Source organism: Phragmites australis, chromosome 16, assembly GCF_958298935.1.
Source record: "Phragmites australis chromosome 16, lpPhrAust1.1, whole genome shotgun sequence".
Classification (NCBI taxonomy): domain Eukaryota; kingdom Viridiplantae; phylum Streptophyta; class Magnoliopsida; order Poales; family Poaceae; genus Phragmites; species Phragmites australis.
The window spans coordinates 11,206,763-11,278,851 of record NC_084936.1 but is presented as its reverse complement, the minus strand read 5'-3'; the positions used below and the strand labels follow the sequence as shown (position 1 = coordinate 11,278,851).

The window sequence follows — 72,089 nt, the reverse complement described above, 5'->3', positions numbered from 1 at the left end:
CTGGAGTATCCGAGTTCACCCAGATTATCCGGACTATACAGGAACTCAAAATCAAAGTAAATTTAAGTAAGTCTAATATAGTCTACGAGTTACCACAGTCTCTATAAGATGTGTATGCTCCTTTCAACAATAACCTGCACTCAAATACTCGTAGGCGACAATAGAGGCAAATCCCCAAATTACAATTTGAACAAGTAAAGTGCAAGAAAGTAAATGGAGACAAGATTTGTTCCAAAAGTTCGGCCACCTCACAAAGAAGTGTCTACATCTCCGTTGAGGAGCTCACAAAGAGCCGGGTCTTTTATCCAAGCGACCACAAAGATAGAGCTAGGGTTCTTACTCAATTCACGGGTAATACAAACTTCCCGTGGTACTCCACAAAGATTGGGTGACCTCTTGTCGTCTAGAAGCACGAAGCTTCAAGAGTAAAGAACGCAAATCACAGCTTGGCAAGAACTCAAAATGCTTAAAGGTTTGCTTGTTGTTCTCTTGCTCTAAATCTCACTCCCCAAACCCTAACTCTCAAATTTTTGCAAAGATCAAGCACTAGAGGGGTTTGGGAAGGCTATTGAATGCTCTTGAGAGAGTTAGTTCACAGTTAGCTCAGCAACATTGAATGGAGGGGGTGAAGAGGTATTTATACCATTCCCCAAAAAACTAGCCGTTATTGTGCTTTTCAGATAGACTCAGAGTATTCGGGTTCACCTGGAGACTCCAGGTAGCACAGAAACACACACACATAACCTGTCAGAACTAGCTACTACACTGACTCGGAGTATCCGGGTTCACCCGGAGACTCCGGGTAACACTTGAGAAAAACGGCCAAAACACTAGTTCAAAGGATGCCCAGAACGTCCGGAAGCATCAGGACCCGGAGACTCCGGACCAACTCGGAGACTCCAGCTTTAGCACCCTCGGCAGACAGAGACCCTTTCTCGAAGTCTCACTCGGAGACTATGGGACACTAACAGCATCCAAAGTATCCGGGCTAACCCGGAGACTCCGGGCTCAGACTTTGAAGCGAGACATAGACTCTCTCTCGGAGTCTCACTCGGAGACTCCAGAGCACTTAACAGAATCCGGAGTTTCCGGGCTAACCCAGAGACTCTGGGCTCAGACAATTCTGTCCTTTTTTCCAGTGTCTGTGAGTGATTGTGTCTCTCAAAAATTGGTTTTAACAAGATACTTTGAGCACTGAGACACTAGCAAGACTACCAAAATGCATCCCTCTTTATAGTACGATATTCCTAAACTCAAATGAAAAGTAAAATAAATTGAACCCTATGAGTTTCTTCATGCCGCTTCTCTTTCCTTTTTGAGGGACGTTGACTTCTTTTAACCTTTTCAATGGGACTAAAAACCTGTTCATAAACTCGAAAAACTCATTAGTCCCTTAATCGTTTGTCATCAATTAGCCGAAACCCACAAAGGGCCTAGATGCACTACAGTACCCTATAGTACCTAACACTTACAAGCTCCGACGTCGCCTATGCTGTACATAAGTATGTCTCCACATGCATGCACCACGTGACACCCCTTGGAATCTCATCAAACGGATCCTACGGTACCTCTGGGGAGCGATCGACCACAACCTTCATCTACATGCCTCAACATCGACAGCTTTGACTGCGTACTCGGACGCGGACTAGGCAGGGTGCCCTGACACACGGCACTCAACCTCAGGGTATTACGTGTTCTTGGGCGACTCCTTGATCTCACGCGAAGGCGGAATATCGGGCGGTGGAAAATGCAGCTGCGGAGTGCTGCTGGCTCCAGAACTTACTTCAGGAACTTCATACCGGGATCGACAAAGCCACAGTAATCTATTGTGATAACATATCTGTGGTATACCTCTCAGAGAACCCGGTTCATCAATGATGTACAAAGCATGTTGAGTTGGACATTCACTTTTTTCGTGAGAAGGTCACTCTTGGTCAATTTCAGGTTCTTCATGTTCCAACGTAGCACCAGTTCACCGATATCATGACGAAAGGCCTACCAACTGCGCTGTTTGAAGAATTTCAGTCCACCTTATGCATCACCAAGGACGAAGCACAAACTGAGGGGGGTGGTGTAGGATAGCACAAATCACATAGGATAAGCTACACCTTGTTAATTAGCCTAGACCGATTCCTACGGCACCAACGGCTGCCTCCCTAGTCCATCGCTCCCGTTCCTAGCATGCAGGCACGATTTGTTACACAATCGGCCTCTGCCTTGTGTATATGTACAAGAAAATGAGAAGGAATGAAGGTGTGTGATTGCTTCTTCATTCTCTACAATAATTACTCATGTGTACAGATGGTATCAGTCCATACCTATCCACCAATAAGCCATGAAGATCCATGAATATGTGGTTGCTCATATGAAGCATATTATGACATTCTCTAGGAGTGTTGAGTGTTTCTTGTAGCCAACCCATCCCACTTAGGTTTGATGTCCTTGGTGCCACTTTATTAAAATACATGTCATAATATATTTGTGCAACTGCAGCCCCACTTTGACAGAGATGAAAGAATTTCTCAGTCTCATCATTAGAATCATCAGAATCATCACTATTATTATCTGATATCTATACATGAAACACAAATGCATATGAGTCAAGAATATAGGCAACACACACTATTTTTATTAATAGAATTAACATGACAGTGACAACAAACAATAATAGTGTTACAATACATCACATGAATGGTCTTACAATATATCACATGATAGTACAACATTAGTTACCATACTTGTCTCGATACTTCCTCTGAAGCCACTAAAACCTTGTCTCAGGAGTGGGCAAGGTAATGAACATCTCCCTTTGCTCACTTTTCACAAACAAATTGGTGGCTATGTAATGCTCATTTGAACCATAGTTTGCACCACAAGCAAGCACAAAGTCCATCACTTTTGTGATAGTGGTTGTTCCTACTTTATTAGTAGCGATAGAAGTGGCAAAATCAGCTATTCTTTGGATTGCTTGTTGAATGAACAATGCTGAACTTATCTTCGGCTTCTTGCCCTTGTGAGGAAAAACAAGAGCTACTCTCTTGCCATTTGCATTGGCAGGAGAAACCTCCTGAACCTCATCCTCATTCTCCTCAACACCCTCTTGTTCCTATCCATCGATATTGTTTGCGCTAATACCTTCAGTGGGTTGTGTCCCTATTGGACACCAATGGTCTCCGCCATCAACGTTGATGTCACAAAACATTTGTGTCAAAACATCTTCATTCTGGAGCCCTCTCTTACTGAATGGCCAAGAACCTGGAATGTCCTGTTGCATACAAAAATAAGTTACTACCATCACATGACAAGACAAAAAAACAAATGATTGATATCACTTACTTTTCTCATCTTTTTCCACCATTCAATATCCATATTGATGGTACCCTTCTATGCATCCCAACCCTTTTCGGTCTGCCTCAACAACAACTTGTTCCAAACTTTAAATTGCTCTCTCAACTTGTCCCACTTGTTTTTTATTTGACCTCTTTGTATCGCAAGGCCAGTCCGTTCTTTAAACCTTTTTTCAACCTCAGCATAGCCTACACTATTCAAGTGGGTGTTTGGTCGATTACCAATGTTCGCTTGTTCGGCGAACAACTCACAAATAATCCTGGTGTTCTCATCATGCCAATCAATCTAACAAAATATCCATAACAAAATATCACTGACAATCCAATTTCTAAAGTCACCATGTAGTGTACAGGAAGCTCAAATTAAATCATAATGCAAACACAACCATCACAAATTTAACTAGAGGCATGGTTCAATCATATATGTTCAAAGGAGACAAATTTAACTTGAAGAAAAAACTAATTTGACCCATCGACCTAGTAGCATCTTACTTAAGTGTATAGAACAATCAGTACATGGTTCAGTCTTAATGTTAACTGCTATACCTGCCTCATGCAAAAAAGGGGGAAATCAAATGCCAAGGCAATAGATCTGGTGGCCTGATAATTTTTTACCTCAACCATGGGCGGCATGCTAGCTGGAAGAGGGAGGACTTGAGTCATAGTCGCCAAAATCACTAAAGCAAGGCCGGATTTGTAGGAGAGGCCATTGATGTCGAGCTCAGGTCTGGTGAACCGTGGCACCGCGCATCCAAAGGAGATCGAGAGGGACGGTGAGCTCAGGTCCAGCCACGGATGGGGATGGAGGGGGACGACGAGCTCTAGTCTGGCCACAGACGGGGAAGGAAATCAACCTAGGGTTTGAGACACACACACACACAGAGAGAGAGAGAGAGAGAGAGAGAGAGAGAGAGAGAGAGAGAGAGAGAGAGAGAGAGAGAGAGCCATGGGATGCAAGCGAGATGAGAGGGAGAGCGACTCGGGGACTTAGGGGAGACAGGGGTTGAGCGCAGTTGGGGTTATATCCAGTGACAAAAGCGAGTAATTTTGTCCAAACTCCATGGGCTAGTATGTTTACTGAGCTGCAGATCTAGTTTTGGAGCGTCATTTCCACCAATACAAAAAAATGAACTATGATGGCCAGCGATCCATAGATTGGTCCGATCCAAAACAACTTGGATCCGTCCCATTTGGCAGGGCCCCACCCAGATCCAGCGTGGATTTTGGATCTGGGGCCCTGCCAAACAGGCCCTATGTCACTGCATGATGAAGTGACCATGGGATGGTGCAACATATTTCATTTTCATAATGCCTCAAGCTTTGGAGGAGGTCATCGCATAATGCGATGAGTATTTGACATATTCTAACTATTGAATTTATGACTGTTAGACATGGTGTTGACTGCATGATGCAGTGGGCAATTGCATGATTAGGTGAGTAGGGATTTTTACAAATTCCCTGGAAACCCAGTCACCGCATGATGTGGTTAGTGCACTATATCATACGGTGACTATGGGCAAATGTTGCAGACGGTATTCCATGCTTTAGAGGTGCAGTCATTGCATGATGCAATGACATCGTATGATACGATGGCCCATGTGTAGGATCAAGGAGGACGACTAAAGGGGGGGGTGAATAGACAGTTTTAGAAACTATCTATCAATTTAACCGATAAAGATGTGGAATTAAAATGATCAGTTATACCACATATAAAACCCCCAAACTCTATGTCTCAACAAAGTGACCAATTCTATGTCTATGTCAAGGTTTGCAACCTAGGGTGACATGTAAGCAATTATGATTCTAGGAATATAAATCACACAAGGTAAATTGCATGAAAGTAAATATCACAACATAGAAGTAAATAGCATGAGAGATAACAACCAAAGTTCATCCCATGGTATCGGTGATTTGCCGATCACCCCTAATCCATGTTGAGGTGGGTTCAAGCCTTTAACCGCTCCACTATCAAGTATGCAATTCTCACCACGAGAAGAGGCTCTCCACAAACAACTTGATCTTGAGCTGATTAATCCAATGAACCATTCACTACCTCGATTTCACTAGAGTTGCACTTTACCTCTTCGGCAAGGCTTGCACAAAGCCTCTCACAATCACCACCGTGGCTCCTTCACAAGCTTCTTTGAAGGGCTCAACGACACAACCACCTCCAAGCCATTTAGAAGGCAGCAACCTCCAAGAGTAACAAGCTAAGACGAACTCGACTCTCACCAAGTGCCTACAGCTCAATCTCTAATGCAAATGCACTTGACTCTTGCCTCACAACCCTCTCTTTATGCAACACATGTACAAATGTGTAGGGAGGACTTTACTTAGCTCAAGGATGCTCAATGGGGGCAACAGCTCTTTCCCAAGCCACTGGACACGGGGTATTTATAGGCCACAACCTGAAATGTAGCCGTTGCCAAAAGTTTGACTTCTCTGTGCATCTAACGTTCAGACCGTAGTTCACCTAGCGGTCAAACCGCCACTGTGCCAACAACTCTAAAACTAGCCGTTACAAAATTTTCACCTTTCCAGTGGTTAGACCACCACCTTGGCAGTCGGACCGTCAGCCTCTCCAGGAAAACGGAGGTTCTCTGCAAACTCCGACGGTCAGGCTGTCCTCCTTGGCTGTCAGATCACCACCCAGTCCAGAGATATTAGAGTTCTCTGTTAGATCCAGGAGTCCGGCCACCCATCTTGGCGGTCAGACCGCCACCCTGACGGTCAGACCGAAATTCTTGGTGGTCGGATCGCCACTCCCAGAACAGCACTGCCGACACTCAGAGAAACGACGATAACTTTTGAACCAGATGTCCGATTTAGGTGATCTTGGACTCTACGGAAAGCATATTCAGAGGGCTACACATACCAGCTGATTGTTTGACCTCAAACCCATTGGATCAAACCTAAAACATAGTCGAAAGATCCACCACAATGAAAACTACATGAACCTTAAACTTTTGTAAAACAAATTTGCAACCTAAAGGTTCCATGCGACCAAGGGTTAATGCATTCACAATGTCAACTTGCAAACCGCCTTTGCAAATATATTGACATGCCATACAGAGTAGGAACATGAACTTGAGCGATTTGCAAAACCCATTTGCAAACTATAGCAACCTACTAAAGAGAGTATGCATATGCAAGATTGAGCTTATCAACACATGGTAAAACTCAAGAAATCGTGAAGACCCCTCTTGATAGTATGGCATTTATCCTATCAATTAGGTCATTTCTCTTCTCTAATCACCATTGACCGGCAAAAGAAATACCCTACATTTTATACCTTTGCCTTGAGTTAGCCATCCCATTGGACTTGACGAACACATCATCCGAGTCCCAATGTTTGTTCTAGGCTTATCATCAACTCTTCACTTGAGCTTGATAACGATGTCCATCCTCACTTCCTATCTCGATCATCTCTTGATCTTCCGGAAGCTTGATGAAGTTCACCTGATTGCTTCCCATTCACCAAGTATGGAAGACTTTTCTTTTCACATCATCTTCATCCGGTTCACCACCAAGGTATGAACCGCAAGCATCAAGCACACAAATTGTCAACTAAACTTGTCTTGATCTTGCTCTTCAAACTTGGCACATTGAATATCTCAATTCAATATTTGCCTTCATATGGAACCTAGCCCCAACTTACTCTCAAGCACATAGCACATGGGCTAGTCCATAAAAATCAATTGACAATACAATACCTTTAGTTACTTGATCTCCACAAGTAATTTTTGTCTTCACACTTATTGCCAATATTCTTGAGACCATCCTCAAACTCCGAGGTCTCTTCTCACTTAAGATTCTTCTACATCACATGAGCATCACCTGGAGCTCAATGACTTTGATGCATCTCTTTGATCTCATAACATTCCTCAATGAATCCATGCTTCATCACTTATGCATCTCTTATGGAACAACCTACAAATAATTCTCAACATAATTGTTAGTCCATAGGTATTGTCATTACTTACCCAAGCATCACCTCTTACTCATTCTTCTTGATGCATCTCTTTTGATCACATGAATGACATTACTTAATGAATACATGATTAATCCTCCATGCATCACCTATGGAACAACCTACTAACAATTCTCAACATAATTGTTAGTCCATATGTATTATCATTAATTACCAAAACCACACCTAGGGGCTAGATGCACCTTCACCATGAGAGGGTGAACGATATGTCAGTTACATAGATGTTGAAAGTTAAGGAGATACAAGGTTAAGTCATTGCATGATGCGATGGCCATGTGATGGTGCAACATACTTCATTTTCAGAAGATGTCATGATGCGGTGATGTCACCGCATGATGTGGTGAGCATCTGACAAGTTCCAATGTTTGATTTTCTGACTATTGGACATGATGATGACAACGGTGGGCGACCACATGACGCGATGAGTAGGGACTTTAAAAGATTCCCTCCAACAGCTAGTTTTTTAGATTGGATCTATAAATACCCCCACCACTAGCTATTTGAGGTTGTTGAAGCTCTAGGAAAGACACACACTGTAACAACCTATTTTTCGGAATCCTAGAATTAATAATGTGGGGATTAGATAACATAAATAAAATCAAATCGCCTTAGTTTAAAATTTCTCTAAGTGTGTTTGTTATTTGATTGCTAGTGTTGCTCTATTTATTTTCTTGAGTTTCTATGAGTAATCTTAAATTAAATATATATCTTAAAAAGTAGTTAATCAAGGGATTAGAATGCGAAAACAATAAATAGGAAACCCAGGGAAACATTCTTGGGCCAAAATCTTCTTTGCTTTCCGGTCTACTCTCCTTTTTCATTCTCTAGGTGCAGCCCATCTCCCTCCTCCCTTCTCGGGCCAAAGCCCAGCGCCAACTAACTACTCCCTCCCTCTAGTCCTCTCCTCCAGCCCAACCTCCCTCTCGGGCCAATCTTCTCTCCATTAGTCTATCCTGTTCCCTCGCACCCTCCATGGCGAAAGAATGTCATAGCCCAGTCCCTGCGCACAATTCTTCTCTAAGCCATAGCCATCTGCCCCGACCTCCTCTCCCTCTCCCCTCACTACCAAGTTGGTCCCATGTGTCAACGTCGTCTTCCTTTCTTGGCACGTAGCTCTATGCCCTGTCTGACACAAAATCAACAATGGATCGGCGCCGAATCCACCATGAAAACAAAGGAGAGGTCATCTAGAAGCTCATGGATAATATCTTGGAGGACTCCATAATCGATCTTGAGCCTTATCCCCAACCAAATAATTTTAAATGAGAAAACCAATCAGGATTCGATCTCTCCATCGCCCAAAACCCTAACTGAATAAATTCTTATCTTTAGCTCATCCCCGATTATAAATAGCTGCCTCTGGACCTTTCCCTAGGAATCCTGAGACTTTTTCCCCAACTTGAAATTACAAACCCACCACCCGAAGGCCCTCGGCACGGAGTTTCAAAACCCTCACCTCCACGCATCATCGCCAAGGCACCGCGAAGCCGCTTGATGAACCGAATTGCTTCGACTCACTATCATCCATTATTCTTTTTTTACCGCTCGTTGAATAGATTCGAGCCATCGAGTGCGATTCTAACAGAGTCTGGCTATGCACCATTGCAACCCAAGCCGCCACCGTCATTGTCTACACCGGAGATTGAGTGGGTAAGCGATGATCGTCTATTTTGCTTCCGATGGCTAGGATTACATTAACACGTACCTCTTTGATCCAAATACCTCTTTGATCCAAATCCTTCTAATCACATGATCTAGATCCAATAGCCCTGCTTTAATGAAGTTGCTACACAACCAGCATGTCAAGTAGTCATCCACGCCAGCAGCCACATCAACGCCACCTCACCGGTTTCACCGACGTGTCAAGCTCAATCATCGTTTCTTTGCTATTTTAATTAAATCATCATGTTGATGTCATAATTAGGTAGGTTGACACAATAATCATTTTTTCAGTGGAAAATTAATTCCAATATTTTTGGAAAAAGAGTAGTTAATCTAGTAATGTTATAAGAAATGTTTTTCTTTAGCAAAATAAATTTAAATGATTCCAAAGAAAAATCCTAGAAAATCCATGAATATCCTAGGTCACTCCGAAAAATTCTAGAAAATTTCCTTTTCATCCAGATTATCATGTCCTTAGTTTTTTTTTTCAGGAGTCCTATCTTGTCTGTCGTAGCTCCTATTTGATCAATTCCTCTGCCAAAATTCACCAAAAATCCCATTTAGTTACTTGATTGTTGTGTGGTATTTTTTTTGGATTCTTGGTGTTTATTTGTTGTCTTTTTCGCTTGTTTTTGTGACTAGACACCGAAGTCATGGAGGAAGAGCTAGGAGGATTGCAAAACCAAGACTTCATTGAAGAACCCATCGAGTATCGAGAAGATAAGTTATGTCCTTAACCATATTATACCCATGTTTTCAAATGTTTTCTTTTACAAATTGCATGCTAATAATACTACCGAGAACCATGGTGGGAACCATGGTTGAGGTGTTGGTTTTAGTCAACCTTGGTGGTGAGAACCATGGTTGATATGTTGGTTTTGGTCACCCTTGGTGGTGGGAACTATAGTTGAGGTGGTTGGTTCTTTGGATAAGTCAAGATGTAGAAATCTTGAGGTGGTTCTTTATTCACTGTTATTCACATAATTAATTACTCAATTTTTTATAACTATTTTAAAATAAATTTCATATTTATGCAAATAAGCTCTATCAGCATTATCCTTGTTTAAGCCTTCATATGAATTTTTTCCATAACTTACAGAGTACAACATGTACTCATTTGCTATATCCAAACCATACTCAGTTGGGAAAGACATTGTAAAGTTTTTGGATGATGGAGCATCCGGGAGAGTGTTCTTTGGCATCCGGGAGTTGCCAGTGAACATGAAGATTACACTTAGATCTACTTCAGTTTTATTTTCTTCGTGACCCTTGAAGGTCCATTTTGTAAGACAATTTTATTCGAATAAGTTTTGGATATTGATATGTTATCATTAATGAAGTCACTATATGCTGTGATTGGTTCTTAGTTCTACACGAAGCCATATTTGAGTTGAAGTTCAAGATCAAGGCATTTAGCAAAAGATTAAGAACTTGATTAATGCTAGTTTAGGCCTAGTGTGTATCTATCTAGGTGATTAACTTAAAGTTGGATTAAGTGAATGATCCACAATTGTTACTCGTAGTGTTTTGTTACACCTAGAGGGCTTGATAGCAACAAGTCTTGAGAGACCCTTTGATTGAGTTTGTGGAGTGATTGCAAGCATTGTGAGTGGGAGGAGTGACATGTGCCTAAGCAGTGGAGAACTATCTTAGTGAAGATGGTGATGAGTATCTAGATGCACCTATTAGGATACCCACCGAAGTGTGGGGAGCTCTAATAGCTAGAGCCACTAAGTTATTCGACCAGTGAGTTTGGCCCATGCGAGGGGATTGAACATGGACTAGAGGTGAGCGACAACTCACTAATACCACAGAAATAAGTTGTCATGCTGAATTTGTAATCTCATTTACATTTCATACTTATTTATTACACAGCTTATTTTCTACATTTAGCTTTCCTAGTAGTACCATGTGTAATTTGTAGGATTAGAACTTAGGGTGTAAAATTTTATTGTGATAGAGTAACTATACTAGATAAACCTAGGACATTTACATAGAAATTGATTTAAGTCTATCTTGTTGATTTGAGCTAAATAGTTTTTAGAATCCCTAATTCACCCCTGATACGGCCCTAAAATACTTAGTTGTTTCCACTTGCATTTCAGATAAGACTTGCCAAATATTCAAGGGTGTTGTGCTAGTTTTCAAGGAGGAACTATGCCAAGTTAAAACATCCCAACTGAAGGAAGAACATGGTGAAAAATCAAAAGGAGGATTGTTTGGATCGGCTATATTCCGATTCTAGTATGAGTTTAGGTGAGAAATATAAATATTTAGTAAAGAGATACGTCAGAACAGTTTCTACAATTCCGAATTTAGGTTTCCTTTTTGTTTGAGTTCGAATAGGAATATTTCAAGTCAAGTCAGATTCAACTTGACATACTCTGAATAAAAGTTCCATCCTACAGACATACGGAGTCTGTTTAGGGTGTATGAGTACTCGTTGGAAAGCTTATTTCGAGAACTTTCCAATGGGTCTTGTCCCACACTTAGATTCATCGTATGCGAGTCGCAATGTGTGTCTCAAAATTGAGTCTGAACGAGTTAAGTTAGGGAGTCTGAGTTTGTGTTGGAGTCGGAGTTGTAAAATGCATGCGTGCACTATAAAACAAAGGGCCATGCCCATGTAAGGGAGTCTATTGTTATTTTTGTGATTTATAAATTGCCATGACGGCTAGGGTTTTGAGAAGTTGTTGAGTTCTTGAAACAAGCTGAGAATTGATCTCCAGTTTTCATATTCCGCCGTATGAATTGATCTTCTTTGTAATGCTTCAATGCATGGTGAATCGACTAGACGCAACACTTTAATTTGTGATCCACTACTGAAACACAGTTTGGAGAAAGTTTATATTCATTTGCTTGCATCTATTCTACAAATTTATTGCTATGTAGATTGCAAATGTGAATCCTACCAATTATATATTGTTCATGTTGATTTGTACTGTGAAAGATTATGACAACATTGTATCAATTTGTAGTTTGTCTAGTGGTTCTAACATCGCCCCTCCCCATTTTAGGGTGTAACCAATCCTTATAGCCCGATGGTGCATGACGGGGTAAGAGGAGGCAGGCTATGGGAAGGAAGGCCATAGCCAACAGAGTTGGGTAGGCCGTGCACCAACGATTGCGGGTTCTAGAGCAACGATGGGGGATATTCTCTCTGTTTAAGAATACAAGGCATATTTTATTTTGTCTTGGCCTTCAAAGTTAGGCTTTAATCATTACTTTCTCACAAAATATAGTGTAAAAGAGTTTTGAAATATGAATCTAGTTATATAATTTTTATACACTAAATATACTTATAATTTAACTAATTTTTAGTCAAAATATATAAAGTTTGACTTTTAAAAATAAAATATATCTTGTATTTTTGAACGAAGGGAGTAGGATACAACCATTAAGGCTAGAGGAAGAATAATTGAGCGAGTGTTTGTTCGGGACACGAAGGAAGAAAAGGAGGTGGGTGAGGGAAAGGATTAGCCTGGTAGCAGGTTAGTGGTGGGCGAGGGAAAGGACGATGCGGATATCTGCATCCAGAATGATACATCATTACAAACAACAAACAGGTTGGTGTTGGGGGGAAAATAAACCAGTCTGACGATAATGGTTGAAGATCACCATCTAGTTCCCTCTGGAGCCTTGATCTCCGGACCCTCTGTTAAAAGCTCGATCTCCAGTGTCATCACATCCCTTCAAGGTACCCCTTCGTACCTACGAAGCCTTCCCTTGGCTCCGCTGGCTCGACCTCAAGAAAGCCTCAGTCCACCGAGGCTTTGGCCTCCCGAAGCCCCAGCCCTCCGGGGTCCTACTTTCCAAAGCCTTCACCTCCCGGTTCTATGCCTCCCGAGGCCCCTACCTCGGGCTGATCGGGCCACCTTCCCGACGGAAGCGGGGTGAATCAGCAGGCCTTAGGAAAGATCTACCAGAAGGGGAGCACCGGTCGTGCTTTGCCTGCAAGGAAGTGACCAGCATTAAAGGCCTAGGCTAATGGACGCCACTCTAACACCCCGGTGTGATGGAGAATATCCTGACACCCCTAACAGTGTGACGTCGGACCGCAATCAGCGACCGGTTCGCCCCCTTCAGGGGATATGCACCACGATAATTACCACGGTGGATATTTATCTCCCCGATAGGGTAAAAGGTAGTTATCCGGGATAAGGCCCAGTAATTTGGTCAGATCTCAGATATTTGTACATTATGATAACTTGTACGCCAAGCTACACACGGCCCTATAAATAGGAGGCCATGGTCCTCTGGGCAAAGGGGACACGGCGGGAGAGAACGGGCAAGACAGTAAAAAAAATACAAAGGTGAAAACACACCAAGTCATGCTGTGATACTCCTCCCAGAGCGATACATTTTTCTACCATCAATACATCATGGTGTTCCTTACTCTTAAACTTCATCTCCAAGCTTGAGTCTCCTCCTTAGAAGAAACTCTCACCATACTTGCTGGGGCAAGACGAACTCTTGCTCCAATAGCGCGCCGTCCGTGGGGACTCGAACACAGAAGTGCTAAGAGAGGTAGGAATCCACCAGGAAAACCACCAAAGGGTTAGCTAAAATCGCCATACCCACCGTTGCAAGCATGCAACTATATGCATGGCTGCCTCAGCCATACGCACCGTATGCATGCTCCAGCCCCGCTGCCTTGTGGGACGGTGTTCCTTTGACCTTGGCCAACTCAGAACCCTGGGTCGGTATAGGAACTCCAAACGGTGCGGAGGCCTTCCAGCCTCTGCATGACAAAGACCTCACCACCTCAGGAGAGGATGCGGCCGAAGCCACGGTCAAGCAGGTCGCCTTCCAATGGTTCTGGGCAGTCCAACCTAGGAGTGCTCCCACCTGGACTTGGTCCCCAGGTATCCCCTTCGACCACACCTGGGATACCCCGAGCGAGCCAACATCTTCGGAAAGTCTGTCCACCTAACGCCCTCCTTGGGCCCCTCAGGCGAAAGAGGGTTCCAAGGAGACGGAGGGATCCGGGCGTGCGGACCCCGCCAGCGCCTCCGACGCCGCCCTCACAATGCCAACTGTGCACAGGGAACCCCTAGCCCACCTCATCCGGGGAGGCATAGCCAGAACCACTTTGGCTCCAAAGGTCGGTGCACCGGGCAGCCTCAATGGTCTCCCAAGGAGGAAGCAGACTTGCGGGAAACCATAAGCTCTAGGACACACCGGCTTTGATAATGACCCCAACGACAACTCCAAGCTTTGGCGCCCCCAGAGGCACACAGGTACGTCCTGCACGGACCAAGGCACTGCCACAACACCAACAACTACCGCACCCTCATGACCTTCCGGGAGGAACACCTCAGAAGGCAAGCAGAATACATGACCGTAGAAAGAGCGGGCGAAGGATGACGCAGGGTCCGGAGGCCTAGGGCCAACTCCTGGGCAAATCCCAGACCCCTCTGAAAGGATCGAATAGCCCAAGAGGGGGGGGGTGAATTGGGATATTAATTTTTTTTTAATTAACTACTGCTTGACCAAATAAAACTTATAAGAAACGCAAGTAAGGAATTTTAACTAGCACAAGATAGCTAACCACGCAAGAATTAACTAAGAAAGACAATTCCTAAGAAGAACTTGCAATAATAACAAAGCTCAAAATAAGATGCAAGAAAGTAAAGAGTTGGAGAAGACAACACCGATTTTTTTTTCGAGGTTTCGAGAAGTTGGCACTTCCCCCTAGTCCTCGTTGGAGCATCCACCAAGGATGTCGCTCCCCCTTGAGTCACCAAGGCTCAAGTGCTCCCTCTTGATTACCCCTTCTCCATCTCCGGATTGGCGGGTATCAAACCAAGTACATCCTCTTTTTCCGGGGCTCCCACAATTGCTCCAAGAGCTCACCGAGAAATCCTCCGATCACCAAGACCGTCTAGGTGTTGCCAACCACCAAGAGTAACAAGCCTCAAGCTTCACTTGACAAAGACCAAGCCTAGACAACAGCTAGATGCACACTTGTTACTCTCCAAGCACTCAAAGAAGTCCTTAATCCTCAACTAAGAACTTAAAATGGACACAAGTGCTCCCTCTCTTGCCTCTAAATGACACACCAAGTGTATGAGCTGCTACAGGGTCGCAAGAGCAACTGTTGAAACCAACTGAGTGGGTATTTATAGCCTAGAGATCAAAAATTAGCCGTTGGCTAACCACTCTCATTTTACTGTAATCACCGGATAATCCGCTGGCTATATCCTTAAGATCACCGGATAGTCCGGTGGGTTCAAACCCAGAGCCAGCTGTCACTAGCCGTTGCACGGCAACATTTGTCCGGTGATAAACTCCGGTGAACAACAGTCAACACTGGATAATCCGGTGAGTACAACTCACCCGACCCTTCGAATTTCAGAACCTTCTGCAAGAAATACTCCGGTGATATTTTTGCTAGCACCGGATAATCCGGTGAGTTCAATTTGTCTGAGTTTCTTCACAACATTTCTCCGGTGGTCTGCCAGCTAAGTCACCGGATAATCCTGTGAACGTAATTTTCCACTGTGGCCCGAAGCAATACTCTCTGCAAGAAATAGTCTGGTTTTCATATTATGCATTCACCGGATAATCCGGTGGGTACAAAATTGTTTTTCTCCGAAAATTTTCTCTGCTGGAAAAGCTCCGGTGGTCACCGGATATTCCGGTGTAACACTTCTGAAATTTTTCATATAATTCGGATGCCTCAATTAGTGTTTATCCGGTGAGTATTAGACATCCATCAGAGGATAATCCGGTGAATAAATGTTTTGTGAGCTTGTCCAATTCAACTCTCTTTGAGCTCTAATTCCTTGACAGCTTCACCATGGACTTGTATGCTCTACCTAGTGCTAGAATTTAACAAGTGTGCATCATCTACGTCTAGACTCACTAAGTCAAGCTACTACTTTTAGCCCCCCCTTTATAGTACGGTCAAAAGACAAAAAGAAAAGGAGACCTATACTACTCTAAGTATCCTCCATCTCCTTTGTGACACTTAGAATTAGAAGATCCTTAGTCTTAAAGCATATGTCCTTTGATTGTCCATATAAGCACTTTAGGGACCAAGATTAACCAAATGTCATTGTATACTGAATTTTTGATTCCCTTCAAAACAAATTGTTAGTCACAGTAATATGGTTGTCATTAATCACCGAAACACTTACCACTTACCTAGGGGCCTAGATGCTACAATCTCCCCCTTTTTGGTGATTGATGACAACACAAATAACAATAGAGATATGAATTTGAAGAGCAACCTACCATACTAGGCAAAAGAATGTATAAAGCAATAAAAGCGAGATAAAGCCTAGCGCTACAAAACTATCATGCTAGAATAGGTAGGAATTATGCGAGCATGAAAATAAACACAATGTGATGACAGGCGAAACACATCCATATACAGAGCCAGATAGCCTGTCATAACATCAAAATCAATCCATAAGATCCAACATTTCAAAACTAGCTACCCAAAAATCTAACCTCCCCCTGAATCAAAATCTCACTAGACCCACCAGCTACTTTCTCTACCAACTCCCCCTATTACTAGACTCTCCCCCTTTGGCATCTAAGCACCAAAAAGAGAAAACTAGGACATGACTAAGCAGCCGGAGCTGGAGAAGATGGAGGACCCGATGCTGTCGAAGAAGGTGCCACGACGAACTGAGAACCGTCGGCCTCGGAGTCGGAGCTGGACGAACTGTGACCCGCAGCTGCTGTCGCCTCAACGATCTGATCCTGCACTGACTGAAGAGTAGCATCTGGAGCGTCAAGTGCTGGCTCAGCGACTGAAGAAGGCACAACTGACAGCTGAGGGACATGAGGAGAGATGACTGGCTGCTGCTGCTCGGGGACTGTCGGCTGTGGAGTGTCCTCGAAGCTCAGAGGGCCAGTGGGTATAGGAGAAGTCAACGATGGTAACACTGGCCTCTGAGACATCCCAGCAGGCAGAGAGTACACTCCGGAGGCCAAGAGAGCTGACAGAGGGAAATCGGACCCTGGAGTACGCAAGAGTGCACTGACACTGCCTGGGAGATGACTCGGGGCAGGAGCCGAAGCAAGTGCTGGAGCTGGCAACTGAAGGCCCTGTGCCTGGAAAAGAACGGAGAACAATCTGGCGTTGTTCTCACGGTCTGCCTGAAGTGCTGCAAACATGGCCTGCTGCTGCTGCTGTAGTGACTGCATCAGTGCAAACTGCTGCTCCTCTCGGCGGCGAGTATCCTCTGCCTGAGCTGCCTGCTGCTGCTGCATCTGCCGAAGGATAAGAGTGATCTCCGAAGGCACTGCAGCAGAGGGCTCGGTGGTAGCTGTCTCAGTATCTGAGGAAGGAACTGAAGTCTGAGGCACACCCTGAGTAGAACCACCAGCCTCAGCATCATGACGTCTCTGGAGTGGTGGAATGAACTCGATATCTTCCGAGTCACTATCGTCGTCATCCAAGTCTATGAAGGCATGAGGTAGCTCTGCCTCGGCCTCTGCAAGGGCCTGGTCCTCAGCGGCAACTCTGTCTCGCTCCTCTGCTGGGATTTGCCGCTGAGCCTGCGCCATAGCACGCTGTCCGCGACGTCTGTCCGTCGGAGCGCTAGGAATATAGTCCGGGAATCGCTTCGGGGGTCGCTGGTAGACGCCAAGATGCTCTGGATAATGAATCGAGCGAGCCAACAAATATGAGATGAAATGCGCGAATGGCTGCTGTCTGCCCAGACCCTCTGCTATGTTATCCTCAATCTCACACAAGATGAGATCTAAAATGTCGAACTGCTGATGAGTGAGGATAGATAAGAGCAACCACTGCTGGATACTGGTGATAGCCTCTGCATTCCCGATCCTAGGCAACAGGCTGCGTCTGAGTGCAAAGTGAACTGCCCTCGCCTCCGGAGTCAGCATCTCTGGCAGTCTCAGTGAACCTGGAGGAAAGGGCGACCTGAACAACAGACGGATCTCGTCATCCGTCGGGAAAAACGCCACCGGTCAGAGGACGACGAGGAGGATGAGCGTTCGGATGAACGACCTCATGCAAGAATCTGGTACTCTCCTGAAGCCTCAGAGCCTCGAGCATATCTGCCCGGTACAATTTGTAGACCTCTCCCTGAAACATGAACTGAATGAACGACCTGTCGGGAGCGATCCATACTGTCGCATAGAATACTCTGACCCAATCCCCAACATATCTGTCCACCTGAGTGAGGAGAGCGGTGAGACCGGGGAATGCATCAAAGTGTCGTCTCACATCTGCTCCCCCTGCAGCTGACTGCAAGTACTCCCATCTCAGCGTCATGTGCTGGCTTAACTGAACGCTCTTCCTGCCAAATGAGCGATAGAAGCTCTCCTGTACCACTGTCCAGAACCGGGGATCAATCCCCTCCTCTCTGACCTCAGGGAACCACTCCTCGACTGGTACGAATCTCAGCCTCTTGATCCTCGGACCCTTGCAGGACGTGAGATCAAGCAAACGGACCTCTCCCTGAGCTGGAGGCTGCTGCTCAGACTGCTCGGACTGCTGCTGCTGTTCAGACTGCTCGGACTGCTCGGACTGCTGCTGCTGTGTCTCTACTGCCTCTAGCTCCTGGCGAACCCTCTTCCGGCCCCCTGACCGGCTGGAAGGCGTCGAACCTGACCTCCCGGAAGCACGAGTGCGGGTGGAACGACGTGTAGGAGGGGTGGTCTCATCTCTGAACACAAAACCCTCCTGCCTGTTGTAGGCATCAACAGCAGCAAGCGCTCTGTCCCATTCCTTCTGAGTCTTTGACTTCTTCTGCTTCGGCTGCTCAATTGCCTTGCCCTTGCCCTTGTCACTGCGATTACGACCCATCTGACAGATGCAACGTGAAATAGAGATGAGTGATCATATTGGGTTTAAGATTTCGAATGAAATTAACCCTAAACGGAACCCTAAGCATGGATGGATATGAATTGAGACAATCATGCTATGGATATAGGCAAGAGACAATAGATATTGATCAATTGCATAGAGTAAGACTTGAATTTGGGCAAATTAATCAAAATAGGCATGAATTTGAAGCAAATGTGAACGATTTTGCTTGAATTTGAGTGAAATGAGCGATATATGGTACAAACAGAGGAACATGCCCTAGTAGGTGATGAAAAGGTGGATATGAAGCTAATTTCTTGATTTGATCACGGCAAGAGGCAAGATTTGACAAAATTCATCTAATTTGACATGAATTTGAGGCAAATTTGTATTAAAGTCAACGGATTTAACAAGGAAGACGCATAATTGATGAACATGCTCTCAATTTATGTCAATTGAAATTGAATGATCACAAATTTGAGAGAAATTGACTCAAATTTACATGAATTTGAATGAAATTTGCATGGATTGTCTTGAATAATCACGAATTTGGCCAAATTATGCGCAATTTTGACTATCATGTACTCAATTCATGTCTAAAAGATGGAATAGCAACAAATTGGATCAAATTTGCTTTGATTTTTGAAGAAATTTCATGAATTTTGGCACACAATTGTATGAATTTGATCTAGGGCTTCATCAATTTGACTACACCGGCCACAGATGTGCTCACCACGATGAAGGAGAGAGAGAGGAGGTGGCGGTGATGTGGTCACGATGGCCGGCGGCGCAGGAGGGGCGGCGGCGGTGAGTGGGGCACGGCGGAGGCGGCTCTGCGCGCGGGAGCTCGGGGCAACGACGGGCGACGAGCCGGCGCTGGCAACCTGGTGGCGCCGGTGGACGGCGCGACTCCGGCGGCGGCGCTAGGGAGCTGGGAGGTGGTGAGTCGGCGAGGTGGCGCGAGGACGTCCGAGCTGCGGAGAAAAAACGAGAGAGCCGGCCGACCGGGAAGACATATATGACAGGTGGGTCCCGCAGTTTTTTGAAAGCACCGGATAATCCGGTGGAGGAAACAGAGAGCACCGGATAGACCACCGTACTAATTCTTGCAGAACCAAATTTCAGAGACCGAAATCTTCTGTTCACAGGATGTTCCGCTGAGCTTATATTTAGCACCGGATGACATCACCGGATATTCCGCTGATCACCAGGAAAAGACAGCGGACTAATTTTTGCAGAACTAAATTTTTGAAGGCCGAAACCTATTATACTCACCGGACTTTCCGCTGATCACAACATAACATCACCGGACTTGTGTTAAGATTTTGAAGTTCACTGAACTGATAAGCACCGGAATGTCCGCTGATAACTAACTGATCACCGGACCATTGCCATGGTTGAACTGATCTGAGACAGAGATCACAGGATATTCCGCTGGTAAAATGAAAGGAGCGCCGGACTATCCGGTGATATGAGAAAAACCAGGCTGAACTAATTTCTCTCACTGAGTCCAAGTTTCAAATAACCACTCAACATAAACACATATTTGGACCAGTTTGAGTGAATCCCTTACCCTCTCAAACTCTCATTTACAAATATTTGCCAAAAAGGCTCTAACATATATAATTTTTGAAATAATCAAATAAGAGCCAAAGAAGATGGTAGAAAACACCAAGGAAATATTTGAGCCATATTTCCTACGAACTTAAAGATGAAGGCTTTAAATTCGCTAGGACATGACTCAATAGGCATTAAGCACTTATATCTTTCTAATCATACTTTTAGAAGTGTACGTTCACATTGAGAGCGAACTATAATCTCAAAGAGTGATATTCTCCTTTGTGATCTCTCTACCACCAATGCTTAAGCAATGTAAGACATATGCATGAAAGTAGACATGAGTGCATATTATATGACATGTGAATGCGAAGCGTAAAATTAATCTATCTTGTCATATTACTTCCCTTCTCAAGCTTCTTCATGGTGAACCCAACAACATGCCTTGAGAAGAACTAGTGACCCACCATTTCAAGCAAAACCCATGTCCACCATTACCTTGAGAAGGTTAGACAAGGTCCTATTATGAATGCATCTATATGACAAGGTATCAAATGACATTAGAAGCATCGATCACATTTAGTTCATTTCGTAATCTACTAAAAGTGGCTTCATCTAGAGGTTTAGTGAAGATATCCGCCAGTTGATCTTCCGATCGAACACTACTAAGAGAGATATCATTGTTTGCCACATGGTCTCTTAGAAAGTGATGACGGATATCAATGTGCTTTGTGCGGGAGTGTTGAACGGGATTGTTAGCAATTTTTACGGCACTCTCATTATCACAAAGGAGTGGAACCTTCTCTAGACGAACACCAAAGTCTAACAAGGTTTGCTTCATATAGAGGATTTGAGCACAACATGCTCCGGCGGCAATGTATTCTGCTTCAGCTGTGGACAAGGCTACTGAATTTTGCTTCTTAGAACTCCAAGAGACTAGGGATCGCCCTAGCAAGTGGCACCCACCCGAAGTACTCTTGCGATCCACACGGCATCCGGCAAAGTCCGAATCCGAGTATCCAAGCAGTACGAAACTAGCGCCTTTTGGGTACCACAAGCCTATGCTAGGTGTATGCTTTAGGTATCTAAGGATTCTTTTTACCGCACCAAGATGAGATTCCTTAGGATTAGCTTGAAAACGAGCGCACATGCATACACTAAACATTATGTCGGGCCTAGATGCGGTAAGGTAAAGGAGTGACCCAATCAACGAACGATAGAGTTTTTGGTCAATCGATTTACCCGTTTCATCCAAGTCGAGATGTCCATTTGTAGGCATGGGAGTCTTGATTGGCTTGCACTCTTCCATCTTAAACTTCTTGAGGATATCTCTCGTGTACTTCTCTTGATGGATGAATGTCCCTTCCTTTAATTGCTTGATTTGGAATCCAAGAAAGTAATTTAGCTCACCAATCATCGACATCTCGAACTCCTTAGACATCATATCACCAAATTCCTTGCAAAACTCTTTGTTAGTTGAACCAAATATTATATCATCAACATAAACTTGACACAAGAAAAGCTCATTGTCGATGATCTTTGTGAACAATGTGGTGTCCACCCTCCCGATCTTGAATCCTTGGTTGATGAGGAAGTCACGTAGGCGTTCATACCAAGCTCGTGGGGCTTGCTTGAGACCATAAAGTGCCTTGACCAACCTATAAACATGATTAGGATATCTAGGATCTTTGAAACCGGGGGGTTGTTCAACATATACGAGTTCATTAATAAGGCCATTTAAGAATGCACTTTTCACGTCCATTTGATAGAGTTTTATGTTATGATGTGAAGCAAATGCTAGAAGGATACGGATGGCCTCAAGCCTTGCCACGGGAGCAAATGTTTCGCCAAAATCCAAACCTTCAACTTGTGCAAAGCCTTGTGCGACAAGTCTTGCCTTGTTGCGTACCACCACACCATGTTCATCTTGCTTGTTGCGAAAGACCCACTTTGTTCCAATTATGTTCTTGTCTTGAGGCATTTCCTCAAGTATCCATACCTCATTTCGAGTAAAGTTGTTGAGTTCTTCTTGCATTGCCATCACCCAATCAGGATCAGTGAGATCCTCATCTACATGTGTGGGTTCTGAACAAGAGACAAACGAGTAATGTTCACAAAATGAAGCACACTGACGAGAGCGAGTTTGTACTCCCCTAGATGGACTTCCAATGATCAAGTCAATCGGGTGATCCTTGGAAATATGTGTATGCTTCACTTGTGGTTGTTGAGGTGTATTTTGTGGTGATCCAACATCTTGAGCTTGAGCTTGAGCTTCCTCTTGAGAGATATGGACATCATGTGATGGAAGTGGTTGATCATCTTTGTCTTCATCTTTATCAACTTGTGGTGCCATTGAGGTGTGTGGTATTGAAGTAGAGGGTACATCTTCATCGTCCTCCTTAGGCTTGATATCCCCAATTGCCATATTCTTCATTGCATCTCTCAAGGGTTCATCACCTACATCTTCACAAGAAATATCCTCTCCTTGGGAGCCATTAGATTCATCAATCTCCACATCACAAGTTTCTTCAACAAAGCCGGTGGCATTGTTGAATACTCGATATGCTTTGGAGTTTGATGCATAGCCAACAAGAAAACCAATGTCACAACGTTTTTCAAACTTGCCTAGGCGTTCCTTTTTCTTGTAGATAAAACACTTACACCCGAACACCCGGAAGTATGAGACATTGGGTTTTCTCCCAATAAGAAGCTCGTATGGCGTCTTTTTCAATAGTCGATGGAGGTAGACTCGGTTAGAAGCATGGCATGCCGTATTGATTGCTTCCGCCCAAAACTTCTCCGGAGTACCATACTCATCTAACATTGCTCTTGCAAGTGTAATCAAGGTCTTGTTCTTCCTCTCTACTACGCCATTTTGCTGAGGTGTGTAGGTTGATGAAAACTCATGTTTGATGCCTCTTTCTTCACAAAAATCTTCAATTTGAGTGTTCTTGAACTCCGTCCCATTGTCACTACTCCGGATCTTCACAAGTATGGACTCAAACTCATTTTGAGCCCTTTTTGCGAACTTCTTGAAGATTTCAACGGTCTTTCCTTTGTCATCTAAAAAGAAAGTCCAAGTATATCTTGTATAATCATCAACAATGACAAGACAATATAAATTACCACCAAGACTTTTGTAGGTAGTTGGTCCGAAGAGGTCCATGTGTAGAAGTTCCAAGGGTCTTGACGTAGACATCATGGACTTGTATGGATGAGGACTTGCAACTTGTTTTCCGGCTTGACACGCACTACACAACCTGTCCTTCTCGAAAACCACATCCTTCACACCAACCACCTTCCCATTTTTGAATACCTTCTTGAGTTGGCTCATCCCAATGTGTGCAAGCCGACGATGCCAAAGCCAACCCATAGATGTCTTGGTGAAGAGACATGTAGTCAAGCTAGCATCATTAGAGGAAAAATCCACAAGATAGATATGCCCATGTCTAAATCCTTTGAATATTATGTCATTATGCTTCTTACTCGTTATGATAACATCAACATCACTAAACAAGCATGTGAAACCCAAATCACATAGTTGAGCTACGGAGAGTAGATTGAAGCTAAGTGATTCTACTAAAAGAACATTGGAAATAGAGAGATCTTTTGAGATAGCCACCTTACCCAAACCTACCACATTTGCCTTAGAGTTATCACCAAAAGTGACTTTATCATGATTATCCACTTCATCTTCTAGAGAGGTGAACATCGTTACATTGCCGGTCATATGTTGTGTACATCCGCTATCAAGCACCCAATGTTTTCCACCGGCTTTGTAGTTCACCTACACACATGTGATCAAGCCTTTTGTTTAGGTACCCAACCAAGTTTGGTACCTTTTATGTGAGATACAAGAGATTTAGGCACCCAAAGTTGCCTAGAAAGTTTGCCCTTAGCTTGAGTTCCAATGAATTTTGCCATAATTTTACCATTTTTAAGCTTATGCAATAGAAAATGATGATCATTAAATGTGGACTTGTATTTAGAAGGCAAAATAGGGAGAGGTTTGGTAGGAATTGGACACTCCCTTGTGTGGTGTCCGGTGACTTGACAATGTTGGCAATATGAACCAACTTCCTTGATGAAACAATTCTTGATCTCCGGTGTCTTTATGACCCTTTTTACCGGGTTGGGGAAGCATCCAAGTCCTTTCTTGTTGTAGTACAAAGCATTCATCATGAGGATTTCCTTGTGCTTGTACTCCCCCTTAGTCAACCGGGCCACACAAGATTTGAGACTTGCAATTTCACTTTCAAGCTCTTGCTCCCTTGCATGGTTAGTCTTAGATGATGATGTAATATCACATGATATATCAAGAAGATCATCACAAGAGGTAGATGCATTGACCTTAACTACATCATTATCAACCAATTCATCCAAGCTACGATCAATGGCATCATAGGCATATTCAAGTTCTTGGTGTTTGTATATTAGGCCATCATGCTCAAGTTTTAGCTTATAGTTACTTGCTTTAAGAGACTTGTTGGATTCAACTACTTCATCATATTTTCCAAGCAAATTATTGTGTTTAGTGAGCAACTCATCATGTTTAGAACTAAGCATGGAGTTAGCATTTTCAAGCAACTTGATTTTAGCCTTTTGCCTCTTGATGATAGCAGCATAGTCATTCATTAGCTTAGATAGATCATTAGGAGAAAGACCATTATCATCACTACTATCATCTTCCTCACTACTCACCTTGTTGTTACCTTTTGCCATGAGGCACATAGGTGGTGGCGGTAGAGGTGGATCATCATTGACGATTGCGAGACCCGCGAAGTTGTTGTCATCATTATCACTTGAGTCATCACTTGAGCTCTCACTGGAGACCCATTCACCAACAATGTAGGCCTTACGTCCTCCACCTCTCTTGTTAAAGAGCTTCTTCTTCTTCTTATCTTGATCCTTCTTCTTGTACTTGTCCTCATCTTCACTTGCATCAAGCTTCTTGGACTTGTTCTTGTTTCTCTTGTCAGGATGAGGACAATCATATGATATGTGACAAAGATTACCATAATTGTAGCACTTCTTCTTGTCTCCACCACCGAACTTGTCAAATTTCTTCGGACGAAATTTGTTCTTCTTGGGATCATAGTTGTAGCCCTTCTTTTGAAACTTAGAGATCATCCTTGTGGTTCTTCTCATGAGAAGAGCAAGCTCGGTGTCGGAGTCATCATCATCATGTTCATCATTATCGTCATCTTCATCACTTTCACTTGATGATGAAGGAAGCTTGATCTTCTTCTTCTTGTTGCCGACCATCTTTGCTTTGAGAGCAAGGTTTTTCTTGGATGAGGACTCATGATCTCCAAACAAGAACATTTCATGCGCACATATCTTTCCAACGGCATCTGTGATGGTCATGTCATTGATGTCTCTTTCATGAAGAAGAGAGATAACAATATTGTATTATGGCTTGGGAAGTACCATCAAGATCCTACGAATAACATCTCCATCGGACAATTGAGTGAGTTCAAGAGAATTGATTTCTTCCACAAGCATGTTCATACGAGAATACATGTCATTGCATAATTCATTTGGAAACATCTTGAATTGATTTAGAGCATTCATAAGCACATGATATCTTTCTTCACGAATTCTCCTAGATCCCTCATGAATTTCACAAAGAGCGACCCAAATGTCATGAGCGAATTCCTTACTTCTAACTCTAGAGAAAACTTCTTCACTAATTCCCTCAAATATAGCATTCTTAGCCTTAGCATTCCACCTAACTTCTTGTTCGGTAAAAGGTTGTTCAAACCCAGCGGAGGTTGCTTGCCAACACTCGGGGGAAATAGCCTCTAGATAGCTCGCCATGCGAACTTTCCAATACGCAAAGTTCTTTCCCTCGAACCTTGGCACGCTACTTCCGCTCCCCGGGGCCATTTCTCTAGGATTTTAAGCCTATCAAGAGAACGTGGCTCTGATACCAATTGAAAGGATCGAATAGCCCAAGAGGGGGGGTGAATTGGGATATTAATTTTTTTTTAATTAACTACTGCTTGACCAAATAAAACTTATAAGAAACGCAAGTAAGGAATTTTAACTAGCACAAGATAGCTAACCACGCAAGAATTAACTAAGAAAGACAATTCCTAAGAAGAACTTGCAATAATAACAAAGCTCAAAATAAGATGCAAGAAAGTAAAGAGTTGGAGAAGACAACACCGATTTTTTTTTCGAGGTTTCGAGAAGTTGGCACTTCCCCCTAGTCCTCGTTGGAGCATCCACCAAGGATGTCGCTCCCCCTTGAGTCACCAAGGCTCAAGTGCTCCCTCTTGATTACCCCTTCTCCATCTCCGGATTGGCGGGTATCAAACCAAGTACATCCTCTTTTTCCGGGGCTCCCACAATTGCTCCAAGAGCTCACCGAGAAATCCTCCGATCACCAAGACCGTCTAGGTGTTGCCAACCACCAAGAGTAACAAGCCTCAAGCTTCACTTGACAAAGACCAAGCCTAGACAACAGCTAGATGCACACTTGTTACTCTCCAAGCACTCAAAGAAGTCCTTAATCCTCAACTAAGAACTTAAAATGGACACAAGTGCTCCCTCTCTTGCCTCTAAATGACACACCAAGTGTATGAGCTGCTACAGGGTCGCAAGAGCAACTGTTGAAACCAACTGAGTGGGTATTTATAGCCTAGAGATCAAAAATTAGCCGTTGGCTAACCACTCTCATTTTACTGTAATCACCGGATAATCCGCTGGCTATATCCTTAAGATCACCGGATAGTCCGGTGGGTTCAAACCCAGAGCCAGCTGTCACTAGCCGTTGCACGGCAACATTTGTCCGGTGATAAACTCCGGTGAACAACAGTCAACACCGGATAATCCGGTGAGTACAACTCACCCGACCCTTCGAATTTCAGAACCTTCTGCAAGAAATACTCCGGTGATATTTTTGCTAGCACCGGATAATCCGGTGAGTTCAATTTGTCTGAGTTTCTTCACAACATTTCTCCGGTGGTCTGCCAGCTAAGTCACCGGATAATCCTGTGAACGTAATTTTCCACTGTGGCCCGAAGCAATGCTCTCTGCAAGAAATAGTCCGGTGTTCATATTATGCATTCACCGGATAATCCGGTGGGTACAAAATTGTTTTTCTCCGAAAATTTTCTCTGCTGGAAAAGCTCCGGTGGTCACCGGACATTCATCACCGGATATTCCGGTGTAACACTTCTGAAATTTTTCATATAATTCGGATGCCTCAATTAGTGTTTATCCGGTGAGTATTAGACATCCATCAGAGGATAATCCGGTGAATAAATGTTTTGTGAGCTTGTCCAATTCAACTCTCTTTGAGCTCTAATTCCTTGACAGCTTCACCATGGACTTGTATGCTCTACCTAGTGCTAGAATTTAACAAGTGTGCATCATCTACGTCTAGACTCACTAAGTCAAGCTACTACTTTTAGCCCCCCTTTATAGTACGGTCAAAAGACAAAAAGAAAAGGAGACCTATACTACTCTAAGTATCCTCCATCTCCTTTGTGACACTTAGAATTAGAAGATCCTTAGTCTTAAAGCATATGTCCTTTGATTGTCCATATAAGCACTTTAGGGACCAAGATTAACCAAATGTCATTGTATACTGAATTTTTGATTCCCTTCAAAACAAATTGTTAGTCACAGTAATATGGTTGTCATTAATCACCGAAACACTTACCACTTACCTAGGGGCCTAGATGTTACACCCTCAACCCTACACCATCGCTACCAACCCTACTAACGGTACCACAACCAGTAACAAGAACTGAGTCACGGACACGCCGTCGCCAGGCTCCAGACGGAGTACCTCCGGAGCCGGGCATCGGCTTAGGACCGAGGAGGTCGCAGACCACCTCTCCCGACTAACCTTCGACTACGCCTCCAACATGCCATTGCCAGGCCTTGAATGGATTACCTCCGGGCCTGGGCAACAGCTAAAGGCTGAGGGGGTCAAGCACCACCTCTCCCAGCCTAGCCACAGGCTTAGAGGCCACCAAACCTCGCAATAGAGGTCTTATTCCTATAAAGGTACATCCGCTATTAACCACCAAGTAGTTTACCTAGTAATCCGTCTTTCATACGACCAGGTTAGAGTCTGTTGGAGACCTCCAACCTTACTGTTAGAAGTCTTGTTTCAATAGATAGCCACTATGTAAAAGCAGTAGAACTTAAGTTACATTCTCACTTAGCATGAACAATTATATAACCTAGCTATGTTTTATGCTACAACTAGCTTCTTATTGCCAATAGTAGACTGCAAAACTTAGCCAGTATAACCATGCAAAATCCCTACACTCCCGCAGACGCATTGTGCCTAGGTCGCCTGGGGGGCGGGTCTGCCCAGGTTTCCTGGAAGGCATCGTGCAACCTCGGAAGTGTAGTTGCCACATATCAAGGGATTTCCTTGATAGATCGTGTTACGGAGCCACCCATAGGACATCTTAGGTGGCGTGACAAGCCCACGTACCGCGAACGTAGCATGCCTAAGTCACCTGGAAGGCAAGACTGCCTAGATTTCCTAGAAGGCATTGCGTAATCTCGGTAGATAGTGAGGCCCACACACCGCAGGTGCCACTTATACCTAGGTCACCTGCAAGGCAGATTATGCCCAGGATGCCCTGGAAGGCATTTGCATAGCCTCGGCTGTCGAAGCCACGCCCCGGGGGATGTCTCCAGTGGCGGAGTTACGGTGCTCCGAGGAATGCTGTCGCAAGGAATCCTCGTTGCACATGCCTACACACCGCGGGCGTAGCAGGCCTAGGTCACTTGGAAGGCAAGACTGCCTAGGTTTCCTGGAAGGTATTGCGTAGCCTCGATAGTGTGTAGATGTCGGTTATCAAGGGACTTCCTTGGTAATGTAGTTGCGGCGCCCCCAAGGGATTTCTTCGGAGGCATGACAAGCCCACGCACCAGTAAGCATCGCTTGCCTAAACCCAAGGTCACCTGAAAAAGGTTTCCCGAAGGGTGGGCTTTTCCCTGGTAGGAAGTGGAGCCCATACACCGCGGGTGTAGCATGCCTAGGTCACCTAGAAGGCAAGATTGCATAGGTTTCCTGGAAGGTATTGTGTAGCCTCGATTGTGTGTGGACGCCACAAATTAGGGGACTGCCCTGATGTGAGGATGCGGTGCTCTGAGGAATGTTGTCGCAAGAATCCTCTTTGCACGACATGCTTATATACCGCGGGCGCCGCTTATGCCTAGGTCACCTGCAAGGCAGATTATGCCCAGGGTGCCCTGGAAGGTATTGCATAGCTTCGGTCATATAAATGCCACACACCAGGGCACATCCTTGGTGGACAGTGTTGTGGTGCACCCCGTGCGTTTCCTCGGAAGCACGACAAGTCTACACACTGCGGGGGTAGCATGCCTAGGTCACCTGGAAGGAAAGACTGCCTAGGTTTCCTGAAAGGTATTGTGTAGCCCCGATAGTGCGTAGGACCTTCGGCATTAATACATACCAAAGAGTTTTACAAAACCTCCGATAAAAACGGAAAGTCTTACAAAACCTCTGGCAAAAATGGAGAACCTTACAAAAACCTCCGACAAAAATGGAGAGTCTTACAAAACCTCCGGTGAAAACGGAGAACCTTACAAAAACCTTCGACAAAAATGGAGAGTCTTACAAAAACCTCCGACAAAAATGGAGAACCTTACAAAAGCCTCCGATAAAAACAGAGAGTCTTACAAAACCTCCGAAAAAACGGAGAACCTTACAAAAACCTCCGACAAAAACGGAAAGTCTTACAAAACCTCCGGAAAAAACGGAGAACTTTACAAAACCTCCGATAACAACGGAGAGCTTTACCAAACCTCCAGCAAAAATGGAGAGCTTTACCAAACCTCTGGTAAAAACGGAGAGCTTTACCCAACCTTCAAAAAAAAACGGGGAGCCTTACCAAACCTCCAACAAAGACAGAGAGCTTTACCAAAACCTCTAGAAAAAAATGGAGAGCTTTACCAAACCTCCGGTAAAAACGGAGAGCTTTACCCAACCTCCGATAAAAACGGAGAACTTTACAAAACCTCCGACAAAAACGGAGAGCTTTACCCAACCTCCGATAACAACAGAGAGCTTTACCAAACCTCCAGCAAAAACGGAGTGCTTTACCAAACCTCCAATAAAAATGGAGAGCTTTACCCAACCTTCGATAAAAATGGGGAGCCTTACCAAACCTCCAACAAAGACGGAGAGCTTTAACAAAACCTTTGGCAAAAATGGAGAGCTTCACGAAACCTCTGCACAACAGAGAGCCTTACAAAACCTCTGGCAAAACGGAGAGACTTCCCAAAAAAACCCCGCGATGGAGATGTATTCCGAAAACTCCGCCGGGCGAAAAGGTTCTGAAAGGACCTAACGGGAAAAGTACCCTGGCATCTTGAAGGCTAATACCTCCGTGCCGAAGGGATACGAAACCCACTAGCCTCCAAAGAGCATCGCACACAGATCAAAGAGGTATAAAGATCCACCTCCCTACAGGGGAAGGTATGACCACGTGACTCAAACACCTATGGTAAAAAGGTAAAATCATTACCCTACCATCTTCTTTAAAAACACATTTCATATGTCATTTTATGAGTGTTATACTAAAAATTAATAAAAGCCCACACCTCGTGGAACGGGAAACATTATGGAACCCTCAAATGTCCATTGTAGAGACCACAATTCATGGCAGCGGCTAAGGGCCGAGGGAGTCGTGGACCACCTCTCCTGCCTAGCCTTCAGCCTCTCCTCTGACGCGCCGTCGCCAGGCTCCAGACGGAATCCCCCCAGATCCGGGCAGTGGCTAAGAGCCGAGGGGGTCGCGGACCACCTCTCCTGCCTATCCTTCAGCTTCGCCTTCAACGCGCTGTCGCCAGGCTCCGGACGGAATCCCTCCGGAGCCGGGCAGCGGCTAAGGGCTGAGGGGGTCGCGGACTACCTCTCTTGCCTAGCCTTCAGCTGCGCCTCCGACACATCATCGCCTTCAACCCAGACAGTCTCTAAGGAACCTGAAGGGTCAAGGACCACCTCTGGAGCTCATCTCCAAAGGTTCCAGAGGGACTTCATTGAGTCAGAAATCTGGAACAAATTAGGAAGGAGACCTTACCAGTCCCGAGCTCGAGGAGTACATAGTAACCAGGGACGATGAGGTCGCCACTGCTCCACCCGGTTCTCCCTAGTTACCCTACATATCCATCACCACCAGATTCTCGAGGCCACCTCTCCCCCAGAAGAAAAGAAATCAATGATGATCTATACGAAGGCTCAATGCCTCAGTCATCAGAAAAACTAGCCATCGCCTTCGAAAGGGATGAAGAAGCACGGTTTGGAGGCACGAAAGCACGTGCGCATGCAGTCACCCGATCAAAAGATCCCCTCGCATTCCGATACGGAAGGAGACACGACCATTCCCGAAGGTCCACATTATATTATTAAACAACTACTACATCCAGGGGATACAAACTAAAGCAATAGTACATAAATCGCCACGAAGAAGATAGATCCCTATGGAGCAAAACAAGGCGAGAAAGAGTACAAGGTGACTAAGTTCAGCCGTGACATGGATATATCACGGCGTCACCAAGTACGCCATCCTAGTGACCGCCTTCACCACCTACGGGTCCCGGTAGGGGCCACGCATGGGACAGTGTATGCGCCTCATCTGCGGCCTGCCGCTGTGGAAGCCAATACAGTAGCCAACTCCCGAGATGTCAGAGGACGCTGAGGAGTCCGAGGAGGTCACCGGTGGGGCCTTCTACCTTGCCTTCCCGGCCTCCTCCTGCTTCGCCACCGGGCCCACAGACACCAGCTCACTCTCCCTTCTCAGGAGATCCCAGTCGACCTCCTCATCGTCATCAGAGATATCGATGATCTTGACAGGCATGCCCTCCCTGGACAAAGGTCGGGCTAGAGTGGCAGGCAACTGCCTCCCCTGCAGAGATGGAAGCGGCGTCGCCACCGGTGCTTCTGCCGATGACCGAAACAGTCCGACTCCCGAAGAAGCCGTCAAGATCATCGACATCTCCGAAGAGGATAAGGAGGAAGACGATGCCATACTCAAGTCAAGGTTAACTGCTCACTTGTGGGGCTATAGAGACTCCAACTGAGTAACCCTAGTTTTATACTCGAGCCACGCGGCCACATAGGTCCGGAAGATGAAGCGAGATGAACACCACCATGTGCCCCCCATTGAACACCTGGGGGGGAGGGCGTGGCCATATCCGGGTTCCCTCCAACATGTGGCAGCGCTCCACGACGAATGCCTCATTTTCTCGCGCGGACGTCCTGTCACATTAATAACCCAAACCCCTTTCGGTGCATGACAGGGTCATGAGCACAAGACCCTAAACGACCTCCCGCATTATCCAATCAGAACGTGGCAGTGGCACGTCTTGTCCCACCAGGTGAATGCATGGGATTCTCCAAACCCACACATAACCTCTACTCTAGCGACTTCAAAGGACAGAGAATTGCCATCAGGCATCCTTGATACTATACCAGGCTGGGGTTGATTTTTCCTCTACATCCTCTTCCCCCTCCAAAACATCAGGGCCCGAGAATGAGGGGGTACTGTTGGGGGAAAATAAACCAGCCTGAGGATAATGGTTAAAGATCACCATCCAGGTTCTTCCGGAGCCTTGATCTCCGGACCTTTTGTTAAAAGCTCGATCTCCGGTGTCATTAGATCCCTTCACGGTACCCCTTCGTACCTACAAAGCCTTCCCCTGGCTCTGTCGGCTCGACCTCTCGAAGCCTCCCAAAACATAACCTCCCAAAGCCTCGATCCTTCGAAGCTTTGGCCTCCTGAAGCCTTAGCCCTCTGGGGTCCTGCTTCCCAAAGCCTTCACTTCCCGGTTCTATGCCTCTCGAGGCCCCCGCCTCGGGCTGATCGGGCCACCTTCCCGAAGGCAGCGGGGTGAGTCAGCAGGCCTTAGGAAAGATCTACCAGAAGGGAAGAACCAGTTGTACTTTGCCTGCAAAGAAGTGACCGGCATTTAAGGCCTAGGCTAATGGACACCACTCTGACACCCCGACGTGAAGGAGGCTATCCTGACACCCCGACGTGATGGAGGCTATCCTGACACCCCTGACAGTGCGGCGCCGGGCCGCAATCTGTGACCGACTCGCTCCCTTCAGGGGGTAGGCACTATGATAATTACCACGGTGCCTATTTATCTCCCCAATAGGGTAGAAGGTAGTTATCTGGGATAAGGCCCAGTAATTTGATCAGATCCCGGATATTTGTACATTATGATAACTTGTACGCCAAGCTATGCACGGCCCTATAAATAGGAGGCCATGGTATTCTGGAAAAAGGGGACACAACAAGAGAGAATGGGCAAGACAGCAAAAAAAGACACAAAGGTGAAAATACACTAAGTCACGCTGTGATACTCCTCCCAGAGTGATACATTTGTCTACCATCAATACATCGTGGTGTTCCTTCCTCTTAAACTTCGTCTCCAAACTTGAGTCTCCTCTTTAGAAGAAACTCTCGTCGTACTTGCTGGAGCAAGACGAACTCTTGCTCCAACAATTGGCATTCTCTTAAGCATCTAGCAAGAACATACCACTAGAAGGACACCATTTGATTCATCTAAAACTATTCTATCTAGATTCTATGCAGCGACAATTTTAACATCTCCATTTTGTATGGAGCCACAATGCACCCCAGTAAAGTATAACCAGTAAAAAAAGATATATCTTTTCTCCTGCGTATAAAGCCATTAGGGCATCCTAAGAAATTTCCTTCACAGACGAGAATCCCTTCGCGAAACGATTCTCGTTCTCTTCAACGTACCAACGATTTTCGTTCACGGTTCCTGTCACAAAAGGATTCCCAAGGTCATTCCCTCCAGGACAGGATTCTCTCTCCTTTCCCTTCACGAATCCCTTCGAAGGAAAGCTATTGGAGATACTTGAAAATAAAGAAAATAAGAACAAGAAAGAAAATCAAGAAGAGAACAAAATAAAATAAATATGATTAGGGATGATCTTAGTATTCCTCCCTCCCACATCACGTTTTTCTTCCGTTCCCAAAATTTTCGTCCACCCCGCCCTCCATCCGCCCCTCCCGCATTCATCCGCAAGCCCCTTCATCCGCTACTGGGTGGGTCCACACACTCCTACCTCTCCCCAAACAAATGACCTCCCGCATCTCCCTCAACCAGTCCCCCGCAACCGGGCCAGCGCGCCGCACCTCCATCATTGCCCTAACCCCAGCCACGCCACCTTTGCCTGTCCCCACGCCCCCTCCCACAGGGCCAGGCAGTCCTGTGCCCCTCTCAGATCGGCCCAACCACGCCGCCACCACCCCCATTCCCCCTCCCTCTGCCACCACTGGCCTCGTTCCCCTCTTAGATCGGCCTAGCCATGACGCCGCCACACCCAAACCGCCATGCCACCACACCACACTTATGTTCCCTCACAATGACATCAACCACCTCATCATCGTCCAGGACGATGACCCAGCAAGACCATCCGTGTGCCCGAGGGCTTCAACTATGAGCTCTACAACTGCAACAACATCAACCACATCCTCAGGCCCAAGGCCTCCTGCATCTCCTTCAAGGACTCGACGTGCCGATGCTTCGGCTACGTGGTCTCCAAGAAGAAGTACATCTACACCATCAACGACGACTACTTCGTGAGTGCCCTCACTCTGTTCGTTTCCCTGTGATCCGAGATCTATCCCCATTTTTGGTCTGGCTTGGTCCGCACAAGCTGGATCTTGCCATAATTGGGTCCGGTTTGGTGGTGGTGGGGATCGGATCTGGTTAGGTAGATGACGGCAAAGGTGAGATCTTCAGTTTGTTGAATTTGTTGGGATGTCGTGTGGGATGATTTAAGTTGTGAGTTTTGAGCAATGCATACTTAGATTGGGATTTGGGGATGCAAAGTTGGCGTCTGTGCTATTACTCCTTCACAGTGGTCAAATATGCCATGATTCAGATTCGTCAAAATGTTGTGATCTGGGTAGGTAGAATGCATATTTCACGTGTTTCAGATGACTGATTGATGTATCAAAGTGCGAGCTCTCTTTGCTCCTCCTCCTCAGTTTTTTTCTCCTACATGCAGTACTGGTCAGGAAAGGGGGGGGGGGGGGGGCGAGGAGGATTACAGAGGAGTCGGTGCCAAGCTAGGAGACGAGAAAGCGGAGCAAGCTGGGCCACGGTGCAACAACATCTGGTGAGTATAGCTTGCTATCATTTTGTGCCCCAGAATTGTTCAAGTGCTGGAGAGAAGGATTTAGTGAAGCACTGAAACACCTCTAAAGACCAAAGTACGCTTGATTTGCTCACAGATACATTTTGAAGGTGTTAATTGGCAGAAACTATGTTGGGAATATTGTGGAATACCGGGATTTCTGTGTAACTTGATAACCACAAATACATTTAATTTATATTACCTACTTGAAAGTCGTACAACCATAGAGTTTACTTCTGTTATTTGGAACAATTTCACCAGATTTTGGGTATGTTTATGACTCTGCAACATAAATGCTCCATTCTATTTTTGCCTTCATTGATATGAACAAGCACATTCAAGACAAAACATTTCTTAATTTTAATGTTTTCTAGCAAATTGTAGAGTTTTTTCAGAATATTTAATGACTTATCTTCCTGTCTTTTGGCAGGTAAGAAACTACACTTCTGTCCCTACAATCAACAACAGCATTAAGGTGAGTTCTTATTAACAAAAGTTTTTCATTTGATGCTTGTAAGAACCTAGCATAGAACTTGACAGTGTTGTAATAAACTGTATAGTCTCTCAAATTAACATTTGTGTGTTTGAGGCCTTCACAATGTTGACTAAATTTCTCTCCCGCAGTTCCATGTTAGCTTATCTTGCGGTCACACCAGATACTAGAAATCTGTGAAGCTTGATCAATTTTTTTTTGCTGAAAACCTGAAAACTTGGACAGTCTGGTTTCCATAAAATGGGTTGGTTCATGGACACCATTTTATCCCCATCTTTTAAAGACTGACTACATTTTTACTTGGATATGATCCAGGTATCAAATCTCGAAGATATCAGTTTTGAAAGTTTGAAAACAAGAAAAGAGATAAATTAGCTGCTTGTCATTAACCACACAGGTCCTTTTTTGTGTGGAAAACACAGCTCTTGAACTCTGAGTCAGAACACTGGTTCACTGCTGAGTGCTGACCTTATGGTTTTTTGGAAACTGAATAATGCATCTGATCTCCTTAGAAATGAAGTTATCTGATATGCTATTATCGGTCCGGACCCTCCCTGCCATTCTGAGATTCTAATATTCCAAATACGGCTGTCCATTCTGAGTTGTTATAATTCAAATGAGCAATAATATTCTTGTAAAAAGAATGTTGTGTTGATGGTTTTAATTTAATAAGCTGACTGCACCAAATTATATAGATTAAACAGCTCTAGTATGATGGAATTGATTATAGTTACTTGACACTTTTTTTAAATTATCGTGAAGAGAGAAATTAAATAATGTGTTTCCCTGCCGCTCTATTCAGCGATATCTTTAATTGGAAGACTTTTGCTATTTGATGTGGTTAATCCATTAAAGTAAGAATGATCTGGCCAAAAAAAGATGATTGTGTATTTCATTATGCAATTCATGCTCCTCAATGTTCCTTTTCAGATGGAAGTAGGAACTGAAGATTGCTTACATATTGAGTTTGAATACAACAAAAGCAAGTAAGATCATATGTCTGTCTGTTTGTCTGTTCTGATAAGTTTCTCACTTTGGAAACTTGGTGGTGCTCTTTGGAGTTCTTCTAAATTATTTTGTGGACACTGATAACTCCAAACTGCTCAATTAGTTTTTCTTTTCTTTGTTCTAAAGATCAGTCCCCTTATAGAGCTTGTTGTTTTGCTGGGAACGATAGATTTTAGTCATGTCTGGTTTTGTTCTAGGACCGGTTGTATGGATCCTCATTATTACAAAACAACACCTTTTCTTCAGATATCACGGCCATAATATGTCATTATGTAACACCACTTATGGTTCAAAACCTGAATCTGGTCAAGTGTAGTTGGTGTTTTAGCTTTTTTTAGAAGAGTTGGTGCTTTAGCTTCCTGCCCATGTTGGACCGTCTCCTCCACCAAATTACTCTCCCCAAATCACGTCCTGGTCATCAACAATATTATCGTATGAAAATTTTTGACTTCCGTTGCAACGCACGGGCATTCAACTATAATTCAAGTGAGCAATAATATTCTTGCAAAAAGAATGTTGTGTTGATGGTATTAATTTAATAAGATGACTGCACCAAAATATACAGATTAAACAGCTCTGGTATGATGGAATTGATTATAGTTACTTGATACTTTTTTTAAAATATCCTAAAGAGAGAAATTAAATAATGTGTTTCCCTATCGCTCTATTCAGCGATATCTTTAATTGCATGACTTTTGCTATTTGATGTGGTTAAACCATTAAAGTAAGAATGATCCGACAAAAAAAAAGATGATTGTGTATTTCATTATGCAATTCATGCTACTCAATATTCCTTTTCAGATGGAAGTAGGAACTGAAGATTGCTTACATATTGAGTTTGAATACAACAAAAGCAATTAAAATCATATGCCTGTCTATTTGTCTGTTCTAATAAGTTTCTCACTTTGGGAACCTAGTGGTGCTCTTGGGACTTCTTCAAAATTATTATGTGGACACTTGGTAACTCCAAACTACTCAATTAGCTTTTTTTTTCTTTGTTGTCAAGATCAGTCCCCTTATAGAGCTTGTTGTTTTGCTGGGAACGATATATTTTAGTCCTGTCTAGTTATTTTTAGGACTGGTTGTATGGATCCTCATTATTACAAAACAACACTTCTCTTCAGATATTCATAGTTATAATCTGTCACTATGTAACACCACCTATGGTTCAAAGCCTGAATCTGGTCGGGTACAGTTGGTGCTTTAGCTTTTTTTTAGAAGAGTTGGTGCTTTAGCTGCCTGCCCATGTTGGACCATCTCCTACACCAAATTACTCCCCAAATCATGTCTCGGTCGTCAACAATATTATCGTGTGCAAATTTTTAACTCCCGTTGCAACAAACGAGCATTCAACTATAATTCAAATGAGCAATAATATTCTTGTGAAAAGAATGTTGTGTTGATGGTTTTAATTTAATAAGCTAATTGCACCAAAATATATAGATTAAACACTGGTACGATGGAATTGATTATAGTTACTTGACACCTTTTTTAAAATATCCTAAAGAGAGAAATTAAATAATGTGTTTCCCTATCGAGCTACTCAGCGATATCTTTAATTGCATGACTTTTGCTATTTGATGTGGTTAAACCATTAAAGTAAGAATGATCTGACAAAAAAAAAAGATGGTTGTGTATTTCATTATGCAATTCATGGTACTCAATATTCCTTTTTAGATAGAAGTAGGAATTGAAGATTGCTTACATATTGAGGTTGAATACAGCAAAAGCAAGTAAGATCATGTCTGTTTGTCTGTTCTGATAAGTTTCTCACTTTGGAAATCTGGTAGTGCTCTTGGGAGTTCTTCTAAATTATTATGTGGACACTGATAACTCCCAACTACTCAATTAGCTTTTTTTTCTTGGTTGTAAAGATCAATCCCCATATAGAGCTTGCTATTTTGCTGGGAATGATAGATTTTAGTCCTGTCTAGTTTTGTTCTAGGACCTGCTGTATGTGTCCTCATTATTACAAAAGAACACCTTTTCTTCAGATGTTCACAGCCATAATCTATCACTATGTAACACCACCTATGGTTCAAAACCTGAATCTGGTCAGGTACAATTGGTGCATTAGCTTTTTTTAAGAAGAGTTGGTGCTTAAGCTTTAGCTGCCTGTCCGTGTTGGACCATCTCCTACATCAAATTACTCCCCAAATCATGTCCCGGTCGTCAACAATATTATCGTGTGCAAATTTTTGACTCTCATTGCAACACACGGGCATTCAACTATAATTCAAATGAGCAATAATATTCTTGTGAAAAGAATGTTGTGTTGACAGTTTTAATTTAATAAGCTGATTGCACCAAAATATACAGATTAAACAGCTCTTGTATGATGGAATTGATTATAGTTACTTGACACCTTTTTTAAAATATTCTGAAGAGAGAAATTAAATAATGTGTTTCCCTATCACTCTATTCAGTGATATCTTTAATTGCATGACTTTTGCTAATTGATGTGGTTAAACCATTAAAGTAAGAATGATCTGACAAAAAAAATGATTGTGTATTTCATTATGCAATTCATGCTACTCAATATTCCTTTTCAGATGGAAGTAGGAATTGAAGATGGCTTACATATTGAGTTTGAATACAGCAAAAGCAAGCAAGATCATATGCATGTCTATTTGTCTGTTCTGATAAGTTTCTTACTTTGGAAACCCAGTGGTGCTATTAGAAGTTCTTCAAAATTATTATGTTGATACTAATAACTCCAAAGCTTTTTTTTTTCTTTGTTGTAAAGATCAGTCCCCTTATAAAGCTTGTTGTTTTGCTGGGAATGATAGATTTTAGTCATGTCTGGTTTTATTCTAGGATCGGCTGTAGGGATCCTCATTATTACAAAAGAACACCTTTTCTTCAGATGTTCACAGCCACAATATGTCATTATGTAACACCACTTATGGTTCAAAGTATGAATCTGATCAGGTGCAGTTGGTGCTTTACTTTTTTTTTAAAGAGTTGGTGCCTTAGCTGCCTACCCATGTTGGACCATCTCCTCCACCAAATTACTCTCCCCAAATCATGCCCCTGTTATCAATAATATTATCATGTGCAGATTTTTTACTCCTGTTGCAACACACGATAATATTGTTGAGACAAGCATCTTTAGATACATATTCAAATAGTGGTTCAGAAATTGCTTCTAATTTATTTTGTCCAAGTGATATAACGTAGAAAGGTGTCAGATTGTCCTGCAAGAAATATTCAGCACATTCCCTTGTTTGAACCAAAACAAGTGCAAATAAACTATTTGCCACTAAATAACCATTGAATCTACTGTTCGCTATTGAATAGGTCCGATTTCCTTCAATGCTATAGAACACTAAGTTTTGTTTTTTTCTTTCCTTTTGTGCCATCGTCTCTGTTAGGCATGTTATGGAACTCCGTTAGATTCTTAAAAAGTCTATCTCCTATTTTAATATGTGAGTAGTTTTTCTCGTGCCACTGTTGCTAATATGTGGTATATATTCAATTTGTTTTTTCAACTTTAAATTGAGTGTTAAAAGACTATTTCTGGTAGCTTTTGTTTATCGTATACTAGCAATAGAAATCACAACGGTACGAGTAAAATTTCTCATATACTAAAATAGAGGCAAAATAGTCTTTTTACAGCGTCTAATGGAGATCCGTAACCAGCCTAATAGAGATGATGACATAAAAAGAAGAAAACTCACTATTTGATGGTATAGAAGCAAATCAGATATATTCGACGATTCAGCAAATTATAGAACTAGTCGCTATTTAGTGACAAATAATTTATTTTCTCAAACAACAAAGATGTTAAGGAGACGTGGGACCAAAATTTTCTAAAACAAACATCGCTGACTCCCTAGCACAAGCAGAACTCGCCGAACTCCCCGTCAACTATGACGCTACCGAAAATGTGGTCATTATACTGGTTCCAAAAATTATCTTCTACAAAGAAACGCTAATTTGGAGAAAAGAAGCGCCTAGATCTGTATATGAGATAAAAACCATGTATTAATGAATTGAAAAAGAGGGACTGTTTGGTTATGGGCCAAAGGAAGCCAGACTAATTTTGGTCGTGTTCTGAAAATTTAGCCTCTCTTTGATTTAAGATCAAAATTTGATTATGTCTAAAAAAACTAAAATTTTTATGGCATTTCTAAACAAATTTCAGACAGCCAAATCTTACGCCAAATTTTTAACAGCCAAAATTTAATAATGCCCTGATATAACTCTAATTAAATTTTTGCTTGGTCTGTTGAGACAAAAACCAAACAGCCTTATAATACCTCTACATATTTCAGCAAATTTCCTCCTACCCAACGTAGGCAAGAATCTGCGTAGCAATGCAATTTTCATTTATAAAAAGATAATCAGAAACACAGGAAATCAAAGACAATGATGGATTGTGAGTCTATGCCAGAAGCCAATGGGCAAACAAAGATGACGAAAAACACGAGGCATTACTGTGCTCTCTTGTCCAATGATTCCAAAGAAGTAGGCAACGTGTTCACCAATTTCCGAATTGTTTCCCTCCACAAAGGCAAATATGAACTCCAGATGAGTCGGCATACCTCACCAATGGTTAATAAAACACACAAACACAGCAAGGAATATATATAAAAAATGTACAAGGAAAATAACTAATGAGTTGGACTAAAAATCTAAATATAGCACATGAAACAAGACAAGGAAACAAGTAAATCAAACATCGGACGGGTGAACAGAAGAATTACATTTCAATTGAATGACTTTGCTGCTTCCTTAAAGATGGGCACAAATTCCAAATACTCAGGCCTCGTTTGGATGATAGAATCTGAAACGTTTCTCAACCTTTATTAGATCAAGTTCATCTGACTTCACCTAAAATGAAGTCACCGTGAATTCAACCTCATCCCCGCCGTGTGTAGGATCCAATGGAGGGAAATCCCTCTTCCACCTCCCGACTCTTGGGGTGAAGACAAGCAACTTGTCCTCATCCCGACGTCCGCCTCCACCTCCACCGCCCTCGTCCCCGCCGCCGCCGCCGCATCCCCCGCCTCTCGGTCCTCTCCCCGTCCCTCAAGGACGTTACTTGAACCGGATCTGTTCTATAGGATCGTCCCGCTGCATCCTTGACTAATAAGGAGGCAACCAAGGACCTCCAGACCCTGCTCGTGCCGGACACCTTCGCCCCTGCTGCCGCGCCGTCCTCCTCCCCGTCGCCGCGCGTCTTCCACCGCATCCGCGTCGCCGCCTCCGCCCTCCGGATCCTCCGCATGCTCCAGCAGCCCTCAGCCCTATCCCCCGCCACCGGGGATCTCCCCGCGGGGGGGCGGGCGGGTGGTTCTCTACTTCACCTCCCTCCGCGTCGTCCGCGGCACCTACGAGGACTGCCGCACCGTGCGGGCCATCCTGCGGGGGCTCTGCGCGGCCGTCGACGAGCGAGACCTCTCCACGGACCCGGCTTCCTCCCGGAGCTCGTCGCGCTCCTGCCCCACTTTCGCCGCGTGACGCTCCCGCAGGTCTTCGTCGGCAGCCGCCGAGGAGGTCCGCCGCCTCCACGAGTCCGGCGAGCTTCCTAGCATCGTTGCCCCCACGCCACCCTCAACCTCTCTGAACCGCGCCCGCTGCGGCGGCGAGCGCTACGTGCTCTCTGATGGCTGCGACGGGAGCCACAAGCGGTACAACCTCAAGGGCGGCGGCGGCTTCCGCGCCTGCACGACTGCAACGAGAACAACGGTTTGTACATTTGAAGCCTCATGATCTTTCTCAAGGCACGAGCTCCTTGCCTGCCTCCCTGCACCCGGGGTCATCGCCATTGCTTCGTGCGCCTGTTGCTTGTCCATGGACAAATGCTTTCCGCATGGATAATACAGCAGCGCGTTGCGAACACAGAACGATACTCGTGCGTCCCGCACGCGTAGACGCGGCGTGAAGAGGAGCCGTCGTCCGGCATGTCCTCTCTATACGATTGCTCCTGCTCGTTTCGTTGTCGCCCTGGAGCCGCGGTCACCAAGGGCATGGGCGGATTCTCCTCAGGACGGTTGGAGCGTTTCTTCTTTTTTGCCTTGGTCCGAGAAACGGCTGCAGAGGAATTTCACGGGTGAATCGCTCCACCTAGAACCAATCTCCCACTAAACATTGAATGGAATTTATTACTCACCTACCACTGCCTTATCCTTTCGGCGCTGCCCGCCGGCCGCCGACGCGAAGCCCACGCCGGACTCGCGGCTCTGCTTGTCCAGAGAGCAAACGAAGAGGAGCATGGCTTAGAACGCGGAGAGATGAGCTTATAGGAACTGGGCGTGGTCAAGGAAATCCACCAGGGGAGGAGATCGGCGGCGCCGCAGTTCTTGGCCGGCGAGGATGTCGTCCCCCGATGCGTGGCACGCGGTCGAGTGGCGCGCACCGGCGCAGCTGGGTTCGGGCGCGGGCGATGGCGATGGCGCTCTCGCCCGGCGCAGGCTCCTGCGCGGTTGAGCGAGAGCGGCGCGAGAGGGAGAGAGGCAACGGCCTTTGCTGGTTTGGCGTCGCGTTGAGGGAGGTGGGCTGCTCTGCTCTTCGCACAGAAGTGCAGCCGTCTATAGGATCCGTTCGGGTAGAAGAAGAAACGGGAGAAGGAAGGAGGTATGTGGCTTGTGCTGGCAGACATCTGCGAGTTGGGAACCAAGAAGCGGTGACAGGTGGCAGTGCCGTGGTGTTGTCTCAAGAAGCAAGAAGATATTTTATATATTGTATTGAACTCATTTTTAATATTGTTATTGTAAATAAAATACACAAACATCATGTCAGCCCAAAAAGGCTAAGTAATCAATTGCACCATTATCCTTTACTTTAAGAAATCGAATCCAGATAGCAGTTTATATAGGTGATTCTGATTCAAAAGAGAGACATTTACAGAGAGATAACAGGTCCTCGGTCACAACAGCAAATAATGGAGAAAAGAACCACATTGAAGGCAAGACATCACTGAAGCCAAAAAGGGACCCAAACAGATGCTACATTTCCCTTCCTCTCTTGCAGTATTTTCATTTCTACTTTTCTTTCGTCATCTCTTACAAAACATCGGTACATATAAGATACAGAATCTAGCTACCTACTTTCATTTATACAAGAAATTACAGTTTTTGAGTTCAAGCATCCGCCTCAAAATTGGCTTGACAAAGTTGACAGGAGAGGAGGAAAAAAAAGCCCCACAGCTTATCGAAAAGCCAATATGATGCAGCGATTATGCAGCCAAAGGAAAAAAAGGAGTATTGCCCATGCCATCCACACGAATAAGTGAACAGCCCACATTCTTCTTAGTCGAGGATAGTAGAAACAATATCCCGAGCAGAGTCAGATATCCTAGCAGCCTCAGCAATCCTGAGAGCCATGACAGATTTGTATGTTGCAAGCTCTGCATTTGCCATGAGAGACTGAGCTCTACTGCGCAGACGAACAGCTGTTTCTACAGCCTGTTTTGCCACACGTTCAACTTGCGCAACTCTCTGCAAAGCCATCTCCTCTTCAGCATCGTCTGTCAACCAGAATGCACAAAAAAGTGAAACAAGATTATTCCACCTTACTAGAAGCATAGTCATGTGATAAATACCTGTCACACGGAATAACAATGGGAAACTCACTAGCCAGAACAACAGAAGGTAGAAATTAAAAGTTATCTCATGGTTGGATTTCCATATAAGAAAAACGACTCAGAATAGAAAAACATATGTACCAACAGATTTAAATCTAGTTCACGACATCCAATAGTAGGGCTTGTTATGTAGTAGGAACTAGGAAAGTACCTTGCAAGAAGGCTTCAGCCTTTCCACGGCCAGCTTGGCTTCTTTGTCTCTTGAAAGATCTCTTTCTCTTCATAGCAGACTTTTGTGATAGTTGTCCTCGCCTTAGCGGCGCACCCTAAGGACAAACCACCATATTAATTAGATGATACAATGAAGGCTATAGACAATACGAAATAGCTGTGATAAAAGAATTAAACTTGGTAATAGGTAGCAAGTGTATTAATTAGATAATACAATGAAGGCTAGAAAATCGAGAAACAGAAGGACGCAATAAGAGAATAAGCCTTGTAATAGGTATGGCTGAACTAAAAAATTACCTGAAATATCCTTAGCAATGGTGCAGCTCTCTTAGACCTCTTATTTGTCCAATACTCATACACAGCAAGCACATTATCATCCTTTCCTAAAGCAGGACATCTGGAAAGAAGCTCACCCACATCATTTGTTCCTTCAGAATTGTTGTAGGCATCCTTTTCAAACGTGCTTATTATCTTTTCAAAATCATCGTAAGAAATATGCTTCTGTTGAATGCTATTTTGATCAGAATCTGCATGATTCAACTGAATGAGCCACCGTTCATCCTCCGAGTCCATGTCATAAATGGAATCCCTCGAGAGAGCTCGCCCGACTTCATCATCCACCATCCTGATATAGTCTGGCACAGGGCGTGCGAAAGGATCTGTTACATTCCCTTCCATGTAAACAGAAACCTCATGTGCGCCAGGAATTGGGATTGTCTTCCCCTGGGAATTGCGCTCCCGACCCACAACATGCAACTCTTTGAATAAAAGCCAGTCCCACTTATCTGTGAACTCAAGCTTCCATGCATCGTCAACTGCCCACATGCAGGCATGAGTATAACGGTTAATGCCATTCAACCTCGGATCTGAAGGTTTAAGGGTGTATCTAGTAACTCCTTGTATCTTCACAACTATACACCACTCCTTGGTATCTGATAGTTCTAGCATAACTTCGGCACCATCTTCCCTCCAGCACCTATCAGCTTGAAGAATTAAAAGGTTCGCTTTGCAGTGAACAGAATCTATGTTGTGTCTGACCTCAGCCAAGGCCAGCCTTTCATTCATTCGCTCGACAGGACTCTTCAAAGATCTCTTTTTCCTAGTTGATCCCAAGGGAGTCGAAACATCACTTTCATCCATGTTTTCAAGGAAATCAAGAGAGATTTCTAATGCTGCTTTAGGTTGGACAGGCTCCACAGGAGGTCCTTGTGTTGATGGCAGTTTCGCTTCTGCTTGGGTGGCAGCTGTTTTCTGCTTCATCCCAATTGCATTGTCAGGTAATCTTGTCATAGGCCGCTGCCGATTTCGGGGATGCCTCATCGAGCTCCTCTTCCTTTGATGCTTCTTTAACCTCAGACCATGCACCACTACTCCAGCAACTTGTTCAAGGGTCACGAAGTCCTGAACCACTCTGTGAGGTTCATTGCTGCCTAGGTGAGCAGTGGGTTCGGCAATCCCAGTGCTCTGAGACCCAGAATCCACATCCAAAGTAGTGTGAGGATAGATTTCTTCAGATACTGCAACCAGCAGCCTGCTTTGCCGAATCACAGCTGACAGATACATGGAATCAAGAGCTACCAAGGTATGCAAGGTCTGGAAATATGAAGGAAGCGCTGAGAAATTGACTGACAACAGCGGTTCAGATTTCTTGGCACCATAAAGCACACACCACCCACAATGCACCAAAGTCCTATGTAACAACGCAGACTACAAGAAGCACAAGTGTTACACCAATTGTTCAAGGAACTAAAAGATGGCAGATGAAGGCTGTAGAAAGCTTACGGCTCTCCTGCGCTGGAGCTTGACAAAGTGCAACCCGTGTGACGCAAATGCAGCGGCAACGCCAACAGATGAGACAAAAGAGGCTAGGTTCCGGACCTTGCCCCGCTGGCGGCTGCGACGCATCCACCGCAGCACAGGTAGAAGAAGGCCCAGGAGCCGGTGAGAGCTCCGAGAGCAAGACGTATCAACGAGGACGGCGAGCGTGACAGGGCCGGCATGAGTGGCAGCATCATCCACCAGTGCCGAGAAATGCGCATCCAAGAAGCAAGTTCTTGACGCAAACTCCCAGGAGGAGTACTGAATCGCGGGGGCGAGGTCGTTGGGGGCGTCCGGCTCCGGCTCCCGCCAGAGAGGGGCGACCTTCGATCGCTCTCCCCTCCTCCTGGTGTACACTATCCCAAACCTCCTGCCCTCCCCTTCGACAGAGACCTCGGTGGGGAGCCTCCGGCGGCGCTTCCTGCTGTACACGATCCCGAAAGACTTCGAGAGAGGCGGCAGTTCCGGCTTGGGACAATCCTTGTCGTGCTGCTGGCCGTTGTCGTGGTCGTCGTCTACGTGGAAGGCGGGGGCGTCCTTGGCGTCCCAGCGGATCCGGTCGGCGGCGAGACGCTTGCCGGAGCGCAGGACCCTGGTGGCGGGGTCGGCCTGGTCCTGGGTCAGCGGCTTGGGTGCCTTGGGCATGAAGACGCGCGTCGTGCGGCGGGCTCCGGCGGCCGGCATGGGCTCTCCCTCCTCGTCCTCGCCTCCGTCGTCGGCCCTCGCCTCCGTCGTCGTCGGGCTCGCCCTCCCCACGCGTAGGCGGCGGTGGGGGAAAGGGGGCTGCGGGTGGGGATCCGATTGCGATCAGATCCGCCCTGGTGGAGTGGGGAAGGGGGGATCGGTCGTCCTGGGTGCGGAGGCGGAGTGGAGGTGCGGTGCGAGGGAGGGAGGCGGGGGCCGCCACAAGTAGGAAGGGGTGGTTGTGGGTCGAGTTGCCGCCGACTAGCCGCGCCGCCCGCAGCCGCCGAAAGGAGCGCCAAGCGAAGGACGAGAAGCTTCGGGGGTGGCTAGGGTTACAGCGAGGCGACGGCGGCGTGCGCGTGCGTTTGTGATGAGATTGGGCCGGTCGTGGGCTGTTTGGGCTGTGTTTTTTGGATTCCGGATCCCCAGAAATGAGGCTTCATTCGCCGCCGTACGGAACACCGACCGCCCGTTCGGAACTAAGCGCCGGATAGGTCCGGAGAGTTCAATCCAGCGAGCGCGTACAGACGGGTGTAAATTTGAATTACAAGGAGATTCGTAATTCATCAAACTAAATAAGATTCATAGTTTTACATCTGCAAAAAAAATGAACAATTAAAAACAGTATTTGGACAAATAAAGAATGATGTCAGAGCAAATCAGTAGTACGAATATAAATGGTTGGATTAGCCTCCACAAAAAATCTTATACGTTTTTTTAAGAGCAAAAATGCAGAGCGGGTCTTTAAACTTGTCTCTGAAATTATATAGGTCGCTAAACTCTTAAAATATAGATACGAGTCTTTAAACTTATTAAGTGTGTAACTCAATGTCCAAATCTCTCTAATCTGCGTGTACACACCATCTTGGATCCAATCGTGTGCTTATGCTGATTAGGGCGATTTAGATCTCAAGTGTCACACTCAACAAATTTAGGACTCAGATATGCATTTTAATAGTTTATGGACCCAAGTGACATCACGGGACAAGTTCAAGTACCATTGATGTATTTTACTATTTTTTAAAGTGTTGCATAAGCTAAGAAATGTTGATGGCCTTTCCAATCATTACGTTTCCCAAAAAAATTGTTGCATCAAATATTTCAAATTGTTGCGTGCGTTTCAAAAAAAAAAATTAAATCTAGATTTCATGGAACAATAAAGAAAGATAAAAGAAAAAAGTATGATAAAAGAACAACTAATGGGCCATACATACGAATTTGGGTGGTAAAAAATGCTTAGGCCCTATTCTTTTAGTTTTGAATCGTAGATTTCAGCTTTTAGATTTTTACAATTCGAAGCTGAAATAAATAAACATCTGGATTGCTGGATTGTAACAATCTGAACTGCTGGATTATAACAATCCAGCAGCCACTAGCTTGTAGCATATTATAAAGTTCGAAAGACCAAAATGACCATCAAACTTCTAAGATAATTATCCACTCTGCCACTCTCCCCTACCCTGAGTCACGCACCCGAACAAAAATCGGCCAGTGCCATGACCAATGATAGACGAGGTTAGCGGCTTGTCGGTCGGCGTGCTAGTCGAAGGTCATGTGCAGCTGTGTCGTTGCCGTGCTGCCGCCCACCCCCTCCTCCCGACCACATAGACCCCCCCCCCCCGGCTTGCTCTCGTTTTCCTGCCACTCCGCCAGGCAGCTCACTGCCAGTTGTGGGAGACCATCCCTGGAGTCACATAAACACAATCATACTTCTATTTAAAACCTCAAAGTTGTCACAAAAGAACAATAATAGCAACAAAAAAGTACATAGGGAGAGCTAGTAAATTGTAAGAGGTATTTCATAGAAAGTCTATTAGTTAGTTCAATATTAAACAAGATCCAAAACTTTTCTAACGAAATACTCCCAACCTAAACAGTTCCTAATTGATTTTATCATATCGAAAAATGTTTTGTACGATCTTATCTTTAAGAAGGTCGATCCAGCAGAAGATGGCAACCCTCCAAGGCTTGAAGAAAAGCAGTGCTCAGGGCTGCAATCTCCTGGTTGTGTCTATCAAGTGATGGTGTAGGGTTTGAACCATCTGAGCATACTATGTTCAGTGGGAAACCTTAGAGCCCAAAACTCATCTTATACAGCTAAAATCAACAATGATGTAATTGGGGAGGTTAGATTTTGTTCCAATTTGATAGGCCTAGGTCAAGCCATTCTCATCCATCATACTGCTCAACATTTTTATGATACATTCTAGGTGCTATTGCTGGCACCCGACCTTGAAAACAGAGAAATATACAAAATTGGAGATATTGCTATATTATTAGTGTTGGTGTGCATATGTAAATATGACCTAGTGTAGGGACTAAAATGTAAAAGGGTAGTAAGATAAATGAAATACCAGAGAAGGGGATCGAGTAAGTTCATCCAGAAAATTCTACATGGTATCAGGGTCGGGTACTGTAGCAATAGAGGCAATCTCTGCTAGAAGCTGGCGGTAAAGCTCGAGCGACCAAGGAGGAAGCCGTTGGTGCTCGGATTAAAGCTAGGCTAGCAGAGGTGTTGCACAGCGGGAGAGCAGGCTCGGTGGAGTGGCTTCGTGCGGGTGCGGATCGGCGATGAGTTGTACTTCAGTGGCGGTGAGGACGTTGGGTCGAGTGGAGGTGCTGCAAGGGGAGCTGACAGTGAAGGAACATTGGCATGGTGAACCGGCAGTGCACGTGGGTGCTGGTGGCGTTGCGCATGGAGGTAATCAACAGCAGCAACATGTGAGGGCGTGCTACTCCTGTGAGGTGAGGTGTTGCTCCTACGCGTGAAGGGCTACATCAAGTGAGTGCTATGCAGCGTTGTTGGTCGTCGAGTGTTGCATGGAGTAGCTGGTTGATGGTCTTGTTGTTTGGGTTGCCAACTAGAGAGGAGAAGAGGAGATATTATTGTTGTTGTGGTTTGATTTGGTGGTGGCTGAAACAGAGAGGGATTGAAGAGTGAGGGCACTCGATTGGAGTTGCGTTTGGGAGTGTCTAGGAGCTGGAGGTCTTGTGCTAGTGGAGGTACATGTTGTTGAGTGGTGGTGTTGTGCTATTGTGTGCTCATGAACAGAGAAGAAAATGGCATTTTTTTTCCTCATCCAGGAGCTTGGTTCTTTCGGTGAAGAGCTACTGATTGCTACTAGCCAAGGTGTTGCACTTGTGAAACAATGGAGGGAAATCAGGGCATTGAACAAGTGCTTGGAAAATTGGTTGAACTGCTTACTGCAAAAAAGGATGAGGTCACATCCTCGAGTAGAGAAATTGTGTCCCACACAGATGCAATTCAGAAGTTGGAATTGATGCCAAATGATATCGAATTGGAGAGCATCAAGAATTATTTGGCCTGGTCTAGAAGAGCACTATTATTGTTGAAGGCGAAGAAACTTGAGGGCTTTATCAATGGTGTATTCTGAGGAAGATGAATCTTGCTATAACTGAGGAAGATGAATCTAACCTAGTCACGGTCCCAGTTGCTGAGTTAGAAGAATTGAGGAAGGTAAAGGGGAAGAAGAAAAAATCAAGATCAAATGATCAAGGGACAAGGACTTCAAATTCATATTGGATATTAGATTTGGGTGCATCCAGGCATGTCACATGTACATCAAGTGAATTTGCATCTTATATACCATATTGATATTCTCATAGAGAGACAATTCAGACTGCTGATGGAACATCTCGACCTATCAGAGATGTGGTGATGATGACATACTTTCCACGGATACACGCATTCCTCCTACCACACAACACGCTGAACAGGTGATAGAAGGACCAATAACGCGAGCACAAGCACACCAACTTAATCATCAGATGAACTTGTTCCTAGGGCTGCCCACAAATGTTTACAAGAATGGATTACAATTTAACTATTGTGATAATTTTATTGTCCTTAGGAACCATGGAGAAGAACCACACAAGCCCAAGTATATAAGTGGAGGCGAGTTCAATTCGGATTCGGCCCTCCGGACAGCAGCAAATAATAAAGGCCATACTGTTGATTCCGAAGGATTCTCGGGGCCCATGAGTACTTGATGAAAAGATAATTTTGTCTACTTTCAGATGGATCTGGCCTTATCTCGAAATTCCTCCTGAGCTATCCGGAATCATTAAAGAGAGTCACGTCTATTTTCCAGTCCGAATCAAACTTGGGCCTTGTATTAGAGTCCAATTCGGCTTCCTGTGTTTGGGTCGAAACTTTTCCTCTTCTATCTCATAAATAGACAGCCGCACCCTCTTCTAGGGTTTGGGGTTTTGATAGAATAGATCTAGCTTTTGCTACTTCGCCTTGTAAACGCGCGTGTCGGCTCGACCGTTCGATTACTCGTTTTCGGAACCCCGCCACTTCTGTTTTCAGATTGTGCTCTTCATCTATATTTGCAATTAAGTTGCTTGTTCATCTTGTTCTTGCTAGTTCTTCGATTGCTTGTAGGAACAAATACCCTCGTGGTTAGGTTGATCGTGCTCCGAAAGATCACGAATAACTTCTGGAGTTGGTGTATCGATCGCTAAGGCGCAGCGTTCTTGGATGGTATAGTCGGATCGTCAACGTCTATTCCACCTAAATCGACATCTACCCCTCTCATCGAAAGTTTGGGACTAGCGCATCTATCAAGTGGTATCAGATTTCAGGTTGATCGGTGAGAGACTTCTAGTTTTTCTTTTTTGCTTTACCTACTGTCCATAAAAACCAAAAAAAATAGTAGATTAGTTTTTTTCCCCGTGTTCCAAAACACGTTGTGCCTTTTACTAGTTCTGTGTATTCGAGGCTTGTTGAGTTTTCGGTTGCATCGTCATGTCTAGTTGCTGGTCTTAGCGTCTAGTCCTTTAGAGTTTCGAGTTCTAGTCACATTTGTGTCACCACCGCAACCACCACCACCACCACCAGAACCATCGCTGCTGCAATCCTCTCCACCACCACCACCAGAACCATTGCCGTGTTTATTTGCATCATCTGCTCACAAACTGAGTTGTAATCTGCAAGTGTGAGATCCTTGAAAAAATAAAGAAAAAAAAGAGCAGAAGTATACCTGTGGTAAAAAAAAAAGTTTTGTGCTGTGAATTGTTTGTTTGGGAGTTCTTTTTACCTTAGTGGAGGATTTCGAGCTCCTGCAAAAAAAAAAGAAAGAAAAAAAAGTGAAAAAAAAGAAAAGATGACGAAGAAGGAAAAAAAATAATTCAGAAGCTTGTGCTTGTGTTTTCTGTTTCGCTTTTGATCGATGACTTTGTTTGTGCCTAGGCTCGCGTCTTTAGTACGGTCTAGCCTAGGACCAGCACAGTACCGTCGTTGAACGATTATTCAACTTGTTTTGACTTACGTGATTCTAGTTTTTCCTTCCTACACTTTCAGCCTACCTAGAGCTCCACAAATACGACTACTACTTCACAAGAACTAGCAACTATAGCATCGATACAACCATTCGCTGAAGGTTGTTCCTATCTTTTCGGCTGCTATCACCTCCTGTTTAGCTGGTAAGAACAAGTAAGAGCTTGGTTGAACAGGTTGAGAGTGAGAGAATTGACATACCCACATTCGAGTAGTTCATAGGGCATATTCTTGTGATTTTAGTGCTTTGCTATTTTTTGTGATTTTTCACTAGCAATGGCAGAATCTCCGAAGAATGCTATGCCACCACATTCTCCTCGTACCAGGGGCATCATACAACTCTTTGAATGCCAAGTTAGACTGCACACTGAAGGTCTGAATGAGGATGTGCAAGTGACCAATGAACGACTTGGTCAGTTGGAGGCCGCTCAAATTGATACAAATAGCAAGCTTGCAACCTTGGAGACTTCTGTTGGAGAGATCAACACCTCTCTCGTAGGGATTTTGCAACGCCTAGAAGAGATGGGTCGTGCCCCTCCAGTGGCTAGCACCATTGCGGCCACTAATGGCAATCTTCGCAATAACAACGGTGATTTGCGCAGCAAGGTAGCAGCAAACAACGACAACTATGCCGCTGATTCCGAGCTTGATGATGTGGATGCACGTGATCGACGTCGATTACATTTCAATCGCATCGGCATGGGTCCTATACTCCCACGCCGCGAGGTACGTGACAATGATGAATCACTAGGAAAGATTAAATTCACTATGCCACCTTTTGATGGGAAATATGATCTTGATGCTTACCTCACATGGGAACTAGCTGTTGATCAAAAATTTGATTGTCATGATTTTCCGGAAGGTAAAAGGGTTAGGGCTGCCACTAGTGAATTTACTGATTTTGCTTCTGTTTGGTTGAGTGAATATCGTCAAAAGAATCCAAATAATACACCACAAACTTGGGATGCTTTCAAACGAATCATGCGAGCTAGATTTGTTCCTTCATATTATGCGCGTGATGTGTTACATAAATTGCAAGAATTGAGACAAGGTAGTAAAAGTGTAGAAGAATACTATCAAGAGTTGCAAATAGGTATGTTGCGTTGTGGTTTAGAGGAGGGAGACGAGGCTGCTATGTCTAGATTTATGGGTGGTTTGAATCGTGAAATTCAGGACATTTTAGCTTACAAGGAATACAATTCTGTCACTCGATTATTTTATCTTGCTTGTAAGGCTGAAAGAGAAGTGCAGGGACGTTGCAGTAATGATAGGACTAATGTTTCTGTAGGTCGAGCAAGTTCATGGCAGCCGCGCATAAGTGCTGCTCCAACCAGCCGTGCTTCTGTGCCTTCTCCTACCAACAGCAAGCCACGCTCTTCTACAACCAATTCTGCCTCTCGAGCAATCAAGGCTACAAAGAGTGCTGCACCAACACCAGCAAAGAGCGCTTCTTCTGTTGCATCTACAGGGCGAATGAGGGATATTCAATTGGATCAATGCAAGGGTTTTGGACATGTGAAGAGGGAATGTCCAAGCAAGCGCGTCTTGATTGTGCGGGATGATGGTGAGTTTTCTTCTGCTAGTGATTTGGATGAAGATACATATGCTATGCCTGCAGGTGACCATGCAGGGAGTGAAGATGGTCATGATCAAGATGACGAGCACATTGGTGCTGAAGATGCGGACCGCTATGAGAGCCTCATTGTGCAGTGTGTGTTGAGTGCACAAATGGAGAAGGTGGAATAGAATCAGCGACATACTTTGTTTCACACTAAGTGTGTGATCAAGGAACATTCATGTCACATCATCATTGACGGGGGAAGCTGCAACAATTTAGCAAGCTCCGAGATGGTTGAAAAGCTTGCATTGAACACCAAACCGCACCCGCAGCCATATTACATTCAATGGTTCAACAACAGCAGCAAGGTAAAGGTAACACGGTTGGTGAGAGTACACTTTCTGCGACGTTGTGCCTATGCAAGCATGTTCTATGTTGTTAGGTAGGCCTTGACAGTATGATAAAGATTCTTTGCATCATGGTAGAACTAATCAATATTCTTTCGTGCATAAAGAAAAGAAAATTGTATTAGATCCTATGTCTCCTAGTGCTATTTTAAAGGATGAGGTTGCTAGAGCTAGTAAAGAGAACAATCAAAAGCATGCTAAGAGTGACAGTCAGATTGTAGTAAAGGAATTTGAGCAACATAAAACGGGAAAGCCTAAATCTGTTCATGAGAAGAAAAATAAGATTAAATTGAAAGGTGCTTGTTTTCTTGCTACCAAGTCTGATATGAATGAATTGGATGCTAGTACTTCCGTTTGCTATGCATTAGTTTGCAAAGAAGCTTTGTTTTCACTTGAGAGGATATATCTTCTTCTTTGCCTCTTGCTGTTGCTAATCTTTTGCAAGAGTACACTGACGTCTTTCCAAAGGAAGTGCCGCCGGGGCTGTCACCAATCCGTGGGATTGAGCATCAAATGTCCTTATTCCCGGGGCCTCCTTACCGAATCGTGTGTCGTACAGAACCAACCCGGAAGAAACAAAGGAGATACAACGCCAAGTGCAAGAACTGCTTGATAAAGGGTATGTGCGTGAGTCTCTTAGTCATTGTGTTGTTTCGATCCTTTTAGTGCCTAAGAAAGATGGAACATGGCACATGTGTGTGGATTGTAGAGCGATTAATAATATTACCATCAGATATCGTCATCCTATCCCTAGGTTAGATGATATGCTTGATGAATTAAGTGGTTCTATTGTGTTCTCAAAGATTGATTTGCGTAGTGGATACCACCAGATTCACATGAAGTTAGGAGATGAATGGAAAACAACATTTAAAACTAAGTTTGGACTATATGAGTGGTTAGTAATGCCGTTTGGTTTAACTAATTCTCCTAGCACATTCATGAGATTAATGAACGAGGTTTTGCGCACTTTCATTGGTAAATTCGTGGTGGTATATTTTGATGACATTCTGATATATAGCAGATCATTAGAAGAACATCTTGGCCATTTACGTGCTGTTTTTTATGCTTTACGTGTTGCACGCTTATTTGGTAACCTTGAGAAGTGCACCTTTTGCAAAGATCGAGTCTCTTTTCTTGGCTATGTTGTTACTCCACAGGGAATTGAAGTTGACCAAGTCAAGGTTGAAGCGATACACAATTGGCTGATTCCTACAACGGTCACACAAGTGCGAAGTTTTTTAGGACTTGCTGGATTCTATCGCCGCTTTGTGAAGGATTTCAGCACCATCGCTGCACCATTGAATGAGCTCACTAAAAAGGGTGTACCGTTTGCTTGGAGCGATGCACATGAGAACGACTTCAACACGTTGAAAGATAAGTTAACACATGCACCACTACTCCAACTTCCAGATTTTTCAAAAACTTTCGAACTAGAATATGATGCTAGTTGAATTGGTTTGGGTGGCATGTTGTTACAAGAAGGAAAACATGTTGCATATTTTAGTGAGAAGTTGAGTAAGCCTAGTTTAAACTATTCTACTTATGATAATGAATTGTATGCTCTAGTTCGAACTTTAGAGACATGGCAACATTATTTATAGTCCAAAGAATTTGTCATACACTCTGATCACGAATCTTTAAAGCATATTTGCAGTCAAGGAAAATTGAACCGTAGACATGCGAAGTGGGTTGAGTTCATTGAGTCTTTTCCTTATGTCATAAAATACAAAAAGGGAAAGGAGAATGTTATTGCTAATGCTTTATCTAGGCGATATGCTATGCTTTCATAACTTGACTTCAAAAATTTTAGATTAGAAACGATTAAAGAGTGATATGAGCATGATGCTGATTTTAAGGATGTGTTGCTAAATTGTAAAGAGGGAAAAATGTGGAATAAATTTGTCATCAGTGATGGTTTTGTGTTTAGAGCTAACAAGCTATGCATTCCAACTGGCTCCGTTCGTTTGTTGTTGTTATAGGAAGCGCACGGAGGTGGGCTGATGGGACATTTTGGTGTGAAGAAAACGGAGGATATTCTTGCTAGTCATTTCTTTTGGCCAAAGATGAGAAGAGATGTGGAATGATTTGTTGCTCGCTGCACTACATGTCAAAAGGCTAAGTCACGATTTAATCATCATAGTTTGTATATGCCCCTGCCTGTTCCTAACGTCCCTTGGGAAGATATTTCTATGGACTTTGTTTTAGGACTGCCTAGAACAAAGAAGGGGAGGGACAACATTTTTGTTGTTGTGGATATGTTCTCTAAGATGGCACACTTTATACCATGTCATAAGAGTGATGATGCTACCTATATTGCTAATTTATTTTTTCGTGAAATTGTTCGCTTGCATGGTGTGCCAAACACAATTGTTTCTGATCGTGACACTAAGTTCCATAGCCACTTTTGGAGAACATTATGGGGAAAATTGGGGACTAAACTTTTATTCTCGACTACTTGTCATCCCCAAACTGATGGGCAAACTGAAGTTATTAATAGAACTTTATCTACTATGCTTAAGGTTGTTTTGACACAAAATATAAAGATGTGGGAAGAATGCTTGCCTCATATTGAATTTGCTTATAATCGTTCAATGCATTCTACTATAAAGCTTTGCCCTTTTCAAATTGTCTATGGCTTTATTCCTCGTGCTCCTATTGATTTGTTATCTCTTCCATCTTCAGAAAATCTAAATTTTGATGCGAAACAACGTGCTGAATTTATGTTGAAAATTTATGAAACCACTAAATAAAATATAGAGCACATGAATGCTAAGTATAAACTTACTGGCAGTAAAGGGAGGAAGCTTTTAACTTTTGAACCTGGAGATTTGGTTTGGTTGCGTTTGAGAAAAGATCGATTTCCTGCATTGAGAAAATCAAAGTTGATGCCTAGAGCTGATGGTCCTCTCAAAGTGTTACAAAAGATTAATAATAATGCATATGCATATAAGTTAGAGTTGCCTGCAGATTTTGGGGTTAGTCTCACCTTTAACATTGCAGATTTGAAGCAATACTTGGGAGAAGAGGACGAGCTTGAGTCGAGGACGACTCAAATGCAAGAAGGGGAGGATGATGAGAACATGCTTTCCATGAATACACGCATTCCTCCTACCACACAACACGCTGAACAAGTGATAGAAGGACCAATAACGCGAGCACGAGCACGCCAATTTAATCATCAGGTGAACTTGTTCTTAGAGCTACTCACAAATATTTACAAGAATGGATTACTATTTAACTATTGTGATAATTTTATTGTCCTTAGGAACCAGGGAGAAGAACCACACAAGCCCAAGTTTATAAGTGGAGGCGAGTTCAATTCGGATTCGGCCCTCCTGACAGTAGCAAATGATAAAGGCCATAACTGTTGATTCCAAAGAATTCTTGGGGCCCATGAGTACTTGATGGAAAGATAATTTCGTCTACTTTTAGATGGATTTGGCCTCATCTTGAAATTCTTTCTGAGCTATCTGAAATCGTTAAAGAGAGTCGCATCTGTTTTCCAGTCCAAATCAAACTTGGGCCTTGTATTAGAGTCCAATTTGGCTTCCTGTGTTTTGGCCGAAACTTCTCCTCTTCTATCTCAAAAATAGACAGCCGCACCCTCTTCTAGGGTTTGGGGTTTTGATAGAATAGATCTAGCTTTTGCTACTTCGCCTTGTAAACACGTTTGTCGGCTAGACCGCCCGATTACTCATTTTCGGAACCCCGCCAATTCTGTTTTCAGATTGTGCTCTTCATCTATATTCGCAATAAAGTTGCTTGTTCATCTTGTTCTTGCTCGTTCTTCGATTGCTTGCAGGAACAAATACCCTTGTGGTTAGGTTGATCGTGCTCCGAAAGATCACGAACAACTTCTGGAGTTGGTATATCGATCGCTAAGGCGCAACGTTCTTGGACGGTGTAGTCGGATCGTCAACGTCTATTCCACCTAAATCGACATCTACCCCTCTCATCGAAAGTTCGGGACCAGTGCATCTATCATGTGGGCATGGTGAAATGCACACCATCTATTACATTGTCATCCGTATTATATGTTCCCTCTTTTCCAATAAATCTAGTTTCAATAAGCTCATTGTTTGATCAAATGGATTGTCGTGTTTCTCTTGATCGTGAAAATTGTTTAATTCAGGAAAGGAAGACTGGAAGAAGGCTTGGGACTGGAGTTCGACATAATGGACTCTAGTATCTTGATAGAAGCAAGATAGATGAGACAATATGTCTTGCTCTGTCAGCTATTGCAAGTGAAGAGGAGATTCAGGTAATGCTTTTACACTGTTGGCTGGAACATATATCTTTTGATATTATGAGTAAGGTATTTCCCGATGAAATGTGTAAGGTGGACAAACGTAAATTGATATGTGATGCATGTGAGTTTGGGAAGCACACAAGAATCTCCTATGTGAGTAGGGGGTTGCGAAGTGTGACACATTTATATTAATCCATTCTGATGTGTGGACCTCTCCTGTAGTCTCTATTAGTGGAGTGAAATACTTTGTCACATTTATTGATTGCCACTCTCGCATGAAATGGCTATACCTTATGAAACATAAAAGTGAGGTGCTTGAATGTTGTGCATGTGTGAAGAATCAGTACAATTGTCATGTTTAAATTATTAGAATTGATAATGGGACTGAGTATGTGAACAAGGAGTTTGGAAGTTTCCTTTACAAGAAAGAAATCTTACATCAAACTTCATGCCCTGATACGCCTCACAAAATGGAGTAGTTGAAAGAAAGAATAGACATCTCTTGGAGGTAGCTCGTCCACTCATGTATACTATGAATGTGCCTAAGTTCTTATGGAGTGAGGGAGTTATGATTACTACTCATCTTATTAATCGCATGCCATCAAGAGTGATTGGAATGAAGACTCCTTATGTGATGCTATTTGGAAAAAAATGAGTTTATTGTTCCACCAAAGGTGTTGGATATACTTGCTTTGTTAGGGATCATAGACCTTCAGTCAGAAAGTTGGATCCTCAAGTCGTCAAGTGCATCTTTGTGGACTACTCATCTGGGCAGAAAAGGTACAAGTGTTGGAGTCCATCCAAATGTCGTATGTTTGTGAGTATGGATGTAACTTTCAGGGAATCTATTCCCTTTTATAGGGAAAATACATATTTGAGTTCTTTATTTGCTGATCTTGAATCTTCTGACATGTATGAGGTTAATGTTGAGAAAGAGGAGGAAATACTAGGAGCTAAGGGTGAGGAACAATCAGAAGAGAGGGGAGTTATGACTGGCTTGATCCCATGTCCAGCTGCCAAGACCAAGTTGGTACAGGTGGAAAGGGAGGCAAGATCACATGTGGGGGATAATCTATGAGTGTATACGAGAAGAAGGAAAGAAAATCTCGATCAACTCCCTCCTGCTGATAATGAGGCTATGAGTAATGAGGGGCAACCACAAGTAGTGGAGCAACACCAATCACAAGTAGATCAGTTGTTGGAGATAGAGGGAGAAGAATTTGAATCCTCTATTGACCTTCCTATTGCCATAAGAAAGGGAACAAGGAGTACCGCAGGAAAGTCTCCAATAAGGTATGGCTTCGAGGATGCAAATAGTGATGGGGATGAGAATGATATAGCCAACTATGTCTCCTATGAGTCATTGTCTCCTACTTACCGAGCTTTTGTGGCGTCACTGCAATCAGTGACAATACCAAAAGATTGGAGAGAAGCCAAACAAAATCCAAAGTGGAAGGAGGCCATGCTCAATGAGCTAGCAGCACTTGAGAAGAACAAGACTTGGGATCTTGTTCCATTCCCTACGGGCAAGAAGGTAGTTAGTTGCAAATGCGTTTACATGGTGAAACATGACCCTAATGGAAAGATATAGAGGTATAAGGCAAGATTGGTGGAAAAAGGGTATAGCCAGACTTATGGAATTGATTATGATGAGACATTTGTGTTGGCTGCAAAAATGAGTACGGTGAGAACACTAATTTCATGTGCAGCTAATTTTGATTGGCCATTGTACCAATTGAATGTTAAGAATGCATTCTTACATGGAGATCTTCAAGAGGAAGTTTATATGGAGGTGCCACTGGGATTTTCTACTGATCAGATGAAGGGAAAAGTATTGAGATTGAAGAAGTCATTGTATGGTCTAAAGCAGTCACCAAGAGCATGATTTGATCGGCTCAGACGTGTAATGTGCAGTATGGGATACAGATAGTGCAATGAGGATCATATTGTGTTTTATCGTCACTCTATAAATCATGTCACTATTCTTGCAGTCTATGTAGATGACATGATTATCACTAGTGATGACACTTTGGAGATGGCTCGGCTAAAGGAGAATCTAAGCAAAGAGTTTGATGTCAAGGATTTAGGCCAACTCTGTTACTTCCTAGGTATTGAGATAGCAAGATCTCCTAGAGGGATTATTCATTCATAATGAAAGTATGCCCTGGATTTACTAAATGAGGCATGTATGCTTGGATGTCGTCCTGCTTCTACTCCTATGGAACAAAATCACAAGTTGAGTGCCATGTCTAGAGATTTGATGGATAAAGATAGATATCAAAGGCATGGGTCAGTTGATCTACTTGTGTCACACAAGGCCTGATATAACCTATGCATGATCCTAGAAGTGAGCACCTAGATGCAGTTTACAAGATCTTGCGATATTTGACGAGTAGCCTTGGCAAAGGACTATGTTTTAAGAGGAATAATCACCTAAATGTGGAAGGCTATTGTGATGCCGACTGGGCTAGTTGTCCTGATGATAGAAGATCAACTTATGTTTATTGTACTTTTGTTGGAGGAAATCTAGTGTCATGGAGAAGCAAAAAGAAATCGGTGGTTTCTTGGTCAACTGCAGAAGCAGAGTATCGAGCCATGTCTGTGTGCTTAATTAAATGTTATGGATAAGAAACTTATTATTTGAATTGAAGCTATCTAAAGACACCTTGGAGCTTTGGTGTGATAATAAGTCAGTGATCAATATTGCAAATAACCCAGTTCAGCATGATAGAACCAAGCATGTGGAGATTGATCGCTTCTTCATCAAGGAACGATTGGATGATGGAACACTTAAACTAAGTTATGTGGCTTCAGGTGATCAAGTAGCAAACTGTCTAACAAAAGGTTTAGGAGTTAAAGAATGTGTATTATCTTGTAGCAAGATGGGGATGATAGATATCTATTGTCCATCTTGAGGGGGAGTTTTGGTGTGTATGTGTAAATATGACCTAGTGTAGGGACTAAAATGTAAAAGGGTAGTGAGATAACTGAAATCAGAAGGGGATCGAGTAAGTTCATTTAGAAAATTCTACAATTAGTGGTCAGCATATCATACAAATTAGATACTGGAGGTCTTTTGTGTTCCCTAATATTGTATGTGATCAATATGGGAAGATACTAGCTTAGGGCCCCAGACCATAACCAAAGTCCAAATATGGACCCAACAGATATAGAGTAATACCAGCTTAGGGCTTCAAACTCTTGGTTGTGTCTACTGAATGTCGGTGTAGAATCTAGACCCTTTGAACATGTTGTGTTCAGTGGGAAACCACTGAGCCCAAAGTTGTTGCTATAAATTGATGGATCGGCAAGTGTTCAGAGTTAATAACCATCTGATATCTCACCTAATAGATGGTTGTTGGACATATTTAGTGAACTAGGAGACATCAATTGTGATATGCTTGAAGGAATTGAGCCAGAGAGTTCATTAAAAGATAAGTCAAGGGACTCCAAACTCTTCAAATTACCAATGTCTTCTGGAATACCGCCGGACAGATGATTTCTCGACAAGTTTAGGCGGGTTGAAATATGTACATTTTAATGTAGATAGAACGATTGGCTTTCAATTTGAAAATGAAGAAGAAATCAGTTGCTTTGAAAACTTTGTGGGAAAGGGCTGCAAAGGCACATAAGGTAGCATCCTCATCTACTCCAACACCAATTACCATTGAGAGTGCATCGGTAAATCAGAGTAATCCTCATGATGTAAGTGAGATGCAACCTGAGATAGAAAGCACGGAACCAGATATAGGAATCACTGAACCTGAACCAGAGATAGCAAGCACAGAACCATCCTCTTTGCCCCCAATCATAGAAGATGATCTTGAGAAGCTTCCTCGTGATCCTGGTAAGAGGATACCCATCTCATGCTATGATGTCAATAAAATAAATTTAGTTATATTGGGATACATTGCATTGGGGCCATGTCAACCATGGGGGCATGTTTTTCAACAAAGAAAGATTGGGGTTATGCGTCGCTTCAATGTTAATTGGTTTGATGAATATCATTGGCTTGAATATAGTGTGGAACTAGATGTTGCTTTCTACTTTGTTTGCTATTTGTTCAAGCACAAAACAAATTATTCCGGTGGAGATGCTTTTGTGAAACGAGGATTTAGAAATTGGTACATAAAAAAGAGGGTTGATAAACATGTTGGTGGTATGACTAGTTTGCACAATATTTCAAGAGAAATATAACTTGTTCATTAGGCCGAAAGCAACAATTGTTGAGTCTATTGCTTCCAATTCCGAGCAAGAGAAGGTCACTTGCAAGTGCAGTTTGACCTATTCACTTAAATGCTTGAAGTTTTTTTTGCATCAAGGTTTAGCTTATCGTGGACATAATGGAAGTGAAATTCACTTAATAGAGAAAATTTTCTTGAACTTTTGAATTGGCTAGCATAAAATTTTGAAGAAGTTAGCAAGGTGGTTCTAAAAATTGCTCCAAAGAATTGTCAAATGACTATACCCAAAATACAGAAAGATATCATCACTGTTGTGCCAAAGAAACTATTAAGCTTATCATGGATGGCCTTGGTGGCAACTATTTTGCAATATTTGCTAATGAATCTAGTAATGTGTATCAAAAAGAATAGTTGGCTCTTTGTTTGCGTTATGTTGACAAAAAAGGAAGGGTAGTTGAGAGGTTTCTTGGTGTTGTGCATGTTGAAAACACTAGTGCTTTGACACTTAAAACTACAATTACAACCATGCTTATGGATCATTCATTGAGCTTGTGTATGATTCGTGGCTAAGGGTATGATGGAGCTAGTAACATGAAGGGTCATGTTAATGGTCTAAAGAAACTAATTATGGATGAGTGTCCTTCTGCTTATTACGTGTATTGTTTTTATATCAACTTCAGTTAACTCTTATGGCTATGGCTAAGGAAAACACAGATTGTGTTTGGTTCTTTGAGCAACTCAAATATTTGTTGACTGTCATTGAAAATTCTTGTAAGAAGACCAAATGCTCCGAGTGGTGCAAGCTCAACAAATTGTAGAAGCTTTAGAATTAGGTGAAATTCAATCTGGAAAGGGTTTGAATCAAGAGATGGGTTTAGGGAGACCGGTAGATACTCGTCGGGGATCTCACTATAAACTATTATGCATGTTATCTCTTTGTATCCTTCAATCCAACGAGTTCTCATAAAGGTTGGAAAAGATCTCTCTCAAGGCGCAGAGGCTACACAAGCTCAAACAATGTTGAACTTGTTTACTTCATTTGAGTTTGTTTTCATGGCGCATTTATTGCTAACCATATTTGGGTACACAGATGATTTAAATCATGCTTTGCAAAAGAGGGATCAAGATATTGTTAATGCAATAGAGCTCATCTATGATACAAAGACTCAACTACAGTTTTTGCGGGAGGATGGTGGATGGGAAGATTTTCTTAAAACTGTCAATTCCTTTTGTGACAAGCATGGCATCAAAATTCCTAGTATGAATGATTTTTACAAGCCAATTGGAAGAGACAGGAGGTTCTTTCCAAAAGCTAAGAATCTACATCGTTTTCATGTTGACATGTTTTTAAGTGTCATTGATAGGATACTGTGAGAGCTTAATGATAGATTTGATGAGGTAAACACAAATTTGCTTCTTTGCATGGCATCATTCAATCCTGTAGATTCATTTGTTGCGTTTGACAAGGACAAATTGGTTAAGCTTGCTCAGTTCTATCCTAATGATTTCTCAAGTAGAAATGATTCATCTTCCTTTTCAACTTGCACATTTTGTTACTGATATGCGTAGACATGTTTAGAGCAATGAAAAATCTTGTTGAGCTATCCATTATGCTTGTTGAAACAAAGAAGAATCTCAACTATGATATTGTGTACAAGCTTCTCAAATTGATATTATTTCTTTCTGTGGCAACTGCTAGTGTTGAGAGGGTATTTTCTTTGATGAATTATGTGAAGAATAAGCTGAGAAATAGAATAGGGGATCAATATTTGAATAATTGCTTGGTTACCTTTTTGGAGCGTGAATTTTTTGTCCAAGTCAAGGATAGTGACATCATAAATTGGTTCCAAGCTATGAGGAATCGCAAAGTTGAATTGTAATTTTCTTTATATATTTTGTAATTTGGACTATTTGGACCATTTGTACCTTAATTTAAACTATCGTGGACCATTTCTATTTTGGATGGAACAACTTTTTTGGGTGCTTCAATACCCAGTCATTAAATCATGAGTCCACCACTGAATATAAAATATGATAGCTGACTTCCAACGGTATGTTTTGAACTCCGTTTTTGGCTGCATCATGGATGTAAAATTGGTGAAACTTATTGGTACGGAACCTACCAAGTTGTTGCCTGCTAGATCCAGCAGCTGGAGGGAAGAGAGTTGTGATAGCTGCCAAGGAATACTCCTGTGGAGCATATTACGATCGGAGCACTCTTAGCAAGGGATTGCTAGCTCCTATCTATGAAGGAATTGTACCAGAGAGCTTATTGTCAACAAGATCTAGGAAAGCTAGCCTCCTGCATCTCTTGAGTACCAATGGGAATCCTCCCGTGAGATTGTTATTTGCCAGTTCCACTGATTCTAGTGACAAATTGGAGTTTGCTGACGTCTGCACAATCCCAGAGAAGGCATTGCTTGACAAATCCATGACCACCAGATGCTGCAAGTTCCACATGCATCCGGGGAGTTCTCCGTGTAGTTGGTTATTTGATAGGTCCAAGACATAATGCCAGAGGGAATTCTCCTGTGAAGCTATTGTTTGCCAAGCAATGTCCTGGTGCCGAGGTATGGTATCATGCCTGACAACCTGTTGCTACTAAGGCTGAGGTATTGAAGGCTTTGGAGCGATAAGATGGCTGCAGACACCTCGCCCTCTAGTTGGTTGGTGTCAATGTCAAGGATTTGCAATGTTATCAAATTGGAGATTTCTAGCGGTATTTTCCCAGTGAGGTCGTTCCAGAATAAACCCAGAAATACGAGTCTTGACATGTTCCCAACTGAATGGGGAATTGGGGAATTGGTCCACTCAGGGAATTCCATGCCAAGCACAGATATTGCAAGTTTGTTAGTCTTCCTATATGCATTGGGATTCGGCCGGGTAAGCTGTTGCGGTAGAGAAGCAATGACTGTAGCTTGGTCGCGTTGCTGATCTCTGGAGGGACGCTTCCAGCCAGGGAGTTGTTATGCACATGGAATGACGTGACCTCTGGCCAACTCGTGAACAGACCGGGCGGAATGATCCCGGCGAGCTTGTTTCCTGATACGTCGAACTTGTGCGGCATCTCTCGCACACCAGAGAGTGACCGTAGTATCGGTCCGTCCAATCCATTGGAGGACAGGTTGAGGTACCTTATCCCTCGCATCGTCGCCGGCAAGGCATCCGGAATCTCCCCGGACAAACTGTTATGTGACAGGTCAAAGTACCGCAGGTTGGTGACGACGTTCGCTGGGATGGCGCCGGTGATGTTGTTGCCGCGGAGGTTGAGCTTGGTGAGCGCCGGGAAGGTGGTGAAGTTGAAGTGAGACCAGCGCCCGGGAGGCTGATCTCATTGACACGCCCAGCTGCGTCGCACCTGGTGCCGGACCAGGAGCACGTTGGCTTGGCGGGCAACCACGAGAGCAGAGCGACTGATGGCTGGTCGCCGTCGTTGGCCGGCGACATGGTGGACTTCTTGCTCAATCGCACTGGATATGGATGTGCAGATCAGTAGCAGAAGAAAGGAAGTGTGTACGAAGACTTGCCTGGGTTCTTGTCGAGAGAGCCATCGCTTGGTTCTGGAAGTGATCTGATGGCTCTGAGAGTGTATGAATCTGAATCTGCATGCTACGTAGTATCAAGCAAGCAGACTCAATGGAAAATCCTAGTGGCGGAGAGTGAAGGCACGTGATAGTCCTGTGTTCACACAACGGTCTTGATAAGGCTTCTGGATTGATTTAACCTGCAGATTCCGATGACAGCAAACAGTACATGCATGTGACATGGAAATTACAAGCGTATTTTTCACTAACAATGGCACAAACGCTTACTTTTGACACAGGTAACATGGAGATTACAAGCGTAATAGGCGAAAAGCACCCAATTCATACGAGACACTTTACACGACGGCATGTGCAATTTTCTCTATATAGATAACATGAACACTTAAACTGTGTCGCGAATCTAACAAAGGCCTCATCTCATGTACATGAATTTCTATATGACCTTAATCTCCTTGAGCCAAGCTGTGTGGAGTGGGCGTGCATCTCAGCGAGGGAGTTTAAACCAGCCATTCTTCCATTTGAACTGCCCATTGAAATGTGGATATATTAATTTAGCACGCAATAGAATAGGATTCAGGTTTAAACTTTTCAGTGCTCAATAGATAGTCAGTGGTAGGACTTGCCTCTTTTACAGCAGTAGGGAAGTGTGCCACAGCTCTGGAGTATGCACAAAGTCTCTCTTCGATGCCTTCGTCGAATGTAAGCCCCCTTTCTGCAGCCGCAGCAGATGCTAATTCAGCTACCAGGCTCGCAACCTGCCAGGACAAAAGCACAAATGAATCTTGACTTTCAAGAAGGACCTTGCCTGTTAGTGCTAACTGGATGGAAATAACCAAGAACACAGATTGATGTAAGACATTCATGACAGAGAATATTACCTCGGACCGTAGTATTTTTCAACCACACCGACAGTTGCACCTGGATGCCGAGCACCAACAAGCATGAAAGCTAAAATCCATATCAACTTCTCTAGCATTTGCTTCTGAAAAGCTTCCTTTACGAGCACCTGATTGTCAGGTTACAAGAAAATTACAGCAAACAAACATACTTAAATATTTGAAGTTGCACAAGGTGGTAAATGCAAGGACCATTGCAGGAAAAACTCATGCAGAAAGAATAAGGATCTGGCCAGAAAAACATGCAAAAGTACATTGCTAATAATTTGCATCTCATCCCAAGAAGAACCTTGAGGTGAACACCAACTCCCTCGGCTCACTCACTTTGTTTATTTTCATCATTGCTCCATTTGATTACCATAATCTCATGGTAAGTGGATGTACACAATTTTCATCACTTGAGTAATGTATGACTTGCACCTGTTGTCCAGTACATCGTGCAGAAACAAAGGAGGTACATAGAAATGTATACTTACATAAATTCCAAAATTGTTCTCATTCGTACTCCAATTTCCTTTTCTTCTTCTTCTTGTTCTTTTTTTAACGTGTTCTCTTTCCTACTACTAGGCATTTGGTACACACACCTTCATAGAGTAAGAACTTAGAACAACCTCCAATATAAGATGTCACGGAAATTTCTAGTCATATTATGATGTCCTCCAAGAAAAGAATTAGGATCTCTTACGTAAATTTGGATAGGATGGAAATAAACAACACACAGGTGATGTACCAAAATCAACAAGTTTTCTTACTGATAAATTCAATATAAGGACAAAATCAATATCTTTTTCATAACATTTATGTTATTTGCACCTTACCATTGAAAGATGACGTAGTAGATTTGGTGTGCAAAAATCTAGCAACTACGGACCATGTGCAACAGATAGACATGAGAGTCCATTGATGCCAATGCAGAATTGATGTAAGCACCAGATATAATTAATGTAATGCTGATAAGCCCACCTTGCAGGTAAGTTCGCCATTTGGAAGGCGGGCAGCCACTGCTGGAGCCCAGTTGCCAAATGCAGCGGTCAGCCCCTCTGTGTTGGCGTCGGTAATCCCGTCCACAGGCGGCTCTCCAAGTTTTGACACAGCAAAGTCGGCCAAGACCTGGTTTGCGTCCACTAACCCCTTGCTCTTGAACCACGGATCTAGCATTCCATTCTGAAAGAACACCAAATCTGCTGCAATATTAGCTCAGAAGTTCCAACAGGCAGCAACACTAAGCAATCATGATATACAATGCTGTAGTTAGCATGCTTAATACAGAACCATAGCTTATCTCTTTTCACGAAAATGGGTGGAAGTGAAGTTTTACATCTGGACGTGCTTCAGAATGCAGAGAATATTAGCTCAGAAGTAAATGTTCATCTAGTGATCGTATGCTTTTCAGCAGGACCGTCTTGTGAGATTTAGTTTATTCAAATTACATAGAGTGCAGAGAAAATTACCAGACTTAGTGTTTCAGCAAACAAGCTTCTGCGTAACGATAATCTGAAGCTCTTCAGGAATGTTCAGTATCCAGAATATTATGTGTGTCAGTAAGCTGGTCGGCTGATCTAAATGTTCGAATTTAGACATGAAAAATGACATGGCCGAGTCAGTAATCCATCAATCATCACCAACTCGTCAGCTAAACCTTGCATTTGTAAACCAGATCCAGCCTTTTTTGTGTTACTTCCACCATGTAGGTGTCGGTTACCGATAGAATAAATCGGAACGAAAATATGTCGGTGATTAAAATCTGAAAGATCGAACCTCTGACCACTTTTTCCATATATCAAATGATCCGCTCTTGCATGTTAAGACAGAAGATCTAATGAATACATCATATTATTGAAAAGTATTATCCCTACCATGCTAGTCTAACATATTGCTATCATTTTCCTCGAGAATCTTTACAGTACACCATGATACTAGATGATGGAGAGTATCATTATTGTGATCTAACCGTCCATTCTAGTAGGTATTATTGTAATTATCTTGATACCCTTAGGGGTAATTACGTTATTGACTGACCGGACTTCGGACCTTCGCCACCCATCATCGACCGACCGACGGAGGGTGGAAACCCTAATAAATGAAATGAACAGAATAAGTGAAAGCTTATCCGAAGAATAAACTAACATTTTGATTTTTCCTAATTAAACATATAATTTACGAGTTTATCATAGTTTTTTTTTTCAATCCTACCCTTATGATACACATGATACTCTTTAATGATACCTATGATACTGATGGACGATAGAGTATCATTAGACCAATCTAAATCACCGGATGAAAAAAATGGACGGTATGCACTCATTTAGGTGTACTGTAAAAATCCTCTTTTCCTATACTTGCAAAGTACCATCGTGAATAGTTCAAACTACACAAGATCTCTCGTATTTGTTCTCCATTCTAGTTCAGGAGGACAAATCAACCTGAGCGAAGCCATCTCAAATACCCAGTTGCATCATCTTGAGCAGGCGCATTATCAGGATCCCCTACCCTTTTTCTCTTCAAACCCTCAACCTCCAGAAAACCACCCTGCAACACAATTCGTTGGAAAGCATAAACATCCCAGTGCAAGTAGCATTCTGACGCAAAAAGGCACATAATAGGAGGTAATTTTTTTGTTATGAGGATGGTTATTTATGTTATCTCAATGTGCATTGTAGAATGCTATTTTGTCACCCATATGTACATATATGTAAAAAGAAGAGACGATGCAAATAAGTCCGTTTGCTTTTGGTTTCACCCCATATATGTCTCTCTTCTTTTGTTTTCTCAGCAGGCCGGCCCTGTGCTTTTGCTACAGCAGGCCGCCTTGCTCTCTTCATGGCCAAGCCGAGTTGGCCATCTCTGCTGCATCTTTCCTTTGGGCCGGCCCGTGTGCTCTTGCTATTGCTTCCTCTTCACCGAATCCAAAAGCCCAGGCCAGCATCCTTCGTTGTCTTCTTCGTCCCAGAGCCGAGCACAGGGGCAGATGCCAGTCTCCATGGCCGAGCCGCCTCTCCATCTCTATCTCCAGTATCCAACAAAATCTTTTAGCGATTCACACCGAATCTATTCAAAATCACACCCTCATCCTATCTCTTTCCAAACCCCCTTCGAATCCTAACCGATTGGAGTGTGTCTCCCACGAATTTAATATCTAGCAACTATCTATATACAGAGGTGAGGAGGCACGGGTTCAGTGGGGCGGGAGAAGCGGGTGGGCGCTGAGCCGCTGCTGACCGTGATACCCCGCTGGTCGTCCATCCTCTGCTTCGTGCGCCCGTGCCAGGCCTGCTGTTGCCACGCTGAGACCAAGAAGTGGGGCGGTGTCCCTGCGCTCTTGTCGCGGTCAGGCTGGCCACCAAGATCCCAAGTTACCGTCTGACTTTCAAATAAGATGGATACGGGAAAATCCTGAATAAGCACAGGATTCTGTAAAAACAGGCAGAATGAGATCTTATTCATTTTCGGTCCTGTATCCAGACCTCATCATCCTATTTCCGTGTAAAAAACGGAAAAACAGAAACAGTCATGAAAAAAGAGGAAACAGTTGCGTGATGGAACGTGATTTTCCTATCTCTCTTTCATCCTTACTGTTCGCCCTGCACCATCTCGCAGGCTTGTTGAGGCTTGGAGGGTCTTCTCTCGCTCGGCCGCTAGGAAAATTCCCCGTCCGCGACATTTTGTGCCTCTTTGCCTCTGGCACTCCCGCTATTATACTTGTCCATCCGGCAAGCTTGACTCGACCCCACGCAGGCAACCACAATAAAAAAAGCACATGCATCTCTCCACGTGTACACGCGAGTTCATGCACTTTTGTACCTTCAAAGTGCTCGAGATTTGTGCAACGACATTCCCGCCTAAAATAATATCCAAAAATAAACAATATACTAGATCTTTATAAAAATAAACACCATGATACTGTATTTATAAATATAGCATGTATATTCGACACATCATTCATCAAAAACAGGTTTTCAATACACCAAGCACCAAAAAAGAGTAGGTCCAAGTGTTTTCCGCACCTCATGTGTCGAATACAGCTAGGCCATGCAGCGTTGTCGGCTTTGTCGCGTGCTATCGGTGCAAGGGCCTTACAATTAACCCATCTTTCGATGTTTTCGGTACCGCGTGTTGCTGCTGTCGGTCAACTTCGCCTTTTAGCCAGTGCTATAAAATGAGAGGTGCCTTCAGTTGAGAACAACAGCACGAGGAGAGGAGCCAGCAACACGAGAAGAGGAAGAGCAACAACGCGAGGCAAGGAGGAGCAGCAGGAGAGGAGCAACACAAGAAACAGCAGCGCGAGTTGAACATTTCAAGAACACTCACTTTATTATAGTAAATACTTAGATTACGTATTTAAATAATACTTAGATTAGTAATAGTAATTAGAGTAATTATATTTTTTAATTCATTCAATTACATTTATTTAATTATATTAATTTGATAAATTAGAGTACTTAGATAATTTGCTTAGTTTGATTATATGAATTTGATTAGTTAGTGTAATTAGATTATTTCTTTAGTTTAATAATATGAATTTAATTAATCAATGTAATTAGATTATTACCTTAGTATAATTGCATGAATATCATTAATCAGTACAATTAGAGTATTTATGTAATTTAATCAGAGTTATTAGAGTTAAATGATTAATTAGTTTAATTCAATTAATTTGT

General features: G+C 43.5%; 1 protein-coding gene, 1 long non-coding RNA gene and 2 pseudogenes across 2 annotated transcripts; 2 read left to right on the top strand and 2 right to left on the bottom strand.

Moving 5' to 3' along the window:
* Positions 1-2,725: 2,725 nt before the first annotated feature.
* LOC133895054 (L10-interacting MYB domain-containing protein-like) lies at positions 2,726-4,010 on the bottom strand (annotated as a pseudogene).
* A 30,442-nt stretch (positions 4,011-34,452) lies between these two features.
* Positions 34,453-40,037, top strand: LOC133896334 (uncharacterized). Its single transcript, XR_009905745.1, has 5 exons — positions 34,453-34,965; positions 35,397-35,507; positions 35,956-36,000; positions 36,949-37,004; positions 39,579-40,037. It is a non-coding gene; the product is annotated as an uncharacterized LOC133896334 (long non-coding RNA).
* A 1,405-nt stretch (positions 40,038-41,442) lies between these two features.
* On the top strand, positions 41,443-43,813 carry LOC133895053 (uncharacterized; annotated as a pseudogene).
* Positions 43,814-43,951: 138 nt separating this feature from the next.
* On the bottom strand, positions 43,952-47,672 carry LOC133894979 (uncharacterized). The gene is made up of 4 exons (XM_062335201.1): positions 46,571-47,672; positions 45,086-46,495; positions 44,769-44,883; positions 43,952-44,500 (listed from the first exon to the last, which is right to left on the bottom strand). The coding sequence occupies exons 1-4, from the start codon at positions 47,288-47,290 to the stop codon at positions 44,283-44,285; spliced, it is 2,463 nt and encodes an 820-aa protein (XP_062191185.1). The 5' UTR covers positions 47,291-47,672; the 3' UTR covers positions 43,952-44,282.
* Between the last annotated feature and the right edge of the window lie 24,417 nt (positions 47,673-72,089).

What these genes read in the sequence shown, in the direction of transcription:
- LOC133894979 (XM_062335201.1), bottom strand. Translation starts at nt 47,290, where the DNA reads ATGCCGGCCGCCGGAGCCCGCCGCACGACGCGCGTCTTCATGCCCAAG. An exon ending in CATTGCTAAGGATATTTCAG is followed by an intron (nt 44,884 to 45,085) that starts GTAATTTTTTAG and finishes GTTTGTCCTTAG; the next exon opens with GGTGCGCCGCTAAGGCGAGG. An exon ending in GGCTGAAGCCTTCTTGCAAG is followed by an intron (nt 44,501 to 44,768) that starts GTACTTTCCTAG and finishes TCTGGTTGACAG; the next exon opens with ACGATGCTGAAGAGGAGATG.